Source organism: Cajanus cajan, chromosome 9 (assembly GCF_000230855.2).
Source record: "Cajanus cajan strain Asha chromosome 9, NIPB_CcT2T_4, whole genome shotgun sequence".
Taxonomy (NCBI): domain Eukaryota; kingdom Viridiplantae; phylum Streptophyta; class Magnoliopsida; order Fabales; family Fabaceae; genus Cajanus; species Cajanus cajan.
This window is the reverse complement of record NC_138525.1, coordinates 49,497,863-49,569,951: the sequence shown is the minus strand read 5'-3', so window position 1 is coordinate 49,569,951 and position 72,089 is coordinate 49,497,863. Positions and strand designations below refer to the sequence as shown.

At 32.1% G+C, this 72,089-nt stretch overlaps 4 protein-coding genes, 1 long non-coding RNA gene and 1 pseudogene across 7 annotated transcripts; 3 read left to right on the top strand and 3 right to left on the bottom strand.

Moving 5' to 3' along the window:
- Positions 1-20,041: 20,041 nt before the first annotated feature.
- LOC109804800 (vacuolar-processing enzyme) lies at positions 20,042-26,992 on the bottom strand. The gene is made up of 9 exons (XM_020366661.3): positions 26,768-26,992; positions 24,271-24,435; positions 24,030-24,186; positions 22,977-23,062; positions 22,624-22,823; positions 22,270-22,318; positions 21,842-22,060; positions 21,192-21,398; positions 20,042-20,680 (listed from the first exon to the last, which is right to left on the bottom strand). The coding sequence occupies exons 1-9, from the start codon at positions 26,948-26,950 to the stop codon at positions 20,498-20,500; spliced, it is 1,449 nt and encodes a 482-aa protein (XP_020222250.2). The 5' UTR covers positions 26,951-26,992; the 3' UTR covers positions 20,042-20,497.
- Positions 26,993-30,300: 3,308 nt separating this feature from the next.
- On the top strand, positions 30,301-47,729 carry LOC145951655 (uncharacterized). The gene is made up of 4 exons (XR_014429527.1): positions 30,301-31,701; positions 40,026-40,128; positions 43,235-46,509; positions 46,597-47,729. It is a non-coding gene; the product is annotated as an uncharacterized LOC145951655 (long non-coding RNA).
- Positions 47,730-47,863: 134 nt separating this feature from the next.
- Positions 47,864-55,186, bottom strand: LOC109804969 (putative protein phosphatase 2C 72; annotated as a pseudogene). The gene is made up of 5 exons (XR_014429526.1): positions 50,628-55,186; positions 49,281-49,589; positions 49,080-49,194; positions 48,640-48,866; positions 47,864-48,337 (listed from the first exon to the last, which is right to left on the bottom strand). The product of XR_014429526.1 is annotated as a putative protein phosphatase 2C 72 (transcript).
- On the top strand, positions 54,856-59,445 carry LOC145952136 (uncharacterized). The gene has a single exon (XM_083064367.1). It carries the CDS (start codon positions 54,856-54,858, stop codon positions 59,443-59,445), a length of 4,590 nt encoding a protein of 1,529 aa, XP_082920493.1.
- A 315-nt stretch (positions 59,446-59,760) lies between these two features.
- LOC145952135 (uncharacterized) lies at positions 59,761-60,147 on the top strand. Its single transcript, XM_083064366.1, has one exon. The coding sequence runs from the start codon at positions 59,761-59,763 to the stop codon at positions 60,145-60,147; it is 387 nt and encodes a 128-aa protein (XP_082920492.1).
- A 560-nt stretch (positions 60,148-60,707) lies between these two features.
- On the bottom strand, positions 60,708-66,299 carry LOC145951745 (uncharacterized). Of its 2 annotated transcripts, none has more exons than XM_083063706.1 (2): positions 66,072-66,299; positions 60,708-64,663 (listed from the first exon to the last, which is right to left on the bottom strand). In XM_083063706.1, exon 2 carries the CDS (start codon positions 62,013-62,015, stop codon positions 61,041-61,043), a length of 975 nt encoding a protein of 324 aa, XP_082919832.1. In that variant the 5' UTR covers positions 62,016-64,663; positions 66,072-66,299; the 3' UTR covers positions 60,708-61,040. The 2 variants fall into 2 exon arrangements, with proteins under 2 accessions (XP_082919832.1, XP_082919831.1); XM_083063705.1 differs by having other exon boundaries at positions 60,708-65,167; positions 66,072-66,290.
- Positions 66,300-72,089: the final 5,790 nt, after the last annotated feature.

Genomic DNA, 72,089 nt, shown 5'->3' with positions numbered 1-72,089 from the left:
AACAAGGTGGTTGGTCCTAGTGGAGTGATTCGTTCAGAGGATAATCAAGACTTGATGTTGGTCCCTAACCTAAGAGTTGGGTTTGTCATGAACATGGAGGAATATTCGAACTGGGCTCAAGACAAAGTTTTCAAGAATTCTTCTAAATTTACAAATGAGGCTTTATTGATTTGCTTCCTCAAGAATACCAACATTGTACAATTTGGGTGTGGAGGCCTTGTAGAAGCCCAAAGACCCTTGGAGGAAAAGAGGGTATGTCAAGAAGCCAACGATAATGAGGCATGCTTATTCTTTATGTACGAATATCATTTCAAGCCCCTCAACATCTAGCTTCTTTTTGACAATTTCACTTTCGAGGTGTTGTCAATTTTGTATGTAGCAATACAACTTCACACCAACAGTTGGACTCTCTTATAAGCATTCTGATTTGTTTGCAAAACCATAAATATAGAGTTGACCCCCACAATTTTCTTACATTTTTATGAAATCAGGCCCAGTAGCGTGTCTGGATGGTTGTCCCTAATTAGTCATGTGCACAAGGTCTTATTCAAATCTTACGTTGCCTTCTTCAAGAACTTTAAGGATGGATTCTTCAAAATCTTGCTGACTATAAAGGAGACTCCTTTTATGGACCTGGTTCTTGGGGACCAAGAGAACTCAGTCCCAAAATTCCCTTTTTACTGGACATAAAAACCAATACAATGTGTGGGAGACAAATTTGATGAGTTTGAAAGAGTAGGATAATTTAAAAATAATTAATCAACTAAGGGTGGGCAATGGGTGGGTTTGGGTGCAAAATGTCCAACCCATTATAAATCAACTTTCGAAAAATATGACCCATGTTCGACCAATTAAGCTTTCTATTTGAGTTGCTTCGGGTTAAAATGGATTTGAATTTGAGTAGGTGGGTATAATTGGGTCTAATATTTTTTGTAGGCCAAGTTATGTTAACGAAGGTGAAGCTCAAAATGGTATAAAGACATTTCCAAAATAATGTATAAAAATACAACCAAGGTGACAATAGATGGTGTAAGTAGATCTGTAGATGAAACATTCACAAAATACAGAAGTAAAAGATAAAATCTATAGTTACATGCAAAAGAAATATAAAGTTAGACAACAAAATCCATAAGAAACTACAGTCGCACAAGTTGCAATCAAAATGGAGGTAGGAAGATGGAAAAGAAAGTCAAAGAAAGAAACAAAAAGAAAACTCTAGAAACGAAATAGTGTGTTGGGAAGTTGAATAAGGAAGAAGAAGACAAAAGAAACATATAGATTTTGAGAAAAAGAAAAAAAATAAAGAAAACAAGTTACAAATTGATAACTATATTATATTTGAAATAAAGACTTTTGGGCTTAGGCTATTGTTGTTTAGTTAAACAAAAGTAATAAAAACCTGAATTTTATCTCATTTTCACTCGGGTTATACTTTTAGTGGGTTTAAAAATTCAAAATCGAATTCGTCCACTATAACTCATATAAAATTAAAATTTTAACCTGTTTTCCCCATAAGACCATCAAAACCCACCCAAAAGTAATATTTTTATTGGATTGTTCGAGTTGAATTTATGTCTCAGTTTTTTGCTAACCCCTATAAGCAACTACCCCTTCCCCTCGAAAACAAAGGAGATTTTAAAGATTTTTATCTTGTCAAATGCTCAACAAAAAAATAAAGTGTAAGTATTTGTCTTTAGTTATGTATGCTTGGATACCCTATTTGTTTCTAACTCTTGTTTTCCTATTGTAGAATTAATGGCTCAAAAATTCAATTTCATTGGGGAGAATATTCAGGATGTTGCTGCCCAAGGATCTAGTTCTCAAGCAATTAGGAACCTTACTGTCTGGAACCCATCTGTCGATAACCCAGGTGTTGGAAATCGGGCGACCACCCCTAACAAAAACCCTCCCCAAGTACAAAAAGGTCCTAAAAGGTCAACTCCTACTATCTTTGCAACATCAACATGTTGCCTCCTCACCATTCCCGCAAGGAAAGACAGGGATAAAAGACCTAAGGGTTCTCATTCACACAAAAAATCAAGACCCAATGGAGGTACTTTGGTTGCTAATACGAAACTTTTTTGACAAGATTTTTGACCCTTTGTCAATCATAAACCTTAATACCTCTCCTTGTCCAACTAAGAGGCCATGAAGAAGACAAGTCACAAAGTGGTAGTGGCCACTTTTCATAATTTGCAAGCCCGATCATGGTTTATTTCTCAATACCTCAAGACCAAATTGTGCAAAGTTGGTATCAATCTTGATGACACCAACAAATTAAAGGTTGAGCTGAAGGAGAACCAATCAAGTCTTTAGGAGACACTAAAGAACTGACTCGAGAGGTCACCAAATTGTAGGTTCAAGTTGATGAGCTCTATAACCAAGATAATCATGCCCGATACCATGTTCAGGGTCTAGAGGAAGCCCACAACAAACTCTTAGTGGAGAATAAGAGTTTGAAGAGTCATATTTTTTAGATGACTAAGCTGTGAGACAAGGAGAAAGGTTAGAGGGAGATGGCTAAGGAAGATTTGGTGGAGGCACGACTTCAGGTTTACAACTTACATGTGATCGGTTTCAACAAAATCATTTGATAAGTTGCACACTTCAACAACTTGGAAGACCATACTATTATTAACATAGTTAAAGATGTCTTCCAAGGAAAGATGGTAGACATGGAAAGCCTACTGAATGTGTATGGTTTAGAACCCACTACTAACACTCAAGTGGAGACTGCCAAAGAAGTTCCCTTTAAAGTAGTGTAGAAGGAGGAGCCAGCTCAAGTCATTGACAAGTCAACGAATTAGTTTGTTTTAGGGGGTGATTAATGCCCATTTGTTTTTTTTTTTTGTAATGGACTTTCAATCAATCAATGAATTTATTTTTTGGCTCATATATTGCTTCATTATTACCATGACATTAATTAAGTATATTAAATTGACTGAGAATCATGCCCGACCATGGTTTTTTGCATACCAATATTATATACTAGGGTTTTATTTTTACGTGATCGAGAACTTGTATTCAGCCACAATTTTCTTTGCACCAGAATTTTATACTTGGGTTTCATTTTTAATTGACTTATAGCTCTTACTTGACCAAGGTTTTCTTTGTATCAAGATTTTATACTTGGTTTTTACTTTTACTTGATTGAGAACTCATGCTCGATTAAGGTTTTCTTCGTACCAAGATTTTATACTTGGGTTTTTATTTTTACTTGATCAAGAACTTTTACTCGACCAAGGTTTTCTTCACACCAGGATTTAATACTTGGATTTTATTTTTACTTGATTAAGAGCTCGTACTTGGCCAAGGTTTTCTTTGCACCAATATTTTATACTTGGGTTTTAATTTTACTTAACCAAGAACTCATGCTCGACCAATGTTTTCTTGGTACTAAGATTTTTTACTTTGATTTTACTTTTACTTGATTGAGAACTGTGCTCGACCTAGGTTTTTCTTCATACCACGATTTTATACTTGGGTTTTTCTCCACATGATTGACAGTCTCGTAATGAATTAAGCAACATATGAAAGTAATAAATGTTTTATGAATGATATTGGTGTGCCTCGTTAAAACCTCGTTGAGCAAAATCTTTTATTTTTTATGGGATAAAAAACTGGTGGCAAGAAAGAGTACAAAACCTCATTACAATGATTAACCATAATAAAACTTTACATGAGATTCATTTTAGGTCTTTGGAATCCCCTAACCAAAAGCATATTCAAGTTTGTATGCTCTATTATTCAGACTTTAAGTTACTTTGAAGGGTTCATCTTAATTGGCTAAGAATTTTCCTTCTATTACATCCTTCCTAGCTTCACCATGTATTCTTCACACCAAGTCTCTTCTCATAATTCCCATTTGATTAAATGGGACGCATGTCTTCGACTCACTCTCCATGACTTGTTTTTTGCTATATTTGAGCTCGATCATGAACAATATTCGCCAAGTCAAGTTTAGCTCGATGAGTGGAACCATCATCATCATGGTACAAGATTCTTCTAGGGAAGGCTTCCCCTATTTCTACTGGTAGCATTGCATCAACTCCATAGGTTAGCCAAAAAGGTGTTTCCTGAGTAGTGGAATATGGGATACAACGATAAGCTTATAGAACTTCTAACAACTCTTCAACCATTTATCTTTGGCTCTTTATAACCTTTTCTTTAGTTCTCCTAAGATGACCTTATTAGTGGCCTCAACTTGACTATTTGTTTGTGATGCTCAATAGAAGAATCTCAGTGTTGTATTGGAGTCCTTTAAGAAATTCATTGAGATGCCTACCCGTGAACTACTTGTCATTATTGGTCACGATGGTCTTGGGAATTCCGAAGCAAAAAATGATTTCCAAATGAAATGTTGAGCATTCTTTATTGTGATTTGAGTAAGTGGTTTTGCCTTTATACACTTGGTGAAGTAGTTCGATACCACCAACAAAAACTTGTACTAAGCCTTAGTAGGAGGGAAAAGACTTTAAATATTGATATCCCACATAGTGAACAACCATGGAGATACTATGTTATGGAGGGACTCAAGAGTAGTGTGTATGAGATTCAAATATTAATGCCAAGGGATACACTTCTTGACATATTTAATTGAATCTTATTGAATGGTCAACAAGTAATACCTAGCCTCAAGTATCCAAGTTATCATAGACCTTCTTATAGTGTACATTCTGCACACTCCTTGGTGTAATTCTTCCATCACATACTCAGCTTGCAATTTGGTAATACACTTGAGTAATGGTGTAAAGAACCCTTTTTTATAAAGCTCATCCACAATGATAAAAAAATTTGTTGCTTAAAGCCTAAGATTTTTGGCAATCAAGGGGTTTCCAAATACAACATCATTCTTCAAATAATTAATGATAAAGGTCATCTAGTTCTCCCCTCTTCAATCTGCAAGCATTCTTCACCAGATATATTAGGCTCTTTTAATGTTTATTGAACAATGGTATTATGTTGGTCGAATCATTAAGTACTTGCTAGCTTAGAGATGACATCAACCCTAGTGTTTTCCTCCTGTATATGATCAATCCAAAAGTCTAAGAAGCTTCCTTTTAGCTTATTAACCACATGGTAATACTTCAATAGTTGAGCATCCTTGGTGTGGTACTCACCTTTCAATTGTTTGGCTACTAGTTGGGAATCACTTTTACATAATAAGTGTTTGGCCCCCATTTCCAAAGCCAACTTCATTCTAGCTATAAAAGCTTCATATTACACTTGATTGTTGGAAGTTTGGAAAGTGATTTGGAATTATTTTTCAATTCCAAGCCTCTCCATCCTTCTAAAATGACTCTGACCTTGCTTCCTTTTTTACTTGATGAACTATCAACATATAAAGTTCATATGTAGCTTTGCTAAGGCTCGATGGCCATTTCATCGATGAAATTTGCTAAGAAAATTGCTTGTATAGAACCTTTTTCTGGTAAACTAAAACAAACTCCAACAACTCCATGGACCAAGCGATCATCTTTCCTGCAAGATCTAGTTTTCTAAGGATCTTAGTAATAGGGTAGTCAGTCTTAACAACTACTTGATGGCTTAAGAAATAAGGCCTTAATCTCTTTGTTGTTGTTACCAAAGATGAAACTAAAATTTCCATAGTTTGGGACCTTTGCTCAACACCCTGAGAGATCATGATCGAAGGAATTAACAAAGCGAGAAGGAAGGTGGGTAAACCACCTCAAGGTTGCTTGCTTAAAAGAAGTAGAAAAAAAAAACATCATATGATTGCATTAGTGTTAGTTAGCATGCTAACTTGAGAGACATGCAAGTTGACATGGTCATCGGGGTTAGAGGTCTTGACATACTTGTCTAAGCCCAGGTTCTTCCATCCCTTGGGGATGGGTAATTCCATAATTTCATTTTTCAAACAAGTAGCCTCATATAACTTAAGAGGGGGTGAATTAAGTTTTCCAAATTTTCCTCCTATAAATTTTTTTCGAATTACTTTCTTATAAATTCAATTCCTTAGACAAATTGTATGTAAAGATTAACGATGAAAAACTACTCAAACACAACGAAATAACAAGTAATTAAAAGTGTAGGGAAAGAAGAATTGCAAACTCAATTTTATACTAGTTCGGCCAATCCTGCCTACGTCTAGTCCTCAAGTCTCCCACTTGAGATTTTACTATCCTTGTAATCCTTACAAGACTTGAATCCTCCAACACCTTGGAACTTTCCCTTCCTTGTGTTGAGATTCAAAACCACCCAGGAGAAAAATACTTTCTCCTTTATAGATTGAATGATAGATTGGGTTTTTCAGAATAACTCTCTTGAAGAGTAGATTTTACAATCTGAAGATCCTTAACGAACTCTTAAGAATTTGCAAGTGATTATGGCCAAGAAGATTTTGTAATTCTTTTTCACATTTGAGTTTGTCAACCTCTTCAAGGAAAAATCATCTATATTTATAGATAAAAATTCCATGGTTGTATCATTTCATGAAAAGGTGTAACTATTTGAATTCTTTCTGAAAAGATACACTGGTAATCGATTACAAGGGTCTGGTAATCGATTACAATGGTTATAAATTTGAAATAATTGAAATGTTGTATCTTAGTATTCAAATTTTGAAGTTCCCTCTTCTAGTAATTGATTACAAGTGCTGGTAATCGATTACCAGAACATATTTTTACTGTTTCAAAAAGTTTTTATGTAGAAAACTTCATATCAATAATTTCTTTCACAAATCTCTTTTAAGAAATGATTTGAACTATTCTTTAAAGCTTTTGTTAAGTCTTTTGAAAACATTTTTACTTACTTTCAAAAGATTTAAAACTTGCTTAAATTTAAAGAGATTAATTTGAGGTTTTTGAAAACTTATTCTTAAGGCCAAGCATACTTGCAATTCTAAAATATTCTTTTACATTTTTAGCTAAGTTGACAAGACTTATCTATGTAACACTTGAGATCTTGTTCTTGCATCAACTTACTTTAGCTCAACCTTGATTCTTCTTCAATGCTTTAAAATCACTTTGCCATCATCAAAACTTTTGTGCATAATTTCTTCCACATCAATCATGAAGGAATGTTTGTGAAACTCTTCAAGAATGACGACAAAGTGAGGTGTCGATGTCCCAGCTTGAAAAAACACCTAGGTTATCTAAATTTCCATGGAGATTGGCACTTTAGTTGACAACATGCTAGAAGAGAAAGTAGAATCACCTAAAGAGTCAGATCAATCTGGTTGCCACGTAGGGATGTTGTTGACAATAATGACCTTTGTATTGGCTTGCAATTACCCGATCAATCTTCGCTACTGAAAATTTTGCTACCTAAGAAGTGTCATCTCCTTCTCATGTTGTTTCTAATGGCTCTTACTCTACTCGCACCACTATTGCAGCTTCCTCCACAAATTTGTCAACATGTGAGTGTTGTTTGATATCCAATGGTTCTTGCTTGGTGATCCTCTTGTACTAGCCATCAGCTATGTCAATATGGATGTAGGAATAAATTTTCTATGGGCCTTACAATGGACACCAAATGTAATTGTTGAGAAAAGTACCCAAAGTCTTCGATATTCAATCCTTGATGCTGAAAATAAGTGATTGTACCGGCAAAAAGGACTCTGATGCCTAAGTCAGCAAGTGTTCGAAGTGTATATTGTAATCTTAAGAATAAGCGTACCTTCTAAAGTTGAAATACAGGTGTATATATAAGAGAAAATGTTATCGTTATTCAATAAGACATTTTAGTACATTCAAGACCTTTTATTGACACGTAATAGTCAAATGTTACAATTTTCCAAACTTGATCGCTAAGGAATATGTTTGGCCTTGGAAATGATCTGTTCGGTTAAGCAAGTAGTCTAAATTCTTGCCATATAGTCATGGTGGCATTCTTTTGGTAATAGGTTGACAATCGACAAGTCCTCAACATTGATGTTCGAGACTTATCTAGTACACGTGTTTTAGAGTTCTTCCCTTCAAGATTTATGACTTGAATCTCTTTACAAGTTTTATGATGAAATTCGGTAAAACACTCATTTATGCAACCTTCTTTCATTTAGAGTGGTGACGCCTTCTAGCTTATGCAAGTTGAGTTATTCTTTTTCATCTAAAAAAAGTCTTTATTTATTAGCATAATATTACAAGAGGAAACAAATATTTAAAATAAGTACAATATTTTTCAATCCTTAACAATATCATAAAAATAAATAATATTACAATACCTTTCAATTCTAAATAATATCTTAAAAATAAATAATATATATTAAATATAAATAATATCTTAGAGATTTTATTTTTTTTCTAATATGATTAAATAATAAAATACATCAATAAATTTGAACATATTAATTATTTGATTTAAATATATATTTAGTCTTTACAAAATGAATAAGTTTTGAAACTATGTTTTTAGTCTCTACTATTATACGATCTTTTTAACTATTTATTTGTTCATTATACAATCAAATGGCTATTTCACGTGGTACCTACATCTGCTTGTGATATTTTGTCAGTATGTGACTTTTCAAAAAAAATTATAAATCCTTAAAATAAACGTTATTTATATACATTAAAATCAACATCTATATATTAAACATGAAAATCAGTTTAACAAGTAAGCAATATTTTTTATAAAAAAATCTAATATCAATCCTTTTTAATTATTTGTGAGATTTATTTTTCAATGTGTTTTTAGTTCATCATGAATCAAATATCAATGACTTTCATAATTCTCATATAAGTAAAAGTAATTAGACAAATTTCAAGCCTTAAATGAGTAAAAAAAAAAAGATTGTATCCTAAAATTGAAAAAAATCATCATTTTGGAAGAATCAAATTGATTCAATATTAAAAGATAAATGATCAACATGAATCTTTAAAAAGATTCAAAACTAAAATAAATATTAAAATTAAGATAAAGGACAAAAATATAATTTATTCTATAGTCTTAATGAAATTTAGAAAGATTTATCACATTCTTCATTCAAATTTAGGATTAATACATCTTTTAACAAGGGCGTTGGACAAGATAAATATTTCTTATATAATTATAAATATAATTTATAATAAATAAATATTTTTAAAATAATAAATCATATAAGTATTAAAAATTTGTATAAAATATACAACTTATAACTTATTTTAAATTAAAATGAATAAGTGATTAAATTAATCACATAATAACTAAAGATGATTAGTCAAATTTTGTGACAAAGATTAATTATCGATAAAGTTCATGAATAATACTTCATACTAATAACATGAAGAAAGTAAGAATAATGACAGTTTTACAATCCAGATTAAAGATTTTAATCTATATTATGAAAAGAAATTCTCTATAATTTGAGTATTAGTTAATATTTATGGTTTTGTTGAAAAAAAAAACAAAAAAAAAGTTAAGACTATAGGTATTAGAAAATTATTTGATATAAATTTTGTAATGATCCACCATGGTTACTATACTATGTGTGATCATTACTAGTAGGAAAAATTAGTTTACTAAAATTATAAAAGTTTAACTAATTGATATATGGACATACACACATAATATGAATATAAAGTGTAACTATCGTACTGATATAAATCATATACATGTATATACTATAATCTCTAGATAAATTATATAACTTAGTGTCAGTCAAACACACCTAGACAATCTACATCAATTAGCACTAACACCAACAAAAGGTCACACCACCTGGTAGCAACTGCTCCTCCAGCCTAATCCCAATCTACTCCTATACAACGTATGATCATCCCAGTCTAAACTACAATGGAAACAACAAGGAAAAGCTAGAGCTTGAAAACATGTAAGCATAGAAAATAATTTCATATCATACAACATCATGCCAAAAACATATGTGAAAGCTAAACATTCCAAAGCTAACATATATCTCATTCAAACCATGTCAACCAAGACACCCAACAATGCATATGAACACAACACAACATACATCATATGCATTCACCTTAGACAATGTGTAATCATGCATTCACATATGGAGTTCTCTTAACGATAGAATAATCTAAGTGTCTCAACCTACCAAATCAACCTGATCATCTCTAGACCATCAACATAATCATCTCTATAATAGATAGACCCATCAACTGAATTGGATCACCAATTCCAATAAAATAATTTCTCATATTTCACCACTTACATTAGGAAAGTCCGATTTCACCGTTAAAAGTGGTACAACTAGGTATAAGAATACCACAACCTTGGCATACATTGCCAAGTCACACGTGGGGTTAGCCCACTAGTCATCTTCAACGAACCATGCAACCTTTCTAGGTACTTGGTTAAGGGTTGTAACCCTCAACCTCTTACCTTACTCAACCACTAACAAGGAACCTAGAGGAGACTCAACAAACCTCAAAACTCACTTCAAGAGACACACCTACTTATGGAGGGTTTTCCAATAGTGGCCTACCTGAGCACCACTCCAAGATTCCCTTATATGGGATCTTTAGATTACAAAATTCATTTCCTCTTCTCAAGTCCTAAGTTAGCCAATCATACCTTAACACCATACTTCATTTTCAACATCCACACCTCATGCATACACCAGCTATATACATCACATCCAATCAATGCATATAGAGATCAACAACAACAACATCCATATATGACATATAAAAGCCCTCTAAAATCATACATCATATGATCATCTATATATATCATTCCAGATCAATATACATAGAAATATAATCCTCATACACCATATTATGTGTAATAAAATAAAATAATCCACTCATATTCATCATACAAGTTCACCAAAATATCAACATATCATCCAAGCATCCCATGCTTGATGCAACATGCCTCACACCTAGTGCCATTAAGATAGGAGCTCTATGTCTCACTCACGCCTAGCGTCTTCCAAATTGCATTCGACGTGACCAAGGTAGAGACCCCCTAAGACCTCATGCCTTGCATGGAAAAACCCATACCTAGTCTCATATTAGGTAGAAAGCCTCTATCTAACTCTCACATAACATTGTCCAAACAAGGAGCCTTTGTCTTGATCACGCTTGGCACCATCCAACTACGACCCATTGTTACCAAATCAGAGACCTTCCCACGCTATCATGGCCAATGTCATTCCAACCCAAGACAAGTCTCTCTCCTTACATCCAACGTCACCAATCTTGTATCCGATGTGATTAAGACAGAACACTCTAGTCGGATTTGCACTCGATTTCATGAAGGCACATCTGGCACAAAACTAGAAATCTACACTTTGAGATCACAAAAATAGCCTAAATCCACCTGAAATCCCAAAATCCCCAACATGCAATAGGAAAACAAGTATATAAATACTTCAAACAACTCAATTCCATGTTCAATCTCAACATGCAACATCATGTATAATCAATCACCAAAATTCACTTCAATGCTCAAAACACCAAAAAACCTTTTTCTCCTTCACCATTCAATATAATTTCAGCCACATATACATACCCACATTGGATGAAAATAACAACTCAATTCATCAAAACTACCAACCAATTCATCTTAGCTTACCTTACCTTAAATCCTAGCCACCAAGAATAAGAAATGAGGAAGAGGAAGAAAATAACTTTGCATGACTTCGAACTAGATTCAAGCTTCAAGAACTTGAATCACGACATGGAAGCAAGGATTGGGGATTCTAAGGAAATAATCATCTGATCAGGAGAAGGTTTAGAGAGAAAGGAAATGCATAGACCCATAACACCTCTCTCTAAAACCTCTATCCAGAATATGGAGAAATGAGTTTGTGAGACTCAATTCTCAATAGAAATCTTATATACTATCTCCCCTTAAAGTTAACTCAACCTCTGGTTAAAGACTCTCACAACTAACACAAGTTAAACTAAATACAATATTAAAAATTTATCAATATAATATCCTAAATCATCTAATTTATTAGTATTTCAAACATGTCTAAAAGTATTTAACAATTTTTATTAACTCAATTGTTAACAAGCATAATTAATTTAATTTACATCATACTTTTAATTAATTATAGTTATAGAAATTATGCATATATAAGAATTATTCATTATATATATATATATATATATATATATATATATATTTATTGTAAATTGTTAATATTTATCGTCAATATAAAATATTAATAATTATTATCTTTTAACTTTTGCTTAGTTGGTGTTAAAAAAAAACTTGTGCTTAATTAGTACTACTTGGAAAAAAAAAACTTTTAGATTATATTTCATTTAAAAATTAATTTATACTCATGAAAAAAACAATAATATTATTTAAAATGTTATTTTAAATTAATTTAATTAAAATACATTTAAATGTCAAGTGTTTATATTTTCATTGAAGTGTGACTTTTCAACAGTTTTGAGGGGAAAAGGAAAAAAATCAAAAATATGTTATACTTTTTCTTAAACACGTGCGTGTATATATTGATATTGATAGAGATAAATAATGTATTAATAAAATGATTTACTATCATTTATACTACTTCCATTCGGTCTTAATTATAAACGATAAAGGATAAATTAAGTTAAAAAAAAAGTATGGTTATTTTTAATAAATTTGATCATAAATTCAAGTTTTATTCTAAATATATCTTTTATTTTAAGTAGTTGTTATATTTAGTGGTGGTCCTACATTTTATTGAGGGTGATTAGATGTACTCTCTCACTTTAATTAAATTAATAGTGTATATTTAAAAATATTATATTTTGTACTTTTAATTTTATATATTAAACCTACTGATAATTATTTTAAACGCTTATATTTTATCCTCTTTTTTTTTTTTATATATATATGATGATGATTATTATTATTATTATTAATTTTTATTTTTTTAAAAAAATATCCTCACTAACCAAAGGTCTTAGATTTGTCACCGGTTATATTCAATTTTAGTTATAAATAAATGTATAAAAGATAGAGTTAACAAATAAATAAAAAGTATAAAATAAATTTAATATTAAATAACTTTACAAATACAAATTAATAATTGTTATTTATAATTATGATCAAAGAAAAATATAATTAATTATTTATAATTAGGAATAGATATAGTACTTTTATAAAAGAAATGTATGCATCCCAGCGATGACGAACAATTTTTTTTTAAATAATAGGGACAATATTTAAATATATAAATTTATATTTTAATTTTTTTATTATACATAATAAGTTTTTATTTTATATAATTAAAATCAAATAATAAACTATACTATAAAATTTATTAATTAAAATTTTAATTTATAATAAACAACTTAAATTGTAATAATAGATTATTTTTAACAATTTATAATCTAAACAAATATTAAAATTTAATAATAAAAACAAAAGTTGGTATATTGAAAGACAAATATGATTAAAAAAATTCAAACTTACATATAAAAATGAAAATAATATATCTATATATATATATATATATATATATATATACTTTTTTTTTCGTCCCTGAAGTATTCACCACCGATAGCAGTGATTAATCTCCTCGTTACGTTGGAGACACCTCAAAGGGTGGGATAGCTTGAGAGATTTTTGACTAGTTGCAAAAAATTAGTACATGAAATACAACAAAAATAATAAAATAAGTAATTATTTAAAATATCTAATTGAAAAGGTGAAGAAAATAATACTAAAAAATATTTATAAGGATAATAGTCGTATTATAATTATATAGTAAAATAAAAATAATTTATAATTATTGACATGATATAAAATTAAAAGTTAATGGGACTATTGTCTCCGCTTACTACTAGAAAAGTGTTATTTTCCTACGAATTTTCCTACAAAAAAATAATCGCAAAATTTTTTTGCGAATTTTCTTGCAATAATAATTTTGCAAAATTTTTTTACGAATTTATTTATGAAAAATAATTTACAGATATTTCTTACAAATTTTTTTAAAAAAATAATTTACAAGAAATTTTTGTAAATTTTGCTACAATTTTAATGATCATAAAAAAAATTTTCCATGGTAAAAACTCGTAGAAAATATTATAAGAATTTTATTTTGTTTCTTGCATATCTTCTTGCAAAAATAATTTCGCAAATAATGTTTACAAAATAGTAGAAAATTTTTGGCAGGTAACTTTTCCTACAAATTTTCCTGCAAATTTTAATCCCCAGGAAAAATAAATTTTTTTTATAAGTTTAATATTTTAAAAAAACTTCAAGTCCCACATCGATCCAAAATAAAATAATTAAAGAGTATATAAGTTGGGGCACTTACCTTACAAGTTGATTTGTATGGTTGAGTGTTAGACTTATAATCTACAATCTTAGAATTTAAAATATTATGTATCACATGTTGGAGGCATGGAAATAAATGTTTCGGATGAATTCATTGTGAGCATTTGAAAGTTGAAGAATTATTGATAGAATTTATAGTAATTTCTTTATTTTTTTCGTAAAAAATATTCCTACAGAATTTCTTGCAAAAAAATTCACAGGAAACTTTCCTGCGAATCTTTTTTTTGCAGAAAACTTTCCTGCAAATTTTTTTTGCAGGAAACTTTCTTGCAAATTTTTTTTGCAAGAAATTTCGTAGGAAAATTTCCTGCGAGTTTTAAAATTCGCAAAAATATATTATCCACGAATGTATTACTTGCAGATAAAATTTCGCAGAAAAATTTGTAGGAACAATGTTTCCTGCGAATTTTTCATAAAAATTCGCAGGAAAAGTCGCATGTAATAAGAGAAATTCTAGTAGTGGCTCTTTAGTAAATCATGAAAATATTAAATACAGTGAACTTAAATATATATAAAAAATTAAAATATTTAAGATATTAATTTGTAATAAATAAAAAAAATAAAAAGATTTTAATTACATAAATTTAAAGAAACAAAGTATAGAAAATTAATATATTTATAAATAATTTTGTCAAATTGTGAGGATAAACTTACCGAATTATAATGTAAGTCCCTTATTATTTGTCTTGATTCCCGAACCATTTCTAGAAATCACATTCGCAAAACCCTGCAGAGTCCTATTTATAATGCACGTGTTCTTTAAATAATCTAGAGTTGTGTTTGGAAATTTTATAAAATTATTAATAACTAACTACAATTATTTTACATTTTTACTGAGCCATTTTATTGAGATTTGATTTTTCTTTTCCAGATTTAGAGAACGAGGAAGGTATCACTATTATTTCCCTTCCTCAAAACATGTAAAGAAAAATTTTCTAATTTTTTATACCTCCAGATTATTGTGGTATGCCATAGAAACATGTACACAAAGATTAAAATTCCTCTTAGAGTATTTCTCAACTAATTCTTTTACTCGTTAAATATAAATTGATTAAATATTTTTCTTTTATATTTTACAGACATCAAATATGTTTACTTTTCATTTAACATTTTAAAAATATTTTTAGAATAGTTGTAAGAAAAATAACTATGTACTATTGTTATTTAATTTTTGGGCAATCATTTGACTATTAAATGCACAAACTCATTTAACTTTTGAAATCTACCTCGTTGAAAATCAGATCTTATGGTTAGAGTTTTATGATTGTATGTAACACAATGTATTTTAGGTGTTTTAATTTAATTATATGTGATGTATGGTCTAATTGTTTCTTTGTTATTTTTGACTTTTGTTTTAGAATTCTAGAATAAAGAGATTTCGAGAATTAAGTTATTTTTAAAGTAGTTGAGTCAAAGTTAAGTTGATTCAACTTAATGAAGAATGTATATAATTTTTTTTTTAAGATATGAATCTCATAAGTTCATATCTTAAAAAAAAGTTAAAGAGAAGTTCTTTGGAACTAAAAGATAACTTCTTCTTCTCCTCCTAATTCCGTAAGATCTCAAATCCTTCCTCGTAGCTAAGTAGAGTTTAATAGTGGTGATTCGAAGCTTTTAGAGCCAAGAATCCTGAGCTGAGAGCCATGCGAAGTTTCCAAGCTCTTCTTCCATCTTCTTCTCCTCTTCTCATTTTTTGGATCAACTAGAAGTAAAGGAAGTTTTGTGTTTGATCATTCATGGACTATGGTGTTTAATGGTTACTTATATTCATCACTTGTTAGTTGTTTGAGTGAATTCTTGTTGAAATGAAAGGTGTCTTGATGTAGAGTATGGTAATCTTAAAGTTTAATGAGTGCATGATATTTTTGATGATGGAAGTGAATTTTATACGTTATTTATATGTTGCATATTGTTTTGCATGTTAGAATTTTGCTGAATTTCAGGTTGGTTAGGCTAAACTAAGGTTCTATCAAGTACATAATTCCTCATCACGTCGGGGATGCCTTCATTACATCATGCATGGATCAAATCAAGGGCTCTTAACTCTAATGGTGTCAAGTTAGTGGCCACATGCGTGAGGAGAGAGAATTGCCTTCGACTTAGTTATGCCAAACATGAGTTGAATCATGTTGGACATAAAGAGAGAGGGTCTCTACTTGAATTAGCGTCAGATGTCAATGGAGTAACATTGGGTGTGAGTCAAACAAGGGTTCTCTACCTGATTGAGGTTGAGCATGGAGTTTTTCCATGTTAAGTGTGAAAGACTCAAAAGCTTTGTGCCACATCCACGACCAGTGCAGATGAATTGGCATCAAACGTGAGTAGTATGATAAAGCATGATGTTTTAAGTTGATTAATAGTTAAATAATGATGATAACTCATTATGCTTTAAGTTGATATAACGTATAATGATGCTTGTGTTGCCAAGATTTAAGCTGATATTATTAAGTAGCAAAGTTGTATGATGCTACAATCAATTAAGCTATTAAGTTGTTAGACAAGTAATGAAGATACATGTCTTAGTTGATATATATAAAAACTATAGGAGAGTGATGTTTTAAATTGTCCTCTATAGGATTTATGTGAAACAATATAGAGGTGTGATCGATCCATATTATAGTTAAAGTGACCAACTAAGTAAGGTATAAGGTTGGGGGCTTAGTTCCTAATTGAGTATTGGAAGGACATAGAATTTTGAGGGTAGGTGGTGGACTAATCTCATAAAAAGTTTAGTGATGCAAGCTAATGTTGTGATAGGTTCATATCCAAGTTGTTCTATCTTGACAAGAATACTATACTTCTTAGTTTAAGTGGTGAAACTTGAGAAATCAAATTAAGTTATATACTTGGCACTATAAGAGGCCTAACACTATCTATAGTTGACCTAGTTGTGATAGGTTAGACACTGTGATTCGATAGGGTCTAGCCATTAAAATTGTTCACCTTTGTTGTAGGATATCTCTTTATTTTGTATGTGATGATGCATTAGTTACCTATTATTGATTATATTAAGAATATATGTGTGTGTGTGTAATCATATGCTAAAGTTGTTAAGTTGTTTGTGTTATAAGTTGTCGAGTTGTTTGTATGATGATGCGGTCAACAACTTGAAATTTGTGAAGTCTGAGTAGCATTGAATGTTGATTTAGTTGTTAATGTTGTATTGTTGCAAGATGTTGTTGTGAATGTTATGTTGATTATTTTACAAGTTTACCCTTTATTTTTCTTGTGGTTGGAATTACAGAGATCATACTTTGTATAGAAACAGAACATGATTAGCAAGATAGCTTGTTCAGTTAGTGGAGGGTCATGTGGTTAATGACCCAATTTTGGTGATGCTACTTTGATGTGATATAGTGGTTGTATAAACGTTTGATTAGCGGTTAAGAATCTTTTGTATACGGTTATCTACTTCATGCAGGTTATATATGTGTATAGGGTGTGTATATAATCCCATAAGGAGATTTTAAGTTTTTGGTATTGTATTTTCTACCTTGTACATGTATAGACTACTTGAATGACCATGTAATTGTTGCATGAGAACCCTAAGGTAGTTGGATGTAGATTATATATGTATACATGGTGCGTATATAACCCATAAGGGGATTTTATATTTTCAGTATTGCGTTTTCTATTCTATAAATTTATAAATTGCATGAATAATCAAGTAATTGTTGCATGAGAACCTTAGGGTAATTGAGTATTGTTTGCTAATTTTGTTGTATAGTAATTAAACTATATTAAGTATAGTGATATATTATGTCGTTATATTTTTTTTAATAGTATTATAAAGTTTAAGTGGATTAGTTTTTAGAGACTAAAGATAATAATAAGTCAGATCAGATTATATTTTGATTATACATCTCGAGTCTATTATATAAAATTAAAATTTAAGTCTAATCTATTATCTATTATATATTTTTTTGCGAGCTTAATATTTTTTAAAAAAGTGTTGTTTGATCTATCAACCTATTTAAAAAATTATTTTACATTGACAATGTTAAATAATTTAATAAACTTAATTTTAAATAAGTTAACAAATATTTTTTAAATACATTTGCAAATCTTTTTAATTTATCTAATGTGACCTATTAAACTATTTTACATTAGCAATATTAAATAGAAAAATAAACTTAGTTTTAAATAAGTCAATAATTTTTTTAAATACATCTATAGGTCATTTTTTAATTTGGGTGATAAAAAAATTACTCAGTTATTATTGAAATTTAGATTTAAAAAAAAAATATAAAACTAACTTAAGAATTTTTAAAACTTACATAATTAAAAAAAAATATATATTGAACATAATTGGGATACAGTACAATGACCCATAGAAAGAAAAACAAGAATAATTTTTTGTTAGAGTTGTAGGGACAACTCATGTAAACTAACATACATTCTTTCACATACTCTCAGGCATACAACTCATTTTCTATAAGACAAAATCTTAATTTGATTTGGTTTTTTTTATTACAAATTTTTTTATTTAATTATATTATTAATAATGTAATTTATATATTAATTTTATTATATTATATAAATAAATAGGTTAACCTATCAAACTTAATAAAATTTTTTATAAACTTAACTTCAACCTTTTCAAATAATTTTTTGGCATCTAAACATAACCTTATTAAATATGTTAGGGCAGGTTATAAGTCAGTCTCATCCCTACCAAAGCTCACTAGGGTCGAATAAGATTTCAAGGTTCTATATGAGAGTTTAGAAGAGATACTTAGAAAATATTCACTAATAAAATTCACATCTCAACAAAGAGAATCAAACTTATATCTTTTTAAAGATGTGTGTTCGTCTTTTTTCAACTAGATCAACCTTTCTTGATTCTCTTTAAATTCTATTGTTTCTATCCTTTGCCTCGCTGTTTTTTTTTTTTTTTTTTTTTTTAAGGTAAATGTTATGTTAAGTTAGAACATTTAATCTGATCCCTTATATTATGATCAATCTATTTAAAATTGGACCAGTAAATCAATAATTGAAATAGTGAAGAGAATAATCCAAACAGTGGTTATTAAATTTATATTTTTAGTATTATATAATATCTTAAATAATAAAAGAATATACATTTACAAGAAATATAATTTTAAAAATTATGTTAATATAATAACTAAATTATGTTTGATAAGATAATGATGATGATGATAATAATAATAATAATAATAATAATAATAATAATTGAAATAAAATAATTTATTTTAGATTTACTTATTTTTTAAAATGTGTAGATTAATTAAAAGGAAAAATTATTAAAAATAAAATTGAAAATTGAAAAATTAAAAATGATCAATTTAACTAACTTTTTGTATCGATTTTCACAAGTTTGATCTGTTTCTTACCAATTTTGAAATGCTTCAATTTTTTCAAGATATCAGACTAGAAACTAGACCGGTCCCAGTGAAACTGATAGAACCAGCCTGTCCAATCATAATGTTGCACTTAAGAGAAACTCTTCATCTATGATGATTTCAACAAAATTTGATTACAAGTCTGTTTGAAGATATATTTTAAAAATGTGACACATTTTATTTCAAATTTGACTACAGGCTTTACAACACAGAGAACTATGACCGAGAAAAAGCCTCGTTAGAAAAAAAAAAAAGGAAGAAGAAGAAAAAAGACTAATCAAATTTTTCTAGTAAAAATTAATTATCAATAAAACTCATAAATATAATGTAATAATTATTCTTATTTAAATTTAATGTCATACTATAAATTGTCCATGTAATAATAATTATCCTCAACACTAGATACAACTAATAAAGTCATGCTATTACTTTATCGTAATTATTCTGTTGTAAAGATACTCCGCCATAGTTTAGTCCCAATGTTTCACAAAAATAAATACAAGCCAACATTAATATTAAACAATAATTTTGACATGATAAATTCTTATAAAATAATTGTACAAAAGGTTGTCATTGCTGATGCAAAGTGACAAGGGAAAATCCGATATGCAAGTTGCCTACTAAATAAAGACACATTGATATACTATTGCGTTGGCATACATGCATGACTTTGTGCCTTGTTTGTCATGAGTGGACATTCCAAAGCAATTGATCCTTTATGATCCCTTGTAATTTCCTTTCTTTGCAGTGACAACCTCAGAAATGGATTTATATAAAGGTACTTGCACTATTGCCAAACTAAAATGTAAAGACCCTTTCCCAATCCTAGTAGTGTCCCAATTGTATTTACAGAGTAGGGACAAAATATGTATATACAACCATATAACACAATGTAACAATCATCATACTTTGATCTTTGCTAGTGCATATTAGAGGAATTATGCACTGAAACCCCTTTGCAGAGAACTCCAGGGATTGGCAGGAAAACGGTCACATGCTTGTGCCGAGGCCTCAGCCATTTGCTCATTCTTTACTCCTGCGTTGCAGATGTTTGCAAAGGATCTCATATGTTTCATCCCATACTGAGACAAGGATCCACAATGTGTCTCAAAAGTCCTTACCTGCATTAAAAGTAGATTAAGGTGTGTACTTTATCATAAACCAAAGGGAACAAGAAGATGCTCTACTTTAATCAAGAGTGCCAATTCTGTGTTCGAGTTCAATAATGTTTACTCTTGTTATTTGTTAATGTCTCATAATGCAAATATGTAATGTAGAGAATTAGTGACAAGCAAGAAACCTATGGAAGGTTTGTCCAGGTTCTCACCACTGTAAAGTCAACGTAGGGCTCATGTGCAAAGAGATTATTTAAGCAATTAAAACTCATCACAAAGCACAACATTATCATTGCTTCAAGGGTCAAGAAAAAAAAAAGCAATGAATCTCAATCTACTATTCGTTAAATTTGTTTGGATACAAGCTTAAAAATGCTTTTAAGAACTTTTCTATAGAAAATAAAGAACTTTTACTAATAGAAAAACTCTTAAAAATACTTATAACTTGTAATCAAACAAACTCTATTTTTATATGAAAAAGTCTATCTATCATATTGGCATCAGAAAAAAATTATACCATGGTTTTCAGGCAGTCCCAGTCATCAACAAGTGCCAATCCAGCTGGTCTAACAGCGTTGAGTAATTCTGGACCCTTCTCAATGCCAAACAATAGCTTCCCAATAAGTTTCACACTCTTGTCTACATGCATTCTATGAGACATTGCTTCCAGAACTTGTTTCTGAGCTGCATTTTTCCTGGGAGATCCCTCAGGAGATTTGCGAAACTGGGAATGAATAGTGAAGATGAAGTCAAGAATATATATAATAATGGCCAATAAAATGTGGCATTAAATTTTAACCTTTATTTTTTTTGTAGTTTTAGCATTCAGTGCCAAACATTTAAGGGAAAAAAGGTTACTGGCAACTTATCAAGTTTCAATAAAATAAGGCATGAGATGTACTTAAATCTATCGAACTTTCCCCCCAGATGTGATATCTGACTAGTTAAGTTCTACTGTATACAAATAACTATCTGGTTATGCTATCCAATTCACTAACTCTTTCACTTCTACTCTAAACACTCAGGATCATTAATTAATTTAATCAAACAAATATGGTTTGTTCCCATTATCAGCTTTTAACATATGTTCATTGGTTGTCATTGATGAGGAAATGATCAAGCAATTAATTCATAACATAAAGAATAAATATTGAGCAAACAAGATACCTTCTCCCAAAAATGGACAAGATCAGCATCCCGTTGGTTGACTGCTTTTGAAGGAGGTGACCGTGACCTTAAGGTGTTTTCATCCACGAAAGTTAAATTATCATTAGCAGGATTGGTACCCATATATAGGAAGAGAATATCGTTGCTGAACCCGACATCACCATACTGCATCACGTGAGAGCCATAGTATGCATCTCCATATAAAGTTCTATCTTTAACCTGAAAGCACATTAGTAAAGAAAGCATCAGTCACACAACTCTTGATACATCTACCGATGGTTGTCCATAAAATTAGACCAAGAACTTAACAGAAACAACAACAAAAGAAAATCTCATTTGTAACGAAGCAATCAAGGAATTGAATTATATTCTTCAATTTATACCAATTTACTTTAAAAATTTAAATCACGTTAGCAAAAAGAACTTACCAATTTATATTGTTGGTGCAAAGTTTCAGTTCTCAAATTGTGTCTGTCACTGCTCACAATTAAAGAAAATTGAAATTAATACCTCAAAAGTTTACATTACTTGTGCAAAATAAAATTCTTCTGAGCTAAAAAAAAAAAAAAAGAGCAAGTGCAAAAATAAATAAAAATAATTTTATTATAAAAAGTATTTCAAAGTATAAGCAATTGGTATATACAACTCTCACAGAGACTGATACACAATAGAGTAGTCACAGGCATTGAACTACTTGTGATTGCATGGGTCATGGGTATATAAGTATTGCATCACATTAATCTCATTTGTGATCTAATTATGTTTCCTTATTATGCACATACCTGTCTTCCATCCAAGCAACACTGTACAGGTCACCCAAGCAGGTTGTATATTCTGGGGGAGGACTAGGATACTCCCCGGGGCAATATGTTCCCCAACTACTTTCTTCTGCATTTGAAGCTGTTGTTGCATAAATATTGATATCTTCAGGAAGAAGACCTTCAAAGATACTTCCAGATTCACATGCCTCCAGATAAAATACCTTCACCACCAATATATAAATTCAAAGATTTAGTTAAACAAAAAATCAAATACAAACATGATGATGGTATTATAAAACAGTTAAATAGCTTAAACAGGGACTGGCACCAAATTAAGAAAATGATAATGATATTAATAACTACTGGTAACTTACTAGGTTTTTATACGTTCCAGCATCAAACTTTTTCTTCAAGACTTCGATCAGATCAGATGCATATATGTAAGGACCAGCAGGCATCCCTAAAATCCAAAAAAGACCAAGTATGAAATAGAACGGAGCAGAAATTAATATTGATGGTAGGAAGAACCACTTTGTCATGTAATGATCCAATAGGAAATGTTAAGAAAAGAAACAATGGTCAAGACAAATTGGATAGCAAAAACACTGAAGACCATATATTACACCTCTCTCTCCCTCTTCTTTTTTTCTTCTCCTCTGGTAACTGTAATGTACCCTTCATGTTACCCACACATCACACATGTATTGCGAATGAGTTCAAAAAAGAAATAAAGAGAGACCATTCAATCTACTGAATCACGGGACATTAAAAAGTCTCTAGAAAAATGGGTGCCAATATGATATAACGGGGAAATAAGAAATAAGAATTTAAAACAACAATGCATGATTTTCATTTCAGTACAATTTGAAATGTCACCATTATAAATAAAAGTTGTATTAGAAGACATGATGAATGTTTACCATAAAACTTTGTTGAATAATCACTTAGATCTTAAGGTAATGTACCATTAATCAATCCACAAATAAGTAATATCGTCTTGCTATGATGCATAATGCGTAAATTCTCATTAACAACTTTTTCTTATTGAAAATACAGCACAACAAATTATTAGAGATAAAAAAAGTTCCAACAAACAAAAGGTAATTTTGAAACGCTTTATTCTATTAAGATACATCATTTATATGTTTGTAATTTCACTTTATTGTACGAACGTACCCAGCACCACAGAACACAAACACCACTTAGAGGAAATCATACTTGACACTAAAACTTAGAGGTTTCATTATACTCAAACACAATCAAGCAAATGTAGACACAACACAATCAACCAAACAACAAAAGTAAACAAACTATTTGTCAGCTATAATCTCAATCAAGGTCTATACCATACTGAATCCCATATAAACAACCTACAAAACCCATGACTTTATTTAAAATATTCTGTGAAAGAATTCAGAGCTACTAACCGAGCACCCCTGGACCTCCATGATCAGTATAGTATACAAATATATGATCATCAGGGCCACTGTCCACAACCTTTCCACTGCCACCAGTAAGTGCTGACTTATTTCCAAGTAAAGCAGCATAGAAGTTATTAGCAGTAACATCTTCACCGGTGTAATCCTGCCATAAAACAGTCCATATTAGAATCTATCAAACCTGAAATAGCAATAACATATGGGATGCTAAAAAACTAACATAACTTACCTTTGGAACTCCTTCATAAACATCATCTCCATCTGGTTTGTTAATGATGACTCCTTGCCTTGGGTTTTCCTCATTGTATGCAATGTCATCATACATAAAAACAATAATGTTTTCTTCTTTCAGGCCACCTTTCCTCAGTATTTGATAGGCATGGCAAACATCAGCCTGATAAAACAACAAAGACTAAACATCAAGACTTAACAATCAAATACATTCAGAAAATGGTAAAATAAATTATTAAGATTATGATATATTTTTGGTCCCAATACATGATTCACATTTTCAATGTGGTCCCTTTAAGAAAAAAAAAATTACAAAATTCAATTTATGTCGTAATTATGTTGGTTGGAGTGATAAAATAGTGGTGTAGGGACCAAATTGAAAATGAACATCGTCCATAGTGGCTGGAAATATCATATTTTTTATCTTTAAATGTGTCATTCCTTTTCAATTTAGCCAGAGATTAAACTATAAATGATTTTACATAAATAGACTAAATTACAGATATTTTCGTACAGACCAATTTGAGTGTTGTGTACGGGATCAATAATAAATTTTACAAGTATAAAAATGTTAACATCACACTCTTCTTTCTACATGCAGTCTCTTATTGGAGTAAATTCATGTGTCCCACACTCCCACTAAATATGTGGGTCCCATTGGTAGGTCCCGTTTCCAAGCTAGTGGGACCCACATGAAAGAGTGTCTGCGTAGCACTTCTCTTTAACTCGCATCATTCATGATTAATTACACCTATCTCTTTCGTAACTCTCTCACTATGTGTATGATCCTTGGATCAAGATCTCCAGCAGTTCGTTTCTGAACCATGAATCTAATCCATTATACAAAAGTATGATTAAAGGGGGGAATCTATGGTAAAAGATGGAGCTGCATCCCGTGCAGTTATTTTCCCATCAGTAGGGAATCCAAATCTATGATCCTTACATAAAAATAGGGTAGGTATCTGTAATTTTCAAAACAATGGAGGTCAACATATAAGATAAGAATAATATATAAAGTAAGGGAGATAGGTGCAATTTTATGACTAAGAAGCGCACAAGTGTAATAATCGGTGTTTTAAAACCCGGACCGACCCGGCCGGTTGGACCGGGAACCGGTGGTCCGCCGGTTCGAATCTGAAGTTGGATCGGTTATGCAGTCGACCAGTTTCAAACTGGATTGAACCGGTCAATTTTTCGGTTCAACTGGTGAACCGGTGGGTCAAACCGGTTCAACCACTTTTTTTTCTTATTTTTTTTTAAATTTTTTTAAGGGACCATAAATCACAAAAATAATAATGAAAACTGAATCTCTTAATGAAAAAGCAAGGAGTCTTATTAAATATAAGACTGACTACTTGTTCTAATATATTTGTTTGCAATATATACAATTTAAATAACTTTTACAGTATATTATTAATTTTAAATTATATATTTAATAATGCAATATCTATGTAAATATTACAAATATTATTTTGTGATATTAATTGCAAGCATATTATATATGTACATATTATTTATATTTTTAATTTGTATTAATATACCGTTTAACATGTAATTTTTTTATGTATTTTTTTACAAAATAAAAATAAAAATAATTTTAAATAAGATAGAAAAATTGAAATTTAAAATAAGATATGAATTTATTAAAATTTATAAGTATAAATATATTTAATATAAATATTTTTTAATAAAAATTGAGTCATGCGGTTCAACTAGTGACCCACCGGTTCAACCTTTGACCCACTGACCCAGTACCTTAACCGGTTCGATGACCGGTCCGGTTTTTAAAACTATGTAATAATCCTTATTTTTTTAACTTTAAATTAAAAATCAACAGTTTGGGTCGATATTTTCCAGGAGAATCGCAGGTGACAAGAATAAGTTAGCATATAATAGATTCATTTCTTAGTTAGCCAATCTTAATTACTGGAACACAAACATGCCACGATATGCATGTCTCACTTCGTTCCATACTTCCATCATTTTTCATTCCATCGGCACAAGGAAGAAACTACAAGAAATCATCAGAGTAATAATAATATAATAATACAAAAAGAAAACTTGAAATCACAAGGGACTGTATATACATGTGCAGAATAATTTGAATATACTTAAAGTAACCAGATTAGATATTCGCATAATAAAAAATTCTTGCTTTAAGAATCTCATCTATATATATAATGCGTGCTCGGATGTGAAAAAACTGATTTTGATTACAATTGATTCTGAAGTAACGCGATGTACGTTTGGATATTTTTGTTACAAAAACAATTCAATACCGGACATGTGAAAAACTTTCTAGACATCACAAATTATTATAATAAACGACCTAAACGAGTACTATTTCATAGTGATCACGAAAAATCCAAGGTGAAATGATCAGTAAGAGACATAGTTGATAGTTTGATCTATTTAGCGTTGAAACGTTGAATTGAAACGATTCATAGTGATTCATAATCGGTGCGAAAATACGAAAAATAAAGCGATGAATTGACCTGGTGCCTGTAGTTCCAGTAGCCGTTGGAGCCGGCGAGGAGGATGGCCCAGCGAGTGCCCTGGTCGTTGTCGTCGTTGTCGGATTGGGAGGGCAATCGGAGGAAGTCTTCGGCGAAGGTGCGGCTGCCGGAGGCGGCGGCGGCGGCGGAGATGAGAAAGAGGAGCGTTAGAAAAGTGGCCATGTGGAGTGTTGTAGTGAGTGAGTGATCGGCGAAGGAAACAGCGTATGAGGATTAAATAGAGAAAAAAAAAAAAAAAAAAAAAGTTGGAGTGGCGTATGGGCTAGGAATTGGATACTTTCCTAATTTTTGGTTACATTCATTGGGAAGCTTCTTAGTGGGGCCACACTACCTTTTCCTCTGCCGCTTTCCATGCCGCTTCATACTATTTCTCTTAACTTTTTTTTTTATCGTCACAACTTGTAAATATTTTTAACCCTAAATTATTCTTTTCAGTAATTTTTTTTTTATTTTTGTAAAATTCTTAATTTTGATATCTTCACCGCGTGTTTACGGTAAAATTAAAAACTACGTCGTTTTTATTTATTTTATTTTTATGCACACAACCCTAGGAATGGACTCCACTTAGAGTATGTATGGATATTATTTTGTTGGTTGCGTCACCGATGAAACCAAGGATAGAAAAATCATTATTATTCATTGGGCTGTTTATCTGTTGCTTCTACATTATTGGTGTTCCAATAGATATTTATTTATTTTCCGGTGGAATCTGTTGCCTACTTGCATTCGTTTTCATGGGTCTATTTTGGATGGGACCTTTAAATTTGAATCTTAAGGAATCGTAGACTAGTATCCAACCGTGAGCCACAGTATATACTTTTTTATAAGATTAGTGACAGTTACATGATATATTTTTTTAAATTTTTTTTATTAGTGTGTTGAATATCGAATTTTTTACAGGAATATAATTTTTTTTTAAAATTACCCAAAGAGAATCTGTTACACATTATTTACAAGAATAACACGGTTTACTGTTCAAACTTAAAATTCGATTTTCTGAAAATCGAATTATGAGCTCTCTGTGACTAGCATCGTCAATTTTGACAGTCAAAATTCGGTTCCCGGAAAACCAAATTCCGAGTAGTGTTATATATGACATAAACCCAAAACACAAAAAAATAAATAAATAAATATATATATATATATATAACGCTACTCAGAATTCAATTTCTGGGGAACCGAATTCTGAGCATGAACAGTAAACTGTGTTACTCTTGTAAATAATGTGTAACGGATTCTCTTTACGTGATTTTTATAAAAAAAAAATTATATTTGTGTAAAAAATTCTCGAATATTTAGTATTTTTTTATATTATTATTAATTTAAATATTTCAGTCATGATTAGGTTAAACTATTGAATATTTAAAATAATTCTAGGGAAAAAAATAATTTAATACGTTTCCTATCAACATTCTTCGTACATGTGTCAGGCAGAACATGTACATTAACTGCCACAATATAATCTGGTGCCACTTCTACAAAATTACCCCGAATATCAATAATTTATGTTTATTGTCTTTTTCAGTTTTTTGTCAATTTTGTTACTTTACAAGTTTACATATTTCCTCCTCTTTTCATTGGATAACTTATAAGCCAGAAATGGTATTTGATTAGTCTGATCCATCATCTGCAAGAGATGAAGGCTTAGAATTTTTCTTTTTGTTGGAAAAACAAACAAGAAAAGATGGTGATAAGAAAGATACGTCGTCGATCATCAAACCACAAATCTTAGGATATGGTATTCTTGAGGCCGAAAAAAATCTTAAGATAAAGTGAATGAACTCAACAACGACCCAACCAACTTTTTATTTTATTTTTATTTTTATGGAACTAGATATTAAATAAGGTATTGAAAAATCAAAGACATGATAAGCCTAATCAAGAATAGGCTTTAAGCCTTTAAGTCTAAGTGACTCGTAAATATTATTTTTAAAATATGTTTATTTGGTCAGTGAGTTATAGCTTTTAATTATATAGAAGTATATAATAAATTTAAAGTCTAATAGAAAGCACCGTAACAAATATAAAAAAAAAATATTTATTTTATCTAATAAGTTAAATTATTCTTGTTGTACATTTGCTATAAATTTGTACATTTTCTATAGGAATTTAATCATAGAAAGAAATAAGGTGATCTTACACTAACATCACACGCTTAGACATGTACGTTGCAACACATTCTGAGCATCATGTTGCAATCAAAGAGGCTGAATGTTGCTTTTCTAGGAGTTTAAATATTTGTCTTTAGTGGCTATTTTCCCTTTTTCTTTATTCCTTTTTAGCTCATGTAACAAAAAAATGCAATCGTTTTCCTGTCAAAAATAAAATCTCAAGACTTTTTAGGTACCAAGTATTTACTTATTACTAATATGATCTTTACATCTACTTTGTTTACTCAAAAGTATTAGAAATCGAATTAACATGGAACCAAAATGATACGAATACATAAAATTTCAGTTTTTCTCGCTCAAATATCCCTAATGATATTAAGGTGGAGTTTGATAACCAATTTTTTTTTTTTTAATTTTACAAGAATTTTAAGTTGAGAATCTTGATTTCTTATGTTTAATAGTTTTTTTATATAAAAAAAAAGGATTATAAGAAATATAATTTTGTGATATTCTATTACACTTTCTCAAAAAAAATTCCTTTAAAAGGGGTGAGGATTTAATTTTTTCGAATTATAAGGAAAGTTATATATATATATATATATATATATATATATATATTATAGTTTTTTTAAATAAAAAATATTTTCTTTTTCTTTTTTTTTCTATTTTTCTTTTGCTCTTCATCTTTATCCTTTTATTTTTTTTTTACTTTCTATCGCTCCCTCACTCTCACGCCTCTTCCATTCCTCTCCCATATTCTATTTCTCTTTTTTTTTGTATCTCATTATTTCTTGATTTTTTAATTTTAATAATATTATTAAAGTTTATTTTGTTTTTACATTTTAAAGATATTTGTTAACATTTATTTATTTATTTTTATTTTTTAATAATGTAGCATTTTTTATTTTTTGTCGAATTATGTATTTAAATAATATTAATAACTTTTCAACTTTTTAAAATAGTTTAATGTTATATTTGTAATATGATTTAAGTAAAAAAATATTTTAATAAAGAATATTTCAGTAAAAAATATTATTATATCTAGGAATATAATATTGTAACTAAACATTAAAAATTTTAATTTTCAAGAATCCTGGATGAATATTTTCATAAACTTTTATGAGTAACTAAATATATTTTAACTATTCCCAGGATTTGCAATTTTTACATGATTATTAGGTTTGAAAAAACTTCTTCCCTACTAAACATCTTTTAAGAGTAAAATAAATGACATTCTCCAATTCGGATTCTCAACTCCCAAGACATTAAATCACCAATCATTCAACTCAATTAAGCTACAGGAAGGATCTAAAAGGAATTTGTCGAGTCAAAAATAGAAAGAACTTCTCTAACTTTATAGTCCCTTTCTTTAACTTCTCTCTAAGTTTTCTTAGGATATGAACTTCTCTCTAAGTTTTCTTAAGATATGAACTTATAAAGCTTACATCTTAAGAAAAATCTTATATGTCATTCTCTAAACTTTGTTAACTTAACTCAATCTAAAACTATCTCAACAACAACTTAACTCTTTAGGATCTATTAACCCTTAGAGCTCTAAAGTAATAACAATTACAATAATTCAATAATTAATCAATATATATATATATATATATCATATAATTAATTAATAAAGCTTAAAATTACACAGTGTTACAAGATTGACTCATTTTTTATACATTATATTAATTTTAAGGTAAATTATATTTTTAGTCTCTTTATAATATCAAATTTGCAACTTTGATCTCTTTATTTTTAGTTTCCAAATTCGAGTCCCCTAATTTTGTAAAATATGTAATTTTTGTCCTATAGTCAAATATTCATCTATTGATTATTAACATTATAACATTAATTTTGATTTGACATTAAATAGATGACATAATTATAATATTTAATAATATTTATATTAAACACATTTTAGATTCTCATTTTCACCTCATTTATTAGTTTAATGGATAAAACTGAGAATTAAAAGTAAAATTTAATTTAAATATTATTAAATTTTAATTATCATGTCATCTTTTAATTTATATTATGACTAACATTGTGATCTTAATTATTAATGGATGAAATGAAAAGATTCAAATTACAAATTTTATAAATTTAAAAAATTAAAATTACGTAATTAAAAATAAAAATAAAATAAAATTAAAATAGTGAAAAAGATTAAAATTGTAAAAATTGTATAGTTAAACCTTAAAGTAAAAAAGTATAAAATTTAAATTTAGGTATATTTTATAATATATATTAAAATAAATAATTTTATTATAAATATAATATTTTTTTGAAGGGAATTATAAATATAATATTAAAAAATATTAATAATAGATAAATTTTTATCAGTAACACTCAATAAATCAATATAATTTATTATTTTTAAAAAATATTATATTAGATATTAAATGAGTCTAGAAGAACCTAAATCCGTTATACTCGCCCCTGAATTGAAGCAGTGGCAGTGGGAGTGAGTGGGATATATAAGCAGAGAGAAGGAGCGGGTACTGATAAATTGATAAGAATACAGCAGCGCAAAAGCTTTTGATACGATTTTCATCGTCTTGTGCTTTTGTGCGTTTTGCGTTGAGATTTTCATCGGACATAGAGAATGGGGAGAATATTTTGGATACGATATTGGAAGAAGATAAGGTGGACCACGTTGCTATGAATATCATTGATGCGGAAGAACGGAATTCGTGCAGGAGCAGGAACAGTGCCATTCCCGAAATGCTGAGTAAGTACCTTGGGCGCAAATCTAACAGGAGAAAAAGGAGAAGGGTTCCTCAAAAGATCCCTCCACGTTAACAGGTTTTAACCCTCGTCCTTATTTTTTTTCTCCATAATTTGTTTAACCGGATATTGTTGAAAATTAATCTTATAATTTAAATTTTAAATTATATATATCAGATAAAATATATAGATACAAGATAAAATATTATAATCTCAACTGCGTGTGGTTTAGCGGTAGGGGCGGTTGATCCATGCTTAAGTAATGTCAGAGATTTGAATCTTGCCTTGTGTATTCAGTCGCGTTAAATCTTGGGGCCAACTATCCCACCCTTTGAGATATCTCCCAAGGAAGATACTTCAAGAACGAACAAAAAAAGAAGATAAAATATTATAAGATTGTGTCTAATTATTTAAAAAGAGAATATAACTTTTTTTTTTATATATTTAATGGTATAATAATCTATTAAAAAGTAAAAATAGAATATGTTATATATAATTTGCAGTTCGATTACCTTTCTAGTATCTGGACCAAGTCTTGGATTTTAATTTTTATTTAATTTATTTTTTCTTTTATCTATATAACTTATTATTTTAAGTTGGTTTTCGTACGTTATATTGTTTGATGATTGCTTGCTGCAGGTTGCTGTCGCTATTAGATTTTATTTTATTATGCTACATAGAGGTGGTTTTCTCTCTTTAAATACTATGTGTGAATAATGTAAAATATACAACATACATCACAAAAATAAAAATTATCTTTCCTTCAAAATTTTATAATACCTTTTGTAGTTGTATTCGAAAACCTTTCACATCACACAAATAGTTTAACAAATTGATGTATCTTAAGAAAGAATTACACTATAAAATTCAAACTATTAAAGTAATGGAGATGTTTTTTCTTTATACAATCTTTTGTTATACGAAAATTGTTTGGGTTATAAAATGCTTTTGATATGAAATATGGTTCTCTTGAAAAAGGTTTAAGATGATACTCTTATGAAAAAATATTTATTTTCAAATGAAAGATGAAAAATATTTTTCAAATCAAGTTTATAAATTTGAAAACATTATTTATGACATGAAGATGAAAGAAATTATTTTTTGTCACATTATGTTTGCTAGTTTTTTAATTTCTAAATTACTTCCTACTTGGTCTGAATTTGCAAGACTTAAGCATAAATTTGATTATTTTATTTTTGATGATTTATTGATTTCTTTGTAAATTAAAGATAAGCATCGTGTTTAATAAAAAGATTATCATAAACCTCATTTTCGAGCTAAGACTCATTTAGTGGAGAATTCTAATAGGCCTAAACAAAAGTCTTTTAAAAAATCTAGTTTTTTTTTTAAAATAAGTTTGGTCAAAGCTCCCATTTCTCAAAAAATAAAAACAAGGTTTTTAATAACAATAGACCAAAGAGTAAAACTCAAATAAATGAGTCATTTTGCTCTGGCTATGGGTGAATCAATCAATTTGTCAAGGACTATTTTCATTGTTTTTGTTAACAAAAAAAAATTGCAATTGATCCAAAATCATCCTCTCAGCTTCAAGCTAATGTTATTATAGCTAAAGTTAGTTTGGATTCTCCATCTATTAAGTATCATGTTGCTGACTCACTAGCCTAGAGTTGAATTTTATTTATAACTCATGATTGATTGATTGACTGTGGTATTAATGTTCATGTGTGTTGATAAAAAAAATATTCTTTTTATATCATGAATGTGGCTCACATATTGTGAGCATGAAAAATGGGAGCTTAGCACGCATTATCAGTCTAGGTTGAATAGAATTAGAATTATTTTCTGAAAATTGTCTTGTCTTAGATGAAGTTTTTCGTGTTTTTGAAATTAAAAAATATTGATTATTGTTCCTTTATTAGTTTAACAAAGTTTTAAAGTTGTTTTTAAATCTAATAGAGTTGTAATTTCTCAACATGATTCTTTTGTTGGCAAAAAATATATTTGTGATGGTTTATTCAAACTTAATCTCATGTCTTCTTTTATTAACAAACATACTAACATTTCTTCATCATCTATTATAGATGTTGAATGTTGTGATACTTTGCATGGTAGACTTTAGCTTGTTAACTTGAAACCTATTAGAAGAATGATGTCTCTTGATCTTATTCCTAAATCTTTTAGTGAATTGAAAAAAAAAATGTGAAGTTTGAGTTCAAGGTAAATAACCTAGAAAAACCTTTCAAAATTGTGTTCAAAAGGAAATTTGTTTGCTTGAACTTATTCATAGTGATATATGTGATAACAATGATATGTTAACTCGTGGTGGAAAGAAACATTTTATTACTTTCAGTGATGACTTCTCGAAATATTGTTATGTGTATTTAATAATTCATAAAAGTGTTTGATAAATTTTAAGTTTATAAAATAGATGTTGAAATGGGTTAATATTTTGAATTACATGGTAGTATTTATGAAATTACTTCATCCTATGCCCATTAATACAATGGAATTGATGAAAGAAAAAATTGTAATTTGTTAGACATGATAAATGTCATGCTTATAAGTTTTGGCCAACTTGATAACTTATGGGGGAATCTTTGTTTACTGTATATCATATTTTAAATAAAATTCCTTATGAAAGTAAGAATTTCACCAATATTTTTCTTTAATTTTATATTAGAGTCAAATGGTGTAGAAACAAATTTCACATAAAAATAATTAAACTTCTTTAACATTTTTTCAAAAAATAATATCTTTAAATTTCATAATTATATTATTAGAAATTCCAGTAATTTTAGAGTTAATAACTAAAAATCTATAAGTAATACTATGCAAAAAAAAAAAAAAAAACCAAGAAAAACACAATTAACATCCTTGAGACCAATTTTCCTTTTCTTATTAAGAGGAATATTCACCATTGAGATATTTCAAATTTGGTTTTCTATTTTTTCAAAGTTCATAAAGGGTTTTATAAAAAATTTTATAAGCAATTATATTTAGAACATGACATATAGTAAACAAAGATTCTCCCCACAAATTATTAGGCAAACCAAAACTTGTAAGCATAACATTTATCATAGATAACAAAGTATATATATATATTTTTCAATAATTCCATTGAATTGAGGAGCCTAAGGTGGAATAACTTCATGAAAAATACCATGTGATTCAAAATATTCACATATTTCATTAGAGGCATGTTCCCTTCTCTATCAAAATGAAGGATTTTAATTTTCCTTTTTAATTGATTTTCAATCTCTACTTTATAAACCTTGAATTATCAAATAATTCACTTTTATGAATTATTAAATACACATAACAATATTTTGAGAAGTCACTAATAGAAATTAATAAAATGTCTTTTTCCACCACGAGTTAACACACCATTGTTATCACATATATATCACTATGAATAAGCTCAAGCAAATAAGTTTCCTTTCAAACACAATATTGAAAAAGTTTTTCTAGATTGTTTAGATTGAACACAAACTTTATATTTTTGTTTCGATCCACTAGGAATAAAATCAAGAGTATCATTCTTCTAATGGATTTCAAGTTAATATGCCAAAGTCTACCATGTCAAGTATCGCAACATTCAACATTTGAAACAAATGATGAAGAAATACTAGAATGTTTGTTAATTAAAGACGACATGAGATTATGTTTAAACAGACCATCACAAATATATCTTTTGCTAACAAAAGGACCATGTTACAACTCTATTAGATTCAAAAACATATATAAAACCTTGTTGAACTAATAAAGCAAGACTAATCAATTTTTTTTTTCTAATTCCAAAAACATGAAAAACTTAATCTAAGACAAGAAAAATTTCAAAAGATAATCCTAATTCTACTCGACTTAGACTAATAAAATGTGTTAAGCTCCCATTTCCTTTGTTCACAGTACTTAAGCCATGTTCCCGATATGAAAAGAATAATTTTTTTCACATAACATTAACTCTAGAATTAATCTACCAATCATTTGGGTTATAAATAAAATTCAACTCTTGGCTAGTGACATGATACCTGTTAGATAGGAAATATGAGCTAGCATTAGTAGTAATAACATTAGCCCAAAGTTGAGAGGATGATTTTGGATTACATGCAATATCTTTTGGTTGATAATGACAATGAAAACAGTCCTTAGCAAAATGATTGTTTTGCCCACAAACAAAGCAAAATGACTCATTTTCTTGAATTTTACTCTTTGGTCTAATTTTGTTATTAAAAACTTTGTTTTTTACCTTTTGAAAAATAAGCAAAATTAATTTTTAGAAAAAATAGATTTTTTTGAAATGCTTTTGTTTAGGTTTATTAGAATTTTCCACTAAATGAGACTTAGCTTGAAAATGAGGTTTATGAGAATCCTTTTGTAAAAGATGGTGTTATCTTCAATTTGCAAGGAAACCAATAAGTCATCTAAAGTAAAATAATCAAGTTTATGTTTAAGTTGCAAATTTAGACCAAGAAAGAGACGCTTTAGAAATTAAAAGACTAACAAACATAATGTCACACAAAATAATTTCTTTCATCTTCATGTCATAAATAATGTTTTCAAATTCATTAACATGGTCTGAAAAAAGTTTTTTTATCTTTTATTTGAAAATTAATCATTCTTTCACAAAAGTATCATCTTAAATATTTTTTTAGTAGAACCATATTTCAATTTAAGAGCACTCCATAATTGTAAAACAATTTTTGTATGACAAAATATTTTATAAATATTATCATATAGAGCGCTAAAATTGCAATTGCAATCACGATAGAAATCTATCACTAGAAATATCACTAGAAAAGCTAATTTTAACCAAAGCACCGTCAATTTTTTTTTTCTATTTTTTCATTTAAAATAATATAAAATAAACCCTACTCAATAAGTCAAAATTTCATTGTTGTCACGATTAATTATTTTTAGCTTACTACTCAAAGACTTTAAAACATTCATTGCAGACATGTTAATATCGAATAAGAAAAGAGCTATCTCTCTAAAATTGTTGAAAAAATTAAGAGTACAAATAAATAAATATTATATTTATCAAGAAAGTCAATATCATGAACACGATAAATACTTCAAATAAAAAAAAACAAAATAATTAGTAACAACCAATTAAACATAAAAAGTAAATTAAATTTAAGAATAGTAAACGTGAAGTATTATTCTTAGAGAGAAAAAATTCTTATTAACTAGTAGTTTGAACTTTATATTACGCCCTTCTCCATATTGTTTATGTGTAACTAGAGGGATCTAGACACTTCGTGTCCCTAATAATTATACACAGACAACATATTATAAGGTTAAGTGTAATTATTCAAAGAATATATATTTTTTTTATATTTGAAGGGTATAATGGTTCACTCAAATGTAGAGACCAAAAATAGTTTCATATTTCAATATTCCTTTATAATATGTATAGATGAAATATTTCTGAACTAAAATACGTTGCTCCAAAAATATTTAATAATATTAAAAAAATTTGAGTGAGAGATAACTTTCACTTTTGTGATGTATGTTATATATTTTACGTTTCCTCGCATGGTATTTATAGAAAGAAAAACACCTCTGTGTATCTCCACAAAATAAAAACCGTGAAAGCGTATTGTGTCGCAAGATATGCACCAACGTGACCAACCAAGAGCAACTTGCATTCTGTAGAAAAAGCATCGTGCAACAACCAACAATACAACGTAATAAAACCAACTTAAAATAATAAGTTAAATGGATAAAAAGAAATTAATTATAAAAAAAAACTAAAATCCAAGACTTGGTCTAAGATACTAGAAACTAGAAAGGACCGGCCGCACATTGTACGTAACAAAAGTTAAAAGAATAATAACTAGAATATTAATTAAATTTAAATGGACATATATAATTTAAATTTTAAATTATAACATTAATGTTCAACGAAGTATAGTATCATACGTTGTTATTTTATCAAGTTGAAACTTCACTTGGTAATTTATTTAAGAATATATTACTAAATTCTACGTTAAATGTATATGTATATTATCAAATAAATACAAATTTTCGCTACATGAATTCTCCTAAATTTAAACTTAGTAGAGTTTAAATTTCACCTGATAATATATTTAAGTGTGTATTATACTATTATTAAGTTCTGCGTTAAATTTAAATGAATATTACCGAATAGATACAAATTCTTGTGACATCAATTCTGCTAAATATAAACCAAAGAGAGTTGAAATTTCACCTGATAATATATTTAAGTGTATATTATTGAGTTGTGCGTTAAATGTAAATTCAATATTACCCAATACATACAATTTCTCGTTTCATCAAATTTTGCTAAATTTAAACCAAACAGACACAAAATTAACTACACACGATTACTGTGCACTGGCTATTCTCATGGTGACAGTGATTCTTCCATGGAATCACACATTCAACAATTTTACTTCAGTGAAGAGATATGAAGACACAGGGTCTAGATGGGACTCACTTGATGACAAATGAGTCTCACCTAGGCTTTATGTCTTCTTTTGTCGCTGCATGTACAGTGGCTGACGAGAATCCGTGTCCATCATGAATTGAAACATAGCTCATTGCTTTTTCCTTATCCATGTAAATAATGAGTGGTCCAATGCATGAGGCTCCCACCTAATGGGGGTATGAGAAAGATAGATGTGTGCAAACTTTGTAAGTTGGAAGGTTGTTTTCAGATTTTAAACTACTACCATCTTTGCTTCACAAGACAACAACCTTATTATTGTGACGGCTAGACATTCAATAAGGTAATTAAGGTCATTGTTTAGAGTCTCTAAATTTACAAGATTTTTAATTTTTTTTAATAGTAGTATTATTAATATAAATTAATTTTTAAAAAATTAATATTTGAGATAAGGCCCAATATTTTATAAGACACATATTTTACATATTTTATATATCTTATTTTCTTATTAAAATTACTTAAAAGCCAATAACCTATTTATTAGTTTTATAAATGAAAAGTCACTTAATGGACATTACTACTTATTTTTGTCTTTTATAGATGGTAGATTTTCAACCTCTTTATTTTCTCTCTAGTCTATCTCTTTCTTATTCTCTCTCTATTTTCATCTTCAATTCCTTCTTCACGTCTAATTTGAGAACTTGACTAGGAGTAATACGGTCCTACTCTGCCTTTTTTCTTGATTGATTCCTACTCTGTAAGATCCTTAAAACTTAATATAATTCTGGGTGCTGATTTATTCTTTGTTTGCTTTTTCTACCAAACGGTGGAAAATTTTACAAGAAAATGTATCTAAGTTTTCAGTTAAATCACTATCTCAAACTAGATGGGAATGTAGAATTGAAAGCATCAAAGCCATAAAGTTTCAAGCGCCAAAAATAAGGAATGCACTTGTTTAATTATCGAAAACTAGTGAAGATCCTAAGATAAAGAGCGAAGCAATGTGTTTAGCAACTTATGAGATGAAGAATTTTAAATTTTTTATTAGGAATGAATATTTGGTATGATATACTTTTTGCGGTTAATTCTGTAAGTAAGATCATGCAATCTAAAGATATGCATATAGATATTGCTATAGATCACTTCAGAGGCCTTATAACTTATTTAAAAAATTATAAGGAAAATGGTTTTGCATTTGCATTAGAATCCACCAAAGAAATGGTTATTGAACTGGATATAGAGCCTAAGGTCAATGAAAAACCTAAGATTCATAGGAAAAAAAATATTTGGATGACATTGATAGTGACGAAATAGCTCATTCTGTTGAAGATTCTTTTCGCATTGATTATTTTTTGTATATATTAAATCAATCTATTTCTGCTATTGAGAGTCAATTTGAACAATTTTTAGAATATGAAAACATGTTTGGTTTTTTATTTGATTCAAAAAAATTTAAAAATTTAGGAGAAGATGAATTGAAAAAATATTGTATCAAACTTGAAAAGATTGAGTTTTTATGACCTTTCTGATATTGATGGCCTTGATTTGTTTTCAGAATTAAATTTATTGAAAGAAATTCTAACAAATGAAATTAACACACCATTAACAATATTGAACTATATAAAAAAATCATGTTCTTTTTCAAATACATACATTGCTTATAGAATATTATTAACATTACATGTATCTATGTTAACTGCCGAAAGAAGTTTTTCAAAATTAAAATTGATTAAATCATATTTAAGATCAACTATACTACAAGATAAATTAAATGGTTAACTATATTATCTATTAAGAGTGAGATGTTATAATTACTTCATTATAAAACTTTAATAAATAATTTTAAAACTCAAAAAGCTAGAAAAATAACATAAAAATTATTAGGCTATATTAATATAGGTCCCTGTCTTAATTTTTGCTTAAGGCCTCAAAATTCTTAGATACGCCCCGATTGTTGTAAATTTGTAACCAAACTTATCCTCAAAGAAAGATGAATTTTATAACTACTAGTGAATTTTGTACCCTTTTTCAGGTTTGTGATACATGCATGTCGGCGAATGAAAGAGAAGTCATACATGGTATATACAGCTGCTGCTTGCCTTGGGGTTTCTGCAATAAGTGATATCTTTAAAGAGGTATTGGAACCCTATCATGCAATGCAATGTTGATTTCATGTTGAAAACTTTTATTCTTTATTAGTTGGTCAGCTTTCTATGAAATATCATGTCCCATTTGGAGGTTGGGAAACAATTTAAGACAGGTAATGATATTTTTGGTAACTAAATGTGCTGACTGTCCATTACTTAAGTATCTTGACTTACTTCACACTTGTTGTCTGTTCTCCTTCTTGCGTTAATTTCATAATTCAAAACACTTTCTGTTCTTTTAATTGTATTTATTGCTAGTAATGATTGGATATGGATATGGTGGTTTGAATTCGGTGGGTTACAGTGAGCCACTGACTTATGGTTCTCTACACCATCAACACTTCTATTGATACTTTATGGATGTTCCTATTTGTGGCTTATCACCGGCTCTCTAGCCTCTCCCTGTTTCATCTCCCGCAGGAATGTGCATTGCATTATTTTTTTTAAAATAAATTGATCCTTTTTTTTTAATTTGTTTTCCTTTTAATATTTTCCCTTACTCAAACAGAGGTGAGGTTTTTACTCGCTGTTGTAAGGAAAGGTGAGAGTTCGATTCTACCTGATATGGATCAGCTGATTATGCTGATCTACTCTTCATAGTGCCATACAACCATTCATAATCTCTGTTGTGTACCATGTTGTATCTAACATTGCAGATTTTTATAAGAGATCATTTCAGTCCTCTGCCTGAGCTTTGATGTTCTTGGCTGATGAACCACTTCAATTATTTAATTATTTTGAAGGTTGATATCTATTTCGTCTCTTCATCTTGCTCTCCTAAATGGAGCAGCCAACAAAGTCAGCCAAAACTGGATCTCTCTAAATATGCATAATATTATTTTCTTGAGGGCTATCTAAATTTCATATGACAGGACTTTTGTTTCATAATGTTGTAGTGGTATCATTCTTTGTTTAGTTTCAACTATATATATGAATAGTTAAAGTTAAGGGGAAAATTGGTGAATCAAAGATAATATTTTGGTATAAACTTTAAACATGCTAGGCATTTTCCTTATGACTGGGATGGCGAGCATTCGGTTAATAAGTTTGCCCTGATAAATGTAGTGGAATCACGCTGAACTGAAAGTTGAATTTAATTGCACATGCACTCCTTGTAGGAGAATCTAGTCGTCTGTACAAGGAAAGGGAGAGAGGGTTATTCACAACAGCATTAATTCTATGTGCAGTTAGGGAAAGGTGACAAACACGATAGAATTTTGGTTAGAGGGTCTGATATTAAAAAGTGAAGGGCAAAAAGAGGATGGTGAGGAAGAATTCACTGAGTGTGGATAGGCGGATAGCAGACCCTCAAAATGCGCTCTTTCTTTCATTTTCAGTGAGAGGTATGTATATTTGTATAGGTCTTCCCTGAACTGATATCTCTATAATATCAGAGGAGAGAAGTGTTTTCGGTTGTTTCTTTGATAAAACTATACCTGAATTCCAGGTTCCTAATCGGAACTATGGTAATGGAATTCTTTTACCTAGAGTGGGAAATGTAATAGGTACTACGTAGGCAGAGTTGAGGACCTATTGTGTTTCTGTAGCAATTTACAAGGTTGGTGACCACTAGACTTGTAGAATAAATGGCCACATTAACAAAAATGAGATTAATAGTTCCTCGTCAGCCTACTGCATCTTTGGTATAATAAGGGATTCTGTTTTTATAATAAATTTGAAAAGGAATTCTTTTGTTTTTAACAGCCTACCCTCTAAATTTTTGAAGGTTTAAATAAAGCTAGGCGCCTGGGAAAGTATAGTTTAATTCCAATGATATCACTTGCTCAAACTCTTTTAAAAAAAACTTTAGAATAAATTTTAAATCCTCCTCTCCTTTTCTCCACACGCTCTGTGTGCACACACAAAAGAAGAAAAACCCCTCAAAAACTTGTTCTCCATGTACTGCATGACGAAGTAGCATTTTTGGTTCATAAATCTTGTATGTGCATATTTACTAATTTACTGATTAGAACAAAACAACCCCCACTTGCCACTTTGCAAAGATATCTCCTCTGAAATTTTTGTTCCTGACATGTGAGGTAAGCATAAACTTGATGTAGAAAATTGTTGATGACTCTCATGGTTAAATGAATTTTCAAATTGCTGGCCAAAAAATGGGGGAGATTTTGTTTTTTATATTGTTATTTCTCTAATATTGCTTTGTTCTTCTGGCCGAGACTACTGAATAGTTAGGGGCAGCCTCTTCCATTAAACATAGTTTGTGCAGCTATCTTGATGTGAATCTGATGGGAGCACTCAAAGGACTTGGAGGACCAATGACTAGGGTTTTCTTAGTGGGTGTTTTTAGTACTTGTAATTAGTAAATAAAGGCCTAAAACTCTTGTTAAAGTGGCTGCCAACTCTTGTTTGGGCTGCACCACTTATTGGGCTAGTTATTAGGCAAGTTGTTTTTAGTTAAATAAGGTCCAAAACCTTTGGGATGAATCAGCCATGAGGCATACCAAAGGGTGCACGAATTTAGCATGTGCTTTTAATGTTTTGTCATTAGTGGTCATAATTGTTAGGCTTAGTGGAGTTCAACAATTGCCCACTAAAGTGATTTTTTTAATGTTTTGTCATTAGTGGTCATAATTGATAGGCTTAGTGGAGTCCATTAATTGCCCACTAATGTAAGTGAAAGGTCTTGGTTGTAAGCGTATAAGCTGCCCCACTGGGATGAATAAAAGATAGACAAGAATTTGAGTTTTAATAAAAAAAAACTAAGTGAGAGTGATTCTCCAATTGTTCTTGAGTGATTCAAGAATTTGGGCATATCAAAGGATCATCCACAATTCTTTGTGTGAAGCCTTCCTTGGAAGAGTGATTCTTCCTCCATTCCTTTACCGTTTCCTTTCCTCCATTTCTTACCTCAATCCATATTTTTTTATATTAATTTATTAATTATGAAGTTTCAAACCTAGATAGATGTTAAGTCTCAATTTTACCTCTTTTTGGATGAGACTTATTGAACAAATTCCACTCATCCTTTGAATCATTGCAATATAATTGTTCTCTTTTTGGTTCATTTTGCGTGCAGATATAACTAACCCAAATTCAGCTAACAATACCTTAATACACCTCATTTTTTGTGCAGGTATTGAGCTAGAGATTTGAGGATTGAAGATCTTTGGGATTGGAAACATAAGGAGCCAAGGAGCAGAGCAGAGTGGCTGCGCCGGGCGCAAGATGACGCCGCGCCGGGCTTGAGAAGAACAGAGCAGTGGACTTCTGGAAGTCATACATGTGCCGGGCGCGAGACTCCACCACGCCGGGTGTGATCGAGGCAGAGAGTACCTCAAAACTCTCTGGAATGAATTGCGCCGGGCTTAATAGAGAATTGCGCCGGACGCGCTCTAAGGCAGAGAATGCTTGAAAGCCTCTGGAAGACACTGCGCCGGGCGTAAAAAGTAATTGCGCCGGGCTTATAATGAGGTAGAAAGTGCTCAGAAGACGCTGCGCCAGGCGCGAAGACTTAGGCGCCGGGCGCGAAACCCTAATCTGACCTCCCAGGCTCGTATTTGAAGCCATTTTCGAGGGTTTCTCCCTCATTCTCACATTGGGCGCCTCCAGGAGCTGCGGAAGGGATTCTCAGGGCTTGGGATCGTCCGTGTGCGGATCTTTCCTTCGGTTCTTCATCCTCCTTTCATCTCTATTTTGTATTTGCCCTCTTTGTTGAGTGGTTTCATCCATTTTGTGGGGTTAGATGTAGCCAACATACTCTATTGTAATCCTTACGTTTTCAATGATATATATATTTGCTGTTTCATTCATTGTTGTGTTTGTTTCTTTGCTTAATGCTTGCTTTGGATTGATCACCCTTTGCATGATTTAAGGTTCCATTGAGTATTGCGAAATACCTTTGAAATTAGTTCTGGAACATATGCCTAGTGGAGATTGTATCTAGGGATAGAGCTTGACCTATTAGTAGTCTTAAACCCTAGCCCGTAATGCAGGTGTAGGTATTGGGTACTCAAGGGATTGATATTCAATATCCGCACCTAGGCTCTTTTTCTAAGGGATTAGGTTTGAGTAAACTTATGGGTTGACTAAGCAATGAATTTAATAAGAGATTAAGGATACATTAGTGTTACGTTCGGTGAAATCTGACCCCCACAGCCTCACAATACCATTATCCCATTTCTACTCTTTCCCATTCTAAAACTAATCTTTTTATAGTTTTAACATTCCAATAGTCATGCTCTTCATCTCACATTTACATGACAAACTATAAATTGGAATTATTCTTTAGTCACGAATAGTCAATAAATGCTTATTTTACCTTCTAATCCCTGTGGATACGATATTTTTACTACTTGAACAGCCGGTATACTTGCCGTGTTTGAGACCGTTGATGGAATTAAACTGATTTACAATTATAACAAAAGTACTTCAACGGAAATCTGAACAATAGATCCGTAAAACGAATCCATCCCTCTGGATTCATATCATTTGGTATCAGAGCTTCGGCTCTGGGTTTGAATGGAAATGGAAATTTACTATACAAGATGTTTGGTTGACGACTCTCTGTTTTTGGTCGCAGTAGATGAATTCAATTTCAAAAATGTTGTGAGCAGCAGGGCGATTGAGAAATTATGTCTGCCCACTACAAATGGACAAGCAATGATTAAATTCTCTATTAGAAAATATGAAGATGAAGTTCTTTGTGATATTGCCCCCATGGAGACATGCCATATGTTATTAGGGAGGCCATGGTTGTACAATAAAATTATAAATCCTGAACGACCTTCTATTTCTTTTGTGCATGGTGGACGAAGGATTAAGTTGATATGTCTATCATCCGACGCTGTACATGAGGATCAACTGAAATTGAAAATAAAGATAGCAAAAGAAAGAGAAGAGAAAATGAGAGAAGAAGATGAGATACACAGAGAGGAAAATGACAACTCTAACGTTACATTTTCTTCTTTTGATGTGTCAACTATACAGGAACAGGAACACAAGTTTTCTTGTTTGAAGAAGCATGTCAACATCATTCCTAATGCACCTTTATACATTCTGCCCACCTCTCAAAATAAAATTCAAGAGACCTTGCACCTGGAAGATGAAGTTGATTTGTTGTTTGAAGTTACAATTTTCCAAAGTTACCACTTGAATGGGATTCAATTCCTATTCATTGAGTATGTTTGTGGTTATGAGTTTGAAGAGGTTTTATTTGTTTCGTTGATGATTAATAACTTACCAACAGGTGAAGCTAGAGATGGATACAAGCGAGATGTCTTCGACCCAGGAGGAAGCATTTGCATTTCTGTAGTAGTTAGTAAATTAAATAAATTAGAAAATAAATAAAGCCTTAAGATTCGGGACGAATCTTCTCAAAGAAGGAGGGTATGATGTGAATCTGATGGGAGCACTCAAAGGAGTTGGAGGACCAATGACTAGGGTTTTCTTAGTGGGTGTTTTTAGTACTTGTAATTAGTAAATATAAAGACCTAAAACTCTTGTTAAAGTGGCTGCCAACTCTTGTTTGGGCTGCACCACTTATTGGGCTAGTTATTAGGCAAGTTGTTTTTAGTTAAATAAGGTCCAAAACCTTTGGGATGAATCAGCCATGAGGCATACCAAAGGGTGCACGAATTTAGCATGTGTTTTTAATGTTTTGTCATTAGTGGTCATAATTGTTAGGCTTAGTGGAGTTCAACAATTGCCCACTAAAGTGGTTTTTTTAATGTTTTGTCATTAGTGGTCATAATTGATAGGCTTAGTGGAGTCCATTAATTGTCCACTAATGTAAGTGAAAGGTCTTGGTTGTAAGCTTATAAGCTGCCCCACTGGGATGAATAAAAGATAGACAAGAATTTGAGTTTTAATAAAAAAAAAACTAAGTGAGAGTGATTCTCCGATTGTTCTCGAGTGATTCAAGAATTTGGGCATATCAAAGGATCATCCACAATTTTTTGTGTGAAACCTTCCTTGGAAGAGTGATTCTTCCTCCATTCCTTTACCGTTTCCTTCCCTCCATTTCTAGCATCTAATTTCTTTACCTACATTCCAAAAATTAAGTCCAAGATTGAACCAAAAGATCTTTCTTCAACCCTTGTGCAATTGGGAATTTTATCATATCTTATTGTGTTAAAGAGTTATGTCATTTTGCTCCTAAATAAGTGTTATGAATAATCACTAATTAATGCATAACCAAGATTACTCAGATCATTTTGCTTTGTAATAATTAGTTTCTCTTCTCATTGTTCATCTTGTTTATAATAATGCAGAAGTAATTCAAGCAACCACCTGTGGAAAAGAAAGAGGATTCTTCTCAATGGGAGGCCTCTACATTTGTTAGCGGGCACCAGGGAAATGTTTTTGACATCTTTTCTGTATTGCAAATGCAAGACAAACATGAACCATCAGGTACTGACTGAAGGAAACGTTACTCTGTTCATGACAGATTAAGGATACCTGTTTCTTATGATGATGACCTGCTTGGATTAAGTGCAGATGATGATGCAAGCTGACCCTGGATGAAAATTGAGAAAGGACCTTCATCCTGTGGCAATGTTTTTTTCTTCGTCATAGATGGAAACCTACTGATGCAACCATTCCTCATTCTCTCTTTTAAACATTTTACAACCTTGTTTCTGCTGTTATTACTTTTTGCTTTGTCACCATTGTTTTTGCGTCTGTGAAACAAGTTCACAGATGGAGCATTATTTTCTATTTGGACTTTGTCATGTGTTGAAAGGAGAGGGTATTTAGTATAGTATAAGCTTTTTGAAGCACTTAAAATGGTAATAAAATCATTTTAATGAAAGATATATAGTTGGTTTAAAGTGTCTGGTTATTTAGTATCTTATTAAGAGCTGCATAAGTTTCGTATGGATGATGAATCGGAAATTATTTGTTGCTAGGTGAACCCTCCCACAATTTTATTAAAAAGAGTTAATTAAAAAGAAAGATAAATATAAAAAATAAAAATTTAGTTTAAATTATAAAAATTATAAGATAAAGTGAATGAAATTATAAGAACTAAAAAAATATTTTAACCTAATATTAACCATGTTTGCTTTTGAAAGATAAAACTAATATTTTAGTCTTCTAAATATGAACTATACTATCAAATCAATCATGTAGTTAACATTATTTTGAACTAATTCGGCCAATAAGATTTCATATTTTATAGATTTAATGTTTGTTTTTATATAAATTTATGTGTTTTGATAATTTTATAAGAAATAATTTTTTATTTTTTATAAATAAACTCTCAAAAATATTTTTACAAGTTCTTAAACGGTAATCTTTTTACTTTTTAGTCGATCATTGTGATGAATATCATATCTTTTAGTGATTAAGTGTATGTTTGGATTATAATTAGAAAATTAAGTTGAGTTGAACTTAATTTTTTAAATTTAAGTTTAATTAAAAGTGGGTTAAGTTAACTTGATTCATGTTTGGATACTTTTATCATAAAAACACTTTTATCAACTTTAAAATAAAAGTGACAAACTTGTTGCTTTAATTGAAATGGAGGTTGCAACAAAAAAGTCTATTATTCAATGTAATAAGGAGGAAGACAGTGCGATATTTTGTGACTACTCAAAGAATGTTTAAATATACAAACACTAACCCAAACATACTCTAAACCATTCCAAATCCTTGTGCCCACTTGTTACATGTCCTGTATAAAAAATTTAACGTGTGTTTGGATTATTTTTTAATTCTATTAAAATCAATTATAAGATTAAATCAAAGGTTAACCAACAAATAGTTTTTTTTTTTTAACTTTTTTAATTCTTTACCAGGATTTTGTGGCTCAGAATAGATTATAAGATGTATCCAAATACACTACTAGATTTCAACAAACATTATCCCTGTTTACAAAGCAATTTTTTTTTGGGTACAAATCACAGGGTGTTTTTTCACTGAAACAATTTTATTTCAGCCAATTAGAACTATACTAAACGGTAAAACTCTATCTCTAAATATTTCTTACAAGATTGTATTTCACTATTTCAGCCAAAATTCAAGGGCTACTAACTTAATTTCAGTTTTCATATGCCCGAAGTTGTGGTTTCTTCTGAAGGAAGAGACAAGCCACTGTGCAGTCATCCACCATAGAGGAAGGATACTTCTTTTGCCACGCAGCATTGGCTGCTTCCACCACTGCCCTTGCTGCTGCCTCTTCACTCTCTACACTCCACACAATTGATGCAACCTCACTGTTACTTAGCACATCCCACACCTATAAGCAGCAATAAAACAAAGTCTATGAAAAATGCTTGTGCAAAAAATGATACTCCATTAATTAATTCCAAACACAATGAAGGTATGCTTGAAGTTGGATGTACATTGGAGAACCACATTGAAACCAATTAATTGATGGAGAAATCACTCTGTATTATTTCTGTTGGATGTAGAAAGAAAGAGAGTTGATCCACATTTTTTATTTGGTTACAAACACACTAAATGTATCCAAAAATTCTTTTCCTTTGAATCTCCACATGCAAAATAGAACACTTTGGTATGCAAATAACAGGTACGTACCCCATCACTTGCAAGAACAACAAATTGGTCACTTGATGTTAGGGAATGATAGGAAATATCTGGGATGGCAGTGAGACCGTGATCTTTGAGTAGAAAATCTCCAAAAGCTCGAGACATGGCTAGGCCAGGGGAGTTCTCATTGTTGGGAATCCACACTCGTTGGATATGAGGTTCTTCCTTCAACGCATACACACAACCATTGTTCCTCCTTATTCTTTCTGCTTCTCCTGCATCTCAAATTATATACTAGGTTTTAGTAGTCTGAGATCCCTTTAAGGAGTTGATCACTCCTAACAAATGTTTTTCCATACATAAAACTCGGGAATCGAACCTGACAACATGCTTAAGAGACAAGATTATCTAACATCTATTTGATACATTTTTATTGGTTATTTGAAAGTTAAAATTCACCTATTTGATGGAAATCATTAGAGTCTTACGAGGTAATCCTGGCTTCAAATCTGTGGTCAATTGAATGGCTATGAGTTTTTCATCATAGATTGTTCCCAAAACTGCTCTTGAATCACCAAGATTAGCTATGACAAGACCTTCACCCTGTATATAGTTATTGTTACATTATTTTCATTTCACAATGAACATGAAATCAAATGGGAAAATCTTGAGGGTTCATTTTCATTCACCTGTTTTATGATGACTACAGCAGTGGTTCCACTGCAAGAGTCTACATTCTGTTGAAGCTTCACCTCCTTGTCCATCACCTTGAAAGCACTCACAATTGCTTCTTTCCATTTGTGAAAACTCTCTGTGTCAACATGGTATTTTGGGGAGGTGTTATTACCATTTTCTATCGCACCAATCTTGTCAACAACTTTCTTTTGATCCAATATGAGTGAAGACAAACGACTGTTTACTATTTTGCTCACTATGTGTCCATACCTTCCATGCCCATCATAGACGCCACAAAATGCTCCATCTTCCATCCCATAACCCTTTGGGAATAACCAAGGAAAAATAGCAAGGTGTTTCAATAAGTTAAAGTAGTAAACAAATGTTAGTTTTCTTTTAATGAAGTATTTATTGATGTTTTTTTAAAAAAAAATTATTAGAAAACTTAATTGATCATTTTTAATAGAAATTTATCTGTTAATCACTTTTTTGCATCAACAAGACTCAAACATGATATCTTATTTGAGAAGATCAAGTTCAGTTTCTTTTTGATCAACGATATTGATAAATCTTCATTAAAAATGATTGATAGAATAAAACAATAATATTTTTTAATTTAATTAGAATGAACTATATATGTAAAGTATACATGTTGACCATAGTTTTAAATTGCACTTGCGGTTGCGAGTATTGCGATGTAGATTACGGCCGTTGCGGTGTGAAATTATTAATTATTTTCAGTAAATATAAAAAATTTATAATTATCAATATATATTTTATTTTTAAAGATTTATACATTTTAATTCCTTTTTTTTAAATATTCTATTATTTTAATGAATAATTTAATTTATTTTAAAATTATAGTATCAATTTGTCGTATTGAAGATGTATTGCGGTACATTGCGAATGTGTTACAGACGCAACACCATTATTTTGCGAAAAAACATGTGATTTACGGTCTCACCGCAATTGCGTTCGATATCGTTGCGGACAAGGTCACAACTGCAATATTGCGGTCGCAATACGTGATGCGGTCCACAATTTAAAACACTGATATTGACTTTTATATTAATTTCTTAAAAAAAATATTATTTAGAGTTATTCTTAATTTATTGACAATTATGTATTTTGAGATTTAGAGATTTAGGTAAGGAAATCGAACCTCTATCGGCATATTTAAGAAATTGAACTATCTATTAACTGTGTTGAATCTTATTGTAGTCTCATTTGATTTTACACAATATTTTTTATACGCATAAATAGGAATAAGATGAAAAATAAGTAAAAATATATATAAATATATTAAAAACACATAACATGTGAATTATTTGATGTGCAAATAATGAAACTGTAAAACAAACCTCATGAATAGAGGCAGCATCTTGGTTGATTCCTTTGGTACCCTTTCTGGAGTAAACAGAGCATAGACTCTGACTCCCATTTAGGACCTTTCTTGCTTCAAATATTGTCACATCCTCATCATGAATCTCTAAAGATGTAATGGATATGCATATACCCATTGAACTTATTATGCAATTTTATTATTGGAGTGAAACAAGTCCACTCCTCAAGACTTTGAGGACCCAAATATATAGCAAATCGTTTGTGACAATAAAATATATGAAGTTGCAAATATGGTTACCATAGGATGGTACCTGAAAGTTAAAGTATACTTAAATATAATAATTGACTCTTTTATTTAATGGTTAGTTATTTAATTAAGTTGTCCCAATACTCACTTTAAAGGACATTCAGGTTGTAATCTTCTAAATCAGTGTTCAAAGGGGCATGACACGACTTTCTATTTTAAAAAATATTGTTATATTATAATTCTAACATTAGTACTTTCATCCTTCTTATAATACCTTTCATATAATTGTGTAACATTGAATTAGTAATAGAGCATGGTGGATCCTAACAATGCTTTGAGAATAATGCATGTTGGCATCAACAAAAAAATCAATAATTAGTACCTAACACAAGGTCAAGGGTGTGCAGCATGCCCCAATTTTAACAAGGACAAATTGGATTTGGAATTGAGTTTTTCCTAACTTACAAGTGACAGGGTGGTAGAATGGTAGACATGTTTGAAAATGCATATATTTATTCTAAATGTGCATATGATACTAACAAGATCTTACACACTTGATAAATAGTTAAATTTCTTAAACTACTATCAAATGTTCAATTCTTGATTATGTGTATAGAAAAAATTTGTTGAGAAATATAAAATTCACTTTGATAGTTTCTCTTACTTAAAAAGAAATTCGTGTTGGAATATTGGTTGAAGTGTGTATTTATTAATCATCCACTAGCCCCTCCCTTCATGCAAGGATTATTTAACTTAAAATTAGAAAGACGAGTTCTCCAAATGATTATAAAACAAACTTGTAGGGATGGAATTACATGCGTAAGGAATATATAATTATTCACATACAAAATATCCACCAATCCTTTTATTATTATAAAGATCTCACGAGATAAAATAAAATATAAAGAATAATTAAATAGGTCATAGTCACATATTGATGTCATGAACAAATGTTGCTGAATATTTAGAATCTTAATTTCCTTACCGTCTTGAGCCGAAAGTCAAATAATTGAGTTAAATATATTTTTCGTTTTTAAAAAATGAACAAATTTTAATTTTTTTATGAAAAAATTTTCATTGATTCATCCTTCTAAAATATAAACTCTTATTTTTTTATTTATTTATTTATTTATTAAAAAATTAAGTAATCATCCCACGTATTACTCATAATTATTAATAGTGACATAAGTTTGTGACACCTATAAAAAATGTTATAGGTATTAAAATAAATGTTACTTATATACTTTAAAATATTCTTATAAACTATAATTAATGATTTTAGATTTTAAAATGATGAAAATAAAAAATATATATATTTTACAAAGACTAAAAATAAAATATACTTATTTTACATAAATTAAAAACATATTTAAACATAATATTTTTATGTAAATTACGTTACATTACAATGTATGTGTGTCTATAATAAAATTATAAGATTATAATTATATTTTCCAACAGATACTACTCTCTCTTCCTATTTTTTTTTTAAATCATTTTTTAAGTTGAGTTTAGATGAGAATGCAAGTTTTTTAAATTATAAAACTTACTATATAGTTACAATTTGTCCATTTATATTGTGACAAAATCTGTTGTTTACTTCAATATTGAATATGTATTATCTTTAGAGACACAAGTTGCTTGTTGGAAGAACTTTAGAATTACATGAAAGGACAAACTCTTTTATGATACGCACAGTTGACAAGTGTAATACGGAAAAAAAGGGATATATGAATTGCGCCATCAACTGATTTTTTTTTTAATTTTATTTTCATATATGACATTTAAAAGTTTTGCTTCCTTTGTTAAGTAGACAATTAATTAGGATATAAACGTATGCATGAATCATGAAATTGAACCACATCGATTGATTGTAATCTAAGTTTTTTTTTTTTTTTTTTTTTAATTTGAAACATCTTTTACTTTTTTAATATTATTTTTAAAAAATTATATTTTTGTCCTAAAATTGTGTTGTTGCTTCAATGGTAGTAAAGGGAAAAAGAAGACGATCAATAACAAACATGTGTTAAAATGTGGGCAAGCAAATGCACCCTCATTTTCGAAAATTATGAATGTGTAAAAAAAATTACGTTTTCTCTCTTAATTTTATATATTTGAACTTACCGATTCCAATTTATTATTCCGTTGACGATGTTTTGTCTTTTTTTAACTAGTAATTTTTATAATTTCTGTTTCATTTTAAACATGATTAAATTTTCCATTTCACTTTAAATATTATTCATTTTTATGATGTTAATTATTATCGTTTAAAAATAAATTATCCTACTGAATCTAGATCCAGCAAAGTTAATGATGGCAAAAGAAGAGTGTACTTAGTACTTGCCTTTTAAAAAATGTAAATTTATAAAAACAAAATCAATTTTAAACAAAACGGCTAATTTTAACATAGTAGTACTTTTTAATGGCCACTCTAATAATTTCATTTTAAATTTTAAGAAGCAAACACCAATAACCAATACCTGTAAATTTTTAAACATATAACAGTAATAAGGTTGGTTTTAAGTTTTAACCAGAAGGGAAACATTGACTCGAGTTTAAAAAATACTACAATGAAAAGCAAAAAAGATCAAAACAAAATGTACTTAAAAGATAAAGGAAAGTTTTTTTTATAAAAAAAAATAGTATAATAAAATGAAAAGTTAAAAGATTAAAAATAGTTTAAAAAATAGTATACGAAAATGAAAAATTAAAAGAGTAAAAACAAAATTTGGTTAAAATAAAAGACGTAAATATAATTTAGCCAAATATAAACATATAGTCATATTTTTATTTTACTTCTTTTTGCACCGTCACTATTAAGAAAGTAATATTCCCCATGATTCATTGTCTAACCATAATCATGTGGCAATTAGAAGAAATATTATAAAAAACTGGATACAATAATGAATTTCACATCAATTAATTGTAAAAAAGAAATTCATCAACAATTAATCTCTCGTTTGTTTCTTCCTCTCACTTCATATTACATATATTTATTCCTATCACAACTATTCTTTTGTATCTATAAACCATTATTGTATATTTTATCTATATTTTTGTCTGCAGATGCACCAAGTAAAGACAAATTCTACTGTGCCCGCTCAATTTAAATCCAAACAAATAGATGGGATTTAATATTTATATTATATCTATATTTTTTTAATAAAAAAATGGTTTGGGTTGTTTGAAATCACTTTTTAAACTAGTTGCTATTTTTTCCAACCTGATTTTCGAATCAATCAATTTTAAAACTGATTTTAAAATAATTCAAATCAAAAAGATAATTTTAAACAAAAAAAAATTGTACTTGTACCGGAGAGACCGTATCGGTCACGTGGGCCAACACGTGCCATTTCGTCAGACACTCATGCATAGTAAGCCACGTACAAGCATCACCATCAACGTCGGCTCGGCATGAGGTCGAGAACCGACATCAGTCTGGTTAATGCCAATATGGACCATCATCACTCATCGAGTCGGCTCGGTCAAGTACCGTTCCGACATAGATCGTACCGGAAGTATACAAGCTGCCGTATACGGACTAGACGGCTCGGTCATTTGCCGTTCCGACTAGTATTGAATAGTCGGCTCGGCCTCTTGCCGAAGAGTTAAACAAGTCATAACGGTAATCACAATTAAGAAAGGTAAGTACATGATTAAAGCCTAACAACCAATTAGTACCGTATTACCTAATTTGGTAAATATCTGAGAGGGCCCATCACGCTCAGGCCCATGTCAGATGCTATAAATAGGTCACACATAACAAGGTATGTCACTGTTCATTAATTATCCTAGAATATCGTGCTTATCCTGACTTGAGCGTTGGAGTGCCTTTTGCAGGTACCTCCCCCCTCTGAAGAATCCGTTTGAAGTATCCGTTCGGCCCTTCTTACCAAGAAGACTACGAGTGTATCCTTAAGCAGGTACATTTTGGCGCCCACCGTGGGGCCGAACCGATAGCATTGCAGAAGCACTGAAAGTTTACGAGTAAAAGAATCATGGTAAAGACAAGGAATACTAATTTTGAAGGGCAACAGTCTGAAGACGAACATCAGTCCGGGGCCGAGACGGTTGAGGAGACAAACTTGACCGATATGGTGCGCCAGATGAAGGAAGAAATGATCGCCATGAAACAACAGCGAGAGAGAGATGCTGCCGAGATGGCTGCATTGAGAGAAGAGAATGCTGCGCTGAAAAATCAATACCGGGATCCCACATGGAAACCATCTGAGACAACTCACACACAGGGGTCGTTCCACTCGCAGGGCCCTCACTCTTCTCTTCCCCACACCTCCGTCGCCGCTCCAGCTGCGCATGCTTCGGTCGGCCGACCGATCCAGCCTTTGCCGGCCGGAGCACATCGGCATCCTTTTACCCCGAACATCATGCAGATGGCACTCCTTGACCATTGGAAGTCTTTGCCCTTAGACAAGTATGATGGCACTACCGATCCAGACGAACACGTGGATGTGTTCTTGACTCAAGTTACTCTAAGCACAAACGATGATGCTGCTCTATGCCGAATCTTCCCAACATCCTTAAAGGGACGAGCACTGAGTTGGTTTACTCGGCTTCCGGCCAACTCGATCGATTCGTTCAGTACGTTGGCTTCCCAGTTCACAATTCAATTTGCTACCAGTCGGCCTCACCAATTGACCTCGTTGGCACTAATCAGCATTCGTCAGGAGAAAAAGGAATCTCTTCGGACATTCATGAGCCGATTCAACAAAGCGGCGCTCGAAATTCGAGACTTAAACCCTGCTGTAGCTCTACACCACCTTACCACTGCCTTGAAGCCAGGGCCTTTTGCCAACAGCATTTGTAAGAAACCCCCTACATACACGGATGATTTGCGTCGGCGAGCCGACAAGTACATGCAGATGGAGGAATTGGCCGAGTTCCGGAACCAAGCCCGAGTAGAAGTGTCAACAAAACCTGACAAGCTGGCCGAGCCGAGTTTTCGGAGTCGACCGAAAGAGTTGGTTCCCCGCGAGAAGCCTCCTCGGGGACCAAGGTACTCACAATACACGCCCCTCAATACTAGCCGGTCAGCAGTATTAGAACAAGCACTGGCCTCGGATATACTGGTCATCCCAAAACGAGCATCAACCCCTCCTCGGGCCGATACAACCAAGTCATGCAGATATCATCGCAACCGTGGGCATTCAACTGACGATTGTTTGGCTCTGAAGGATAAGATTGAAGACTTAGTCAAGCAGGGACAGCTGCAAGGTTTCGTTGAGCGTCCAAACCGATCGAGATACGAAGACCGGTCACGGAGACGCGACCAACTCGAACAAAGGACAGAAACACGTTCTCGTAGAGAACGTAGTCGGTCTAGAGATAGAAGAGAGGATGAGCCTTCGGCACAGCCTCGGCGAGTCATCAATACCATTGCCGGGGGATTCGCTGGAGGTGGCTCGTCTTCATCTGCACAAAAAAGACACCTGCGGGCTGTCCGGCATGTTCATGCCATCGAATCCGCTCGTCGCCGCCTTCCCACTATAACTTTCACAGAAGCTGATTTTAAAGGCATCGATCCGGACCAGGATGATCCAATGGTAATCAGCGTCGAAATTCACAATTGTATTGTACGCAAGACGCTGGTCGACCAAGGAAGTTCGGCCGACATCCTCTACTGGAATACGTTCAAGCAGTTGGGCATCCCGGAGTCCGAGCTAGTTCCGTATGATGAACCCTTGGTCGGGTTCTCCGGCGAACGGGTCAAGACCAAGGGATACATCAAGTTGTCGACTGGGTTTGGATTTGAAGGCGCCGAATACCGAGATGTTTCGGTTAAATATGTGGTGGTACACGCCAGCACATCTTACAACATTCTCCTTGGACGACCATCACTGAATCGGCTCGGAGCAGTCGTATCTACCCCTCATTTGGCCATGAAATTTCCGGCCGAGTCAGGACGAGTCGTCACGGTTCATGCCGACCAAAAGACGGCGCGGGAATGTTACTTCGCTAGTTTGCGACTGGCAAGAATAAAAGACGAGGTACCTAGGAGGCCGAGTGGGGTTCACTCGGTGTCCCATCATTCGACTGTGGACCTTGATCCCCGAATCGATCAGGACGAAAGAGTCGAACTTGTTGATGACAAGCAACCGATTCAAGTAGGGGTGTTGGAGTCACAAGTCACTTATATAGGAGCCAACCTGTCCGAGCGGGAACAATTGGCTGTCAGCCAAGTGATCCTAAAAAATAGTGACCTATTTGCTTGGCATCCCTCTGACATGCCCGGCATTGATCCTAGTTTCCTCTGTCACAAATTGTCCATAAGCAAAGAAGCAAGACCGATCGCTCAACGGCGTCGAAAGGCTGGGGAGGACAGGAAGGCGGCAATAGAGGCCGAAGTGAGTAAGTTGCTAGAAGCCAAGTTCATCCGGGAGGTACACTACTCAACTTGGCTAGCTAATGTAGTAATGGTCAAGAAACCGAATGGGAAATGGCGCATGTGTACTGACTACACTAATTTGAACAAAGCCTATCCGAAGGATGCCTATCCGCTACCAAACATTGATCGGCTCGTCGATGGGGCATCTGGCCACAAATTCCTGTCATTCCTGGACGCATATTCCGGATATAACCAAATCCGAATGCACCCTCAGGATGAAGAGAAAACGGCGTTCATCACCGAAACAGCCAATTACTGTTACCGAGTTATGCCCTTCGGCCTGAAAAATGCCGGAGCCACTTACCAACGGTTGATGAACAAAATTTTCAGTGACCACATTGGCCGATGTATGGAGGTGTACGTTGATGACATGGTAGTAAAGTCAAGTAGCGTATCTGTACACGCACAGGACTTGACTGATGTGTTTCACGCGCTTCGGCACCACCAAATGAGACTCAACCCCGACAAGTGCGTATTCGGGGTCTCAGGCGGCAAGTTTTTAGGGTTTATGTTGTCCAGTCGCGGCATTGAAGCAAATCCTGACAAGTGCCAAGCCATTCTAAGCATGAAAAGCCCAAGTACCCTGAAAGAAGTTCAGAAGTTGGCAGGCCGGCTCACTTCGCTCTCCCGCTTTCTTCCTTGCCTAGCTGAGATAGCTAGACCCATCCTCCTCTTGCTCAAGAAGACCGAGCGATTCCAATGGACCCAGGAGTGTGAAACATCATTCCAACATTTCAAGGAGCGCCTTAGTACACCCCCAGTCCTTTCCAAACCAGTTGCCAACATTGACATGATCATATACTTAGCGGTTTCCGACAGCTCAATTAGCGCTGCGCTAATACAAGAAAACCGAGAAGGGCAACAACTAGTGTATTTCATCAGTCGGACTTTGCAGGAGGCCGAACGACGATACCAGTTAATTGAAAAGGTAGCCTTAGGACTCATCTACACTGCTCGTCGACTGAGACAATACTTTCATAGCCACAAGATAATTGTTCGGACCGATTGTCCAGTGGCAAAAGTATTAAGAAAACCAGAGATTGCCGGCCGAATGATGGCATGGTCGGTCGAGTTGTCAGAGTTCGATTTGTCCTTTGAGCCGAGAGGTCCAATCAAGTCGCAGCACTTGGCTGATTTTGTTAACGAGCTTACCCCTTCGGGGCGTTTTGAAGACGAATCATGGACCTTGCATGTCGATGGGTCTTCTAACGCCCAAGGCAGCGGAGCAGGAGTGATACTGGCTAGTCCCTCAGGCGTCACAATTGAGCAGTCCCTTCGGTTCGGTTTTCGTGCCTCCAATAACCAAGCGGAATACGAGGCCCTACTAGCTGGGATGCGGTTGGCAACCGAGATGGATGTGAAGCGAGTCATATGCTGGACCGACTCAAAGATAGTGGCCGAGCAGGTCAATGATAATTTCCAAGTTAAAGATGCGAACTTATTACAATACTATCATCTATTCCAAAAATTGAAGGATGAATTCAGCGAGGTTCAGGTTCAACATGTTTTGCGTAGCAATAATGAACGAGCTGATCAGTTAGCTCGGCTCGCCAGCAGCCGGAAGCCGGGACAGCTGCGCACCACTATTCATCTTGAAGTTCCCTCCCCAAGCGTAACAACCGAGTGCATGGCAATAGATGAATCACCCTCATGGACCACACCCATTCGGAACTATATCACTAACGGCGCAGTACCGGCCGACCCGTTGGAAGCTAAGAAGTTGCGAATACAGGCGGCTCGGTACTCCATGATAGCCGAGGACCTCTACAGACGGGGGTTCTCCACCCCGCTGCTCAAATGCATAGATAGTCACCAAGCAGATTACGTGATGAGGGAAGTCCATGAGGGTATTTGTGGCTCCCATTCCGGAGGACGAACCTTAGCAGCTAAAGTCTTGCGGGCCGGTTATTATTGGCCAACTCTGAAGGGGGACTGCGCCGACTTTGTCAAGAAATGTGTTCAGTGCCAAAAATACGGGAACCTCATCCATGCTTCAGCTGCTGAACTGCATAGCATCAGCTCTCCATGGCCGTTTACTTTATGGGGCATTGATGTACTCGGCCCATTTCCGGTGGTGAAGGGACAAGTTAAGTTTCTCCTCGTAGCTGTCGATTACTTCACAAAGTGGATTGAGGCCGAGCCGCTTGCCTGCATCTCCGCCGCTAATGTCCAGAAATTTGTCTAGAAGAACATAGTTACCCGTTTCGGCATCCCATATGCCATCATCTCGGATAACGGCCTACAATTCACGGACAAAAAGTTCAACTCTTTCCTTGAAAACCTTGGCATCCGGCATAGGTTTACATCAGTTGAACACCCCCAGTCGAACGGCCAGGCCGAAGCGGCCAATAAGGTTATCCTCACCGAATTAAAGAAACGGCTCGGTTCGGCAAAAGGGGCATGGGCCGAAGAGTTGCCAGAGGTCCTTTGGGCGTATCGATGTACACCACAATCAACAACAAAAGAGACACCCTTTCGCCTGACTTACGGCGCATATGCCATGATCCCGGTTGAAGTCGGAGAGCCATCATTCCGAAGACAGCACTTCCATGAGGAGTCTAACAATGCTTCGCTCCGAGCCGAGCTTGATGTCCTCGATGAAGCACGGGAAAAAGCACAGATTGTGGCCGAGGCATGTAAACAACGCATGACACGCCGTTTCAATTCAAGTGTTAAGCCGAGAACATTTCACGAAGGTAATCTTGTATGGAGAGCAACCGGGTCAGCCAGACGCAACTCTTTAGAAGGGAAGCTATCAGCCAACTGGGACGGCCCTTTCCGGATACGGCATGTCCTCAACAATGGAGCGTACAAGTTAGAAGAGCTGTCCGGCAAGGTCGTTCCTCGGACATGGAATTCTACTCATTTGAAGACATATTACAGTTGAATCAACATCATGTATTTACATTTCAACTATGTATAATGATGCACTCTTTTCCTTGAACCGGTCTTTTCTCCTCTTAAAAAATCGTGAAAAGAGGTTTTGGCCAGCAAGGTTTTTAATGAGGCATCCAATCAATAAAAACACAGTTCAATTATCTTTGACTTACTATACATTTTTAACATTAAAGTTTTTACAAGTCTTCCCTCCCGAGATGTCTCTCGGCTAAGGATGTGACTTTCAATCCTACAAGTCTTCCCTCCCGAGATGTCTCTCGGCCAAGGATGTGACTTTCAATCCTACAAGTCTTCCCTCCCGAGATGTCTCTCGGCTAAGGATGTGACTTTCAATCCTACAAGTCTTCCCTCCCGAGATGTCTCTCGGCCAAGGATGTGACTTTCAATCCTACAAGTCTTCCCTCCCGAGATGTCTCTTGGCTAAGGATGTGACTTTCAATCCTACAAGTCTTCCCTCCCGAGATGTCTCTCGGCCAAGGATGTGACTTTCAATCCTACAAGTCTTCCCTCCCGAGATGTCTCTCGGCCAAGGATGTGACTTTCAATCCTACAAGTCTTCCCTCCCGAGATGTCTCTCGGCCAAGGATGTGACTTTCAATCCTACAAGTCTTCCCTCCCGAGATGTCTCTCGGCCAAGGATGTGACTTTTAATCCTACGTCTTCCCTCCCGAGATGCCTCTCGGCCAAGGATGCGGCTTTAGTTTTAGATCTTCTAACCCGAGATGACTCTCGGCCAATGAGAAAAACATTGCGAAAAGAATTCAAAGCAGTATACGAAGAGAAAAATCGAATTTATTAAAAGGCACTATCGGCCTAGCAACAAAAAAAAAAAAAAAAAAAAAAAAAACGGGCACTATTGGCCCGGAATTACAACGCAAAAACCTAAGAAACTACCTCCGCCTCGCCAGGAATCGGACCAGCCTCAGGCGCTTCTTCCTCCTGAATTGTAACATCCTCATTTGGCTCGTTCGCCCGAGCCGGAGCTTCCTCGTCGGCTTGTTGATCAGGAGGAATAGAAGTGAGGTCCACCAGCTTCCCTTGAAAGAAATCTTTCGTCATGTCAAGATGGAAGTCTGGCGGAAAGTCGCCGAAATGACAGGCTTGCCGAGCCGCTTGGGCAAAGCCGGCCTGATGCTGGCTAAGGACCTTGGCACGCGCTTTCTCCTTATAGGCCTCGAAAGCGGTCTTCTCAGCATCCAACCCCTTCCCTAGAGCAGTAACCTTGTCGGTCTCGGTCTTCAAAGCAAGTTCGAGACGCTGAACCTTCAAGGCCAAGTCGTCGGCAACCCGCCCTCTGCGATCCATTTCAGCCTGGTACTTGCTGTTGAATGTTTGAGCATCTGTTAAAGCCGCCAGCGTCTCTTGAAGAGACTTCTCCTGCTCAGCAAGCTGCCGGCGCAGCCCATCAGCCTCGCCGTTCGGCTGCATAACTATGCTTTGGGCCATTGCCACGGCCCGCACTTGGAACTCGCAGAAGAAGCTCCATTTTTGAGCCGAGCTCATGCGACTCAACATCCCTTGGCCGGCTTCAGAAGTTAAGTCTTGACTCAGGAAATCCTGAGCATTGACGTTCCCGGCCAAAAAACTTGGCGAAGATAGACCTTCTGGAACAGGGGGGCTAGCCACTCGGCGTTGTTTGGCCCGGCGACTTTCTTCCTCGGCCCTTGCATCCGGCCTTCTTTTTTCAGGTTGGGGCCGAATGGGTTTCTTTTTCCGAGCCGAAGACCCTACCCCACCAGCTTGGACGGTAGCTTGATTCCCACCCATCGGGGCTGAAGTCTTGTTTCCAATAGTCGCCGCCAATTGATTCCGGATCAGGTTACGGATGTCTAGATCGTCATCTCCATGGGCAGCCATTATACCTGCACATTATTAGTCAAAATCAATGATAACACACAAATTTAATTAAATAAGAAAAGTACTATACCAATTAGTTCCTCGACTACATCGGCCGATTCAAACAACCGGATCAGAGGACGACATGGTAGAGGCCGAGGTAGTTTGTCTAAAAAACTTAGACTCATTCTCTCCTCCGGGGACATGCGTGATTTGGAAACCGTGTCGTACTTGCGCGGCTTCCGGGTCCAATACAAGGGAAATAGGGGATTCCCTTCGGCATCAAAGAAATACTTTTTTCCTGGTTCTGGCCGAATCATCACCTTCATAAATCCCACTTTAAATTTTTTGTACGAGGTGGTAAAAGGTTGCAGCAAGCAATCATTGTGACGAATCAACGACAGTCACTTAGCCTTTTTCGTCGGCCGAGACGTATAGAAGTGCAGGAATAGATGTGGAGTGGGTTGGAGACCGAGGGCTAGACACAAATGCCTAAACCCTTGCATAGCGGCCCAGGTGTTCGGGTGAAGTTGGCTCGGCGCCACATTAAGAAGTCGAAGTATACTCATGAAATAATCGTCAAAAGGGAGGGATATCTTCAGATCCCGGAACATATAATCATACACGTAAAAGAATGGGTATTTGGACGATCCTTGATTCAAATAAACGAAGTCTGGATTCGAAGCCCCGTCACCTCGGCACGGTTGGAAAAAGACAGCAGAAGGTTCTTCATCTTCGGGAAAGTTTAAAAACTTTATGGCTGATACGAAGTCCATAAGAGACTTCTTGCTCGTATACCGAGAGTATACACTACCAACTTCACCATGTACCCACGAATACCCGGGAGTCGATATGGGAGGAAAAATTCTTGACGATTCCCCACCCCGACTCGGCTGATCTTCAGAACCCACAGCCGATGCCGAATCATTCCCGCTTTGCGACCGATCGGACCCCGAAGCCGACTCTGCGGAATCGCCCCCATTCGAAGCTGAAGCCGACGCTACCTCCTGGTTCGGCGTCGTCCTTAACCTAGATTCCTCTTCGTCCCCAGAGGAGTCAACATGAACAATGTCCAGGTTAGCCATTACGTACCTGATGATTGAACTTGACCAATTGCTGTTGAGTACTCAAAACGCTCTCAAATATCTTCGGCTCGGAGCAGCTAGTAAGTTTGCATGTGGAAACCCTTCCTCCTACACATCTATTTATAGGCGTTCTTAATAGGCAACTGAAGAGACACCCCCTCGTGCCTACCGTTGGATCATTTAGATCCAACGGTCTAGGGCGCGCAACTCTTCGCATGCGTCATTAATGACCAACGGTTATATCCCTTCGCTTCCCACCATAACTTCTCGCGTACGCCATCAAATGCCCAACGGTTACAACCCTTCATATCCCACCATCAGTTGTAACCCTTAGCTTCTTCTTCAAGACACCAACTGAAAAATCCTGTTTTTATTTCATTAACCTTTCGCGTCGCTTCGCTCCTCAAAGGCTGGGGGGCTTGTGTACCGGAGAGACCGTATCGGTCACGTGGGCCAACACGTGCCATTTCGTCAGACACTCATGCATAGTAAGCCACGTACAAGCATCACCATCAACGTCGGCTCGGCATGAGGTCGAGAACCGACATCAGTCTGGTTAATGCCAATATGGACCATCATCACTCATCGAGTCGGCTCGGTCAAGTACCGTTCCGACATAGATCGTACCGGAAGTATACAAGCTGCCGTATACGGACTAGACGGCTCGGTCATTTGCCGTTCCGACTAGTATTGAATAGTCGGCTCGGCCTCTTGCCGAAGAGTTAAACAAGTCATAACGGTAATCACAATTAAGAAAGGTAAGTACATGATTAAAGCCTAACAACCAATTAGTACCGTATTACCTAATTTGGTAAATATCTGAGAGGGCCCATCACGCTCAGGCCCATGTCAGATGCTATAAATAGGTCACACATAACAAGGTATGTCACTGTTCATTAATTATCCTAGAATATCGTGCTTATCCTGACTTGAGCGTTGGAGTGCCTTTTGCAGGTACCTCCCCCCTCTGAAGAATCCGTTTGAAGTATCCGTTCGGCCCTTCTTACCAAGAAGACTACGAGTGTATCCTTAAGCAGGTACAGTACTAAACGTACTTTGGTCACAGTTAATTCTAGTTTCACTTTTCATAATTTATCATATTATTAATTTCATCTAAGAATAAACATGATTTGGATTAGATTACTAAAATGATGGATTTGATCAATGCAGTTGAGGTACAGATTTGGATTGTCATTGTAGATGTTCACATAATTTCAATTTCCTAAAAATAATCTTTACAAGTTATTATTAAAAAAAAAACGCTTACAAATTACTATACAAAAACAATTATATAAATTACTTTGATTACCCAATGTCACAAAAAAAAATGTTGTATTATTAAGCAAAACTTTATATTTCTTCTAATTCTTCTCTCTCCCTCCTACATAGTCTCTATTCTATGCCTTTTGTGCTTCTCATGAGAGTGTGATGAATTGAGTCTGTTAAAAGATGAAGATGTCCGGATGAGATATGTATTGATTACATGTGAAGTAGTTTTCAGCAGATTTGAACTTTGAGAGAATTTTTGCAGCTTTTGACAGAGGTATATTTTTCACCAAAACACAATCTCCACACATGTAACTTCTAAAGAAGAGTTGAAATGAGAGAAGGGTTAGCAAGATAAACAATTGCTTCCCAAAGTCACAACTTTGTAATTTACATGCAGCATTCGGCAAAAGTTATCAAAAGCTCTCCATAACTTCAATTAAAGAGTAAATGAGAGATTCTCATTCCTTAAACACAATGGAAACAATTTGGTTACTCAAAAATCCGTAGAACTGTAGGATCTGAATCCAAGCGATCACTATAAGAGCCAAAGACTTACACTAAAAATCAAACAGCTCTACATTCATTATATTAACCAAGCCAATTTGATAAGCCAAAACTGTCATTATTTAGATTCAAATCCATGCGCGTATGAGAGGTTTGGATTTTGGGAACAACAAACCGTAACTAAATACGGCATCTGCTAACACCACAGAAAAGAAATGTGGTTTCTTATGTTCAGGTTTTGGATATTGAAGTTGACTTTGTTTGACAATAATTGTATAAGTGAATCAGCCTACTTGAATCTTATTTGTTACCACTCTGTCACAGACCAAGAAGATTTCATCAATCCCACTAATAATTAGAAGATTATACTTAAATATTATCCGTATTTTTATTTTTATTCCCTTTTATCTTCTTTTTTTTAAAATATTTATAGGGTGTGCTTCTATAGTTTTATTCCCATATTCTCACCCTTAAGGGATTAAATTGGGTGTGCTGATAAAGTTATTACCCATTAAGGGATTCAGGTGATCACTTTTGATTTTGTATAAACATTTTCATACTGAATTCAATTTTTATGGATAAAAAATACACTGATAAAGGACTTCTCTTTCCTCGTTAATTGAATAAATAATTAAGTATTAATTTAGAACACAAACACAAACAAAAACAAAACACTGAAATCATGATAATTTCAAAAATGGGGTGACCGAAAAATCAAGGAATTATTAAGGGAAAACATGATTTGATGTGGAAATTGAGATGAAAACATTCAAAAATTAAAAGAAAGAAATATAGCTGCATGAAATTTGAAGGAAACCATGAGAGAGGGTTCCTCCAATCGTGAATCAGTAGCCGAACTATATATAGGCACCATGCAAAAGGTTGTTTGTTTAGAGAAATCGCAACAAACACCCGTGTCTGACTTAAGTGCCAACAACATCAACAATTGTTAAGAACAAAATTAAAAGCAATTTGACCAGAAATTGTGTCTTGAAATAAAAGGGATTTGATTTCAAGGATCTTCAACTGGTTCTTTGGTTTCGGCTCTAAGCGGCAGTCAGGTAGCCATTAAAGAAGCCCCTGCTGTTGACTCTGTTATAGAGCCTTCAACATTTTCCCCCCTTTTTACTATCATTAGGGTTACTTCCATGACAAATGCTACCAACATTATAAATATTTCAATCACATTGAGAGAGAGAAAAAGGAACCAGAAACTCACCTCTTCAACAGAACACACGAAGAGGCTGATGACAAAGAAAGTGTGGCTACTGCTTTATATATACTTGTGTTGGAAACCCTAATGTTGTTTCAGCCACCAAATTGCTGAATCTCGCGTTGAATTGGTCTCATTGAATTTGGGCCTTCTACATGTTTGGGCTTCATAATTGGATTATATCCCACACATTCATTGTGATGACATTTATTAATATTATCTTTATTTTATTTTGTGAAATTTATAACTTATTTTTATACTGATATATAGTATATTTAATTTGAAATATATTTTATATGATAATAAATATAATAAAAAATAAATATATTTTTCTTAGTTTAATGTGCTTATGTCTTTTTCATCCTTTTAAATTATTGTTATTGTTATTATTATTTTTAAATTATTATAATATAAAAAGTTGATTATAAAGAATTTATAAATTAATGCATTAAAAATATGTTTAATATATTTATTGTTCTTATTATAAATAGTGTATATGGCATCTGATATGGTTATTGATAGTTAATAATATTGCATATACCTTGCGAGAATCACAAACATTACATACCGTAAGCAAATCGAGTTTAATGTAAACTTAATGAGACATAACTTTCTAGCTTTGTTCAATAACTTTTTTTTCTAGCCGGATAATCTCCCATTCACATGATCTAACATGTTGGAAATTCTGCAACTTAACCCTTTCTTGAATGATTGGCATACTCAAATACTTCCTCGATTATTGTGCATATTCAAAATTTGTTGAAACCTCTCTATTCTCGGGCTTCCCACCTTATTGGATGTCATGAATTTAATGAATTTAGACCTTCACAATTTACCTTCAAACCCGGTGCAACACAAAGTCCTCCAAGATTGAAGTTACCTGTTGTACCTGTTACTCCATGGTATGACAAAATAAGAAAATATCATCTACAAACAACAAATGAGACAAAGATGGACTTCCATGTGATATTTGAATAGTTTCCCAAAATCCTTCTCTATTTAGCTCATGGATGTGAAGAACAAGTCTCTCCGTGTAGAGCACGAAAAGATATGGGAAGAGATGATCCCTTTGCCTAAGACTCCAAGAAAGTTAAAAGGGTTGCAACTTCCCTCCATTCCAAAGCACTGACAGTGGATAGTTCTTAACTCCCTATATAATCAATTGGATAACACAAATTCTATGTAAAATAGCCTAAAGAAAATCCCAACTCACTCTGTCATACACCTTTTCAAAGTTGATTTTCAATATCATGGTTTTCTTAGCAGTTTTATCCTTTGATATAAAATGGAAAGTCTCTTATACAAAAATACTATTATCAAGTGTTCCTTCCATAGTATGAAACTTCCTTGAAAAGATCTAAAGATATCATGGAGGTAAGGGTTTAGTCTTGTCACTTTCGATATAATCTTATATGTCATATTACAGAAACTGATTGGACGCAAATCTTTTAAGGTTAAATGGAGTATCTATCTTCAGAATCCTTCCCTGTATGAAACTTCTTTAAAAAGGTCTAAAAATATCATAGAAGTAAGGGTGTAATCTTGTCACTTTCGATATAATCTTATATGTCATATTACAGAAACTAATTGGACAAAAATCTTTAAGTTTAAATGAGTTATCAATCTCCATAATGAGCACGATTAAAGTTTTAAGAAAATATTCATCTGAAAAGTCATGTAGAAATGTTTCAGATATCATTCCAAAGTTTATCACCCATAATGTGTTAATATTATTTATAAAAGAAGAATTGAAATTTTATTATCTATCTTGTTATTATATTGTGTAGTAAACATTTAATAAGACCAAAATTTCTAAATTTATTTCGTCTTTTATTATATTTTACTTTCATATTATATTTTATCTTATCTAATCTAAGTATGAAAAATACAGTTTCTCACTTAAAATTGGTTTTTGAACTTTTGAATATATAGTCAAAGACTAACGAATTTGAAAAACGTGATATTTTTTTTTATAACTAAACAAGTGATAATTTCTTAAAATACAACAAAGAAATTATATCAACAATTCTGATATCTGTATTTTGAATCTTATTGAATAGAAAATAAATAAATAAATTTATTTATCATTTTTTTACTGCATAATTTTGATAAATTTCGCATCAGAAATTGGGAATAAATAAATGACTTAATTGAATGTTATCCAATTTAAAAGTAAACAACCTTTCTTTGCCAAAAGGGTATCCTAGACTATACACTTATATTGCATGTTAATCTTGACTCGATAATGTTTACAGGTGAATTATTCACCTTCACATTGAATTTTTTTATGATAATGTTTTTCTTTTATGACCGTCTGAAGATAATATTAAAAATTATGGACACCTTTTTAATCGTATTTAATTAAATTAATATTTTTAATGCAAAACAAATAAATCCTTTAATTTTGAGACAAATAATATAAAATTTAATATGAAAGTTTTTATCATTTTAATTTACTGAAAGATGTAATTATTTTTTTTTTAATTTTTTAACAATTAACTTTGTCTACTTGAATATTAATGTTTTAAAATTTTATTATAATGAAAATTAAAGGTTAAAGTAGTTATAAAATTTTATTTAATTTAATAAATATTAAATTTAAAATATTTATTATTATGATTTTAATATAATGAATTTAAATTAGTATAATATGTTAAACCTTTCTGTGATATTTTTAAAAAAAAGTTATGAATTTTAAAAAAAAATTATATAAGAACAACAATTCTTTTAACATTATAAAAAATGCAAGAATCAATTAATTATTTAAAATATTGTGCCTTTTAGTATTATTTAATTATTTATGAAATATTATTTATTTAATTTTAATAAATTTATAAAAATAATAAATACAAGAATCAATTAATTGTGATTTTTAAAAATAATAAATATTTTTTTAATAAATTTATAATTTTTTTCCACCTGATTTTTATCATCGGACCAAAGAATAATAAATAATTACTTACAATACATGGACACAGTTTGCCGTAAATGTAGATAAAAACACGTATAAATGTATTATAAAATTTATTGTATCAAAATATTTTTGGATAAATTTTTTAATTCTTATACATATAATTTTTGTTTTCTTTTAATTTTATAATTTCATAAATTTTACTTTTTAATCTATATAATAAAATATAATATATATATATTAAAAGAAAATAAAAATAATATTTATAGATATTAAAATGAAATATTTTTAAATAATTATTAAAAATTAAAATTTATAAAATTATACTGATAAAAACATGTAGATCAATTAATAAGGAGTTATATCAACTTAATCAATACTTTTGAATTTGAATCCTAAGTTTGTATCTACGTTATTAGAAAGAAAAATTTTGTCATTTATAATAATTGTACATTGTACACGTTCAAACAAAATTGTTTTAAAAAAATCACTTGTGATATATTAGTCAATTAAACATAAATATAAAATAATTAAATATATTTCTTATTTATATATATATATATATATATATAATATCAGTCAATTTTTATTATTAAAATTTTAACCATAAAAACTATTAAACAATATTGATAAATAATTAAATTATTATTTTTAAATATTTTTAACGAAAATTGTATCATGTTTAAAAAATTTCAAAATAAAATTATTATCATTTCTTTAGGATAATTTCTTAATTGAAAAAACAAAATTCATCTAATTTGCTGGAGTTGGTGTGAAACGAGATATAGGTAGGTGTCTTTCATACACTCTGATACACCCAATTTTTAATAATTAATATTTAATTGTTAAATTGTTCAGTACTTCATGACATAATTAAATCAACCTTACAAGTAATTAATCTGTTTACATGTAAATAAAAGTGAATACTTAGTTAAATCATCTAATTTTTGAACCAAGAATTAAATTTTATAACATAAAATTACACTGGTTAGTGTAATTCACTGAATGTTAAATTATCAAGTGAAGATTTAATAGGAGAATGTGATTATACTGGTTAGATGTATTTAAAAAATAATCTACATTTAATTTTCTTTTACATTTATTAAATTAAATTATTTTAATATTCACATATTTTATTTTATTTATATTTCTTATGAAATAACATTTTATTAATAAATAAGTTAAATATGTTTTTAATTTATACAAATAACAAATTTATTTTAACTTCTAAAAATAAATCATATTTTTTAATCTAATTAAAAATAAAATAATAGATCAACAAAATTATCACATTTTAAATGTCATTTTATGAAACATAAATAGCATATCATAATAAATAATAGAGGCACAAAAAGTAAAGAAAAAATGCATATAGAAATACATAAATTTGAAGAAAAAAGAATAAACTAAAAGATGCATAATTAAAAAAATACATAAAAACATGCATTAAGAAAAAAAAAACTAATAAGCTAAAATCAATATACAGGCTAATGCATAATTTTAAAAAAAATATATAAAAGATATCAAATTTAACGTAAAAGAAATGGAGATAAAAAAAATAAAACAATTAATGTTATGTTATTCGCAAATATATATATATATATATATATATATATATATATATATATATATATTATTCTCTTATATTATGAGTATTGGCTTACAAATTAAATTTTTTATTTTTCATTGGTACAATATATTAATATTGTTCATGCATTATGGTTATACATAAATCACTAGTTATACATGTTATAAAAACACAAATATTTCATGCGAACTTATTATACATTTTTATTCAACTTCGTGTTATGTAACCATTAAATACCCTCATTGAATATGAGAAATATGAAGAATTACTCTAATAAATGATACATAGTATATAATTTAAACATAAAAGACAATTAACATTAAAAAAACATTGATGGAGGGTGGAAGTTAAAAAAAAATAATTTAAAAGATAAAAATAAACTTATCATAAATTTAAAGAATAAATATGAAGAACTAAAAATATATTAATTTTTTTTTAAGAAATACAAAAAGCCTTTGTGACTTAAAGAATTATAAAGAAGTGGAATGATGTATGATATACCTAAAATATTAAGCTTGTATTGGTAGAGATCACAATTTTTTTTTCTTTTTAAGCAACATGTATCTTTCATTATAATCATGTTCGAGTTCATGAAAGAAAAACTTATGGAGATGATAGTTATTTTTTATCCTTCCTAGTTTTTTTGATCTCCATCCATGACTCTAAATATTAAAGAAATCAAACAAACATGGAGGACAATAAGAGTATTTGGTGTGCCACTTTCAAGGGAAAGATAAACAAGAGAAGATAAACTTGTTATAAAGAGGGATTCCTTGATAAAATTTCTTAATGAGAAAATTCTCCAAGGAGAGAACATGACTTTGAAGAGAGTTTAAAAAATATCAAGTCTCATTCAATCATCAAAGTGACAAAATATACACACAAAAAATTATGTATATAGAGTTTGGTAGTTTATGATGCAAGTTAAGTTAACCAAGGTAATAAGGTTAACTTATAATTAAGCAACTAATTCTACTTTAATTTTGAAATTCAAATTTGAATTTTTCTTCTAAAAATGTCAACATCCTATATTTAAAAGAGAAAATAAGGAGGTGTATTGGATTAGAATTTCAATGAATTTTAAAAGACTTTTTTTTTTTTATTAAAAAAAAGTCTTGTAGGATTCAATCTAAGATTTTTTTTTGTAACAGCCCAAAATCGCTAGGCCAGAGGCCCAATTGATTGCCCGGAACGGGCCGTTTCAAAAGTGAAACTGGCCATTCCGGAATAAGAAAAATGCCCAAAATTAGAGAAGCAGAACGGGTCGTTCTGGTGGGAGAACGGGCCGTTCTGCTGGGATTGAGAACGAGTCGTTCTGGTTTTGGAACAGGCCGTTCCAGTTGAGAATTTTGTGTAGTTTCGAAGGGTCCAGAACGGCCGTTCCACTTTTGGAATGAGCCGTTCCGGTAGGTGAGCCTGAAATCCTATAAATAGCACCTCTCACCTGTCATTTTCACACATCTCTCATTCTCTCTTCCTATTATCTTCTGTTCTCTCTTCTTTCCCTCTTCTTCTCTCTGAAGAC

Coding starts and splice junctions, on each gene's coding strand:
- LOC145951745 (XM_083063706.1), bottom strand. CDS start 62,015: ATGGCTGCCCATGGAGATGACGATCTAGACATCCGTAACCTGATCCGG.
- LOC109804800 (XM_020366661.3), bottom strand. CDS start 26,950: ATGGCCACTTTTCTAACGCTCCTCTTTCTCATCTCCGCCGCCGCCGCC. Junction 23,063..24,029: donor TGGAGGTCCAGGGGTGCTCG/GTTAGTAGCTCT, acceptor TTTGGATTTTAG/GGATGCCTGCTGGTCCTTAC. Junction 20,681..21,191: donor GGGACTGCCTGAAAACCATG/GTATAATTTTTT, acceptor CTTTTAATGCAG/GTAAGGACTTTTGAGACACA.
- LOC145952136 (XM_083064367.1), top strand. CDS start 54,856: ATGGTAAAGACAAGGAATACTAATTTTGAAGGGCAACAGTCTGAAGAC.
- LOC145952135 (XM_083064366.1), top strand. CDS start 59,761: ATGATCCCGGTTGAAGTCGGAGAGCCATCATTCCGAAGACAGCACTTC.